At 34.9% G+C, this 72,089-nt stretch overlaps 4 protein-coding genes and 1 long non-coding RNA gene across 5 annotated transcripts; 3 read left to right on the top strand and 2 right to left on the bottom strand.

Annotated features, from left to right (window-relative positions):
- The first annotated feature begins 10,776 nt into the window (after positions 1-10,776).
- On the top strand, positions 10,777-12,256 carry LOC138330099 (uncharacterized). Its single transcript, XR_011209528.1, has 2 exons — positions 10,777-11,248; positions 12,012-12,256. It is a non-coding gene; the product is annotated as an uncharacterized lncRNA (long non-coding RNA).
- A 9,681-nt stretch (positions 12,257-21,937) lies between these two features.
- Positions 21,938-28,259, bottom strand: LOC138330098 (claudin-4-like). The gene is made up of 3 exons (XM_069277473.1): positions 27,885-28,259; positions 27,585-27,740; positions 21,938-22,706 (listed from the first exon to the last, which is right to left on the bottom strand). Exons 1-3 carry the CDS (start codon positions 28,090-28,092, stop codon positions 22,534-22,536), a joined length of 537 nt encoding a protein of 178 aa, XP_069133574.1. The 5' UTR covers positions 28,093-28,259; the 3' UTR covers positions 21,938-22,533.
- Positions 28,260-36,910: 8,651 nt separating this feature from the next.
- On the top strand, positions 36,911-40,980 carry LOC138330097 (uncharacterized). Its single transcript, XM_069277472.1, has 3 exons — positions 36,911-37,099; positions 38,695-38,901; positions 40,697-40,980. Exons 1-3 carry the CDS (start codon positions 36,948-36,950, stop codon positions 40,851-40,853), a joined length of 516 nt encoding a protein of 171 aa, XP_069133573.1. The 5' UTR covers positions 36,911-36,947; the 3' UTR covers positions 40,854-40,980.
- Positions 40,287-46,893, bottom strand: LOC138330096 (uncharacterized). Its single transcript, XM_069277471.1, has 10 exons — positions 46,680-46,893; positions 46,360-46,470; positions 45,943-46,057; positions 45,272-45,494; positions 44,114-44,573; positions 42,861-43,047; positions 42,339-42,596; positions 41,865-42,036; positions 41,563-41,710; positions 40,287-41,427 (listed from the first exon to the last, which is right to left on the bottom strand). The coding sequence occupies exons 1-9, from the start codon at positions 46,743-46,745 to the stop codon at positions 41,581-41,583; spliced, it is 1,722 nt and encodes a 573-aa protein (XP_069133572.1). The 5' UTR covers positions 46,746-46,893; the 3' UTR covers positions 40,287-41,427; positions 41,563-41,580.
- Positions 46,894-60,951: 14,058 nt separating this feature from the next.
- Positions 60,952-64,557, top strand: LOC138330095 (tripartite motif-containing protein 2-like). The gene is given in 2 exon segments (XM_069277470.1): positions 60,952-62,664; positions 62,666-64,557. Coding segments are annotated over 2 exon segments (1,971 nt in total). The 5' UTR covers positions 60,952-61,000; the 3' UTR covers positions 62,973-64,557.
- The last annotated feature ends 7,532 nt before the right edge of the window (positions 64,558-72,089 follow it).

The following is a 72,089-nucleotide window of genomic DNA, read 5'->3' as shown; positions in this document are numbered from 1 at the left end:
ATGGTATTTTGTACTCTGTCAGAAACGGTAGCAGAAGATTGAGTGGGTTTTTTTCAGTTACAAAAAGTACTTTACACCATTACCACCATTGAGAAGTTTGAGCTTCTAATTTTACTTCAAGATAAAAATATTGAAAATAATTAATTGCATCCCGATAAAATTCCGTTGCACTATGTTCTTTATGTAATGAAGTACTGATGACGCCTTCACCAAAAGCAAAATAAATTATTTCATATTATTTTTGTGTTAATTAGACATATATATACACGATTAGACACCAAGTATTTTTCAAATAATGAGTTTCGTTTATGTTCTGTCGGTGGTGGAGCATCTTTAAGCTACATATACATGTATGTATTTAACAAATAAACAATTCGATCGATGGTTAGACAAGATATATCGTTTTGGTTACAAAAATAGCTAAAAAAAATCATCAAAGTTCAAGGAACAACCAAAAAAAAAATACAAAAAGTGACGCAACCAAGTTCTGGCAGTGACAGGACTTCATGTCACGTGACACATTGACTAGTATAGATGGCGCTGCCCGCGGTGTAACAAATGGTTCCATTTATTTCCTAGTTCAGCGCCCTGCGTATGCAAACGTATATTTAGAAATTTGTAATTACCTCTTACATAATGTAGACAGCTGACTATATCTCCTGATGTCTTCGCTGCTTGTAAAACCCCATGGGCCCTGGGGAACTCTCATATTATGAATATAAATAACACTATTATGAATATAAATAACACTACTATATGTAGCTAATATCAAGAACAACGGAACTGTCATTTGAACAATATCACAGTATTTTATCACAAAGTGAATCCTGTGTTTTTATTATTGCTATAAATAAACCATTGAGACTATAAATAAATATGTTCTTTTAGTGATAGATTACGTCTACGTATGCAGGAAGCTAGATAATATTCGGTATAAGTAACCATATCATAGGTGAATCTCGGGAGGCGGGGGGCTGAGAGAGACCAGGGGCTGGGATCGGGGCTAGGGAACCACGATTGGGCCTCAGGGGGAAGGGGGTAGGGGGCTGGGAGGAGGTCAGTGGGACTGGGGGCTAAGGGGCTCGGGTACCACGAGTTGGCCTCGGAGTGCAGGGGCTGAGAGGCAAGGAGTAGCAGGAGAGAGCTGTAGGCAGCTTACATGACCCCACATAGTTCAGTATTAGATACTGTCCCTCAAGGCTTGAACACTAGTCCTTATCAGTAGAAGACGGGTTTATTTGATTCCACCTAGTCTGCCTTCCTCCCAATATATTAGGGTGATTCTCTACGTAATATACTCCTAATCACGTTTCTCCGAGTTACAAGACTTCACTTATTCTGGCCATGCAGGCTGTGGACTCAATGGTTGTGACGGATTGGCCCCGCGGTCCACAAACACCCCATCTTCTACTAGATTCCATTAATTTCCAATTAATCAAATGGTAATGAATTTGTACCATTGACCATATACGTGTCTATTGTGCTGAATCTATGAGCATAGTACCACGTGATGGTGTTGAAGATAAGGATTTACGCTATCTATCGTGGAGACCAACAGTTTTAGCAATCATAGCGTTTCTGCCACTGAATATCTAATATCTATAAAAGCCTTTTTTGTACTTAATTTTACTCAATGTTATTTCATTAAAAACGGAATTTGATTATTTTATTATAATAAATAAATATTGTTACGTTAGGAAGAAATAGTTTCAAATCAATGAATATATTATCTCATAAATTCCAAATTTTCTGGGGGTATTGTTTTCACTATCATTCTATAAAAGAAGCCGTGACGTTACAAATGGCAACGTGAGATTTTCAGCCAATCAAATTTCTTATTATTTCCTATTATGTCAAACGTGAAAACGCAAAAGTCTGTTAAGTACTTTCTGATCGCCTTGTCTGTTTTGAGATATCGGAGGATCGACATTTAGGTCATTGTAGGACTCTCGTTGCTTTAATGCAGTCAGCCTATTGGCGGCTATAGCAGTAATTGACATGTCATTTTGGATAGAAGTCCATTATAGGACAACACAACTACAGGACATACGAGCATGACATTGGTAAGGTTTCTCGGCTGATTGGCCAGACTTATGATCCTTTCAGATGCTAGGGTCACATAAAGGTCCACTATCTTTCCGAAACAAAAAGAAAGTTTCTTAAAAATGTAAGAAACATATGGAAATATATATCGATGGCATAAGTTACAATACCAAATAAATGCAAATTCTTATGTATGTGTGTTAACAGTAAAGATCCATTTCGCTGTTTTGTCGTTCCTGTCTTAGAGATAGTTAACTAACGCGCTGTAATCAGGACAACGGCGGAAAACATAATACGACCTGCGTTGTGAAAATTATCATTTAATTCATTTAAAATTGTATTGTTCATAAGGTGATGATAGGTGTAGTATTAATGGTAAGCTGACAATTTTGGCGACTCCACAAAATTATCAATCTCGTTTTACATTCCAATTTTAAAAATCAAAAGCCGTTTCGGAAAGAATTGAGCCTTTACTGACGACTCACTAGACGTAATATGAATGTGTATTTGAATATCTGTATGTTTTGGGAGGTTGTGGCATGTTGTGTCTCCTTGTGATAGTGAATTGTTTGCCCGTTTTAGTGTTATCTCAATGAAGCCTACCACCATAGACATTCATCCCTGTTCAATTTTTGCGCTACGATTTGTTTATTCAAAATTAAATATACATTTATAAGTAGAATTACAACAACTGGCTCATATCTCGTCATTAATGTCATTTTAACACGAAAAGAAGACAATATTTGTGTGAAGCAGTAAGCTATATGTAATGCATAATTAACTGTTTTCTTACCCAACCGAAATCACTATCAACTTTGACATGGTAATATCCCATACACTTATATCAAAGGTATGTTGAGTGATTATAACAAACAAAACGAAAAGAAATACCCCGGGATATCACGTGTGGTAGCATGCATTGGATAGACGCCTTTCTGGACAACATTTAAAAAAAAGCATGAGTCATAACACAAAACCGTATATATTAAACATAATGATCCTATTGAATGACAAAATCACGCAAAATGGTGTGTCTAACCTAAGACCAATGAATGGAATATCCCATGCAAAAAATAGCAAATAATCTTTTGGGATATCTAAATGGTTCCATATGCTTCCCCAACGCATTAATGATCCGAAATATATACGCACTCACTTTTCATGATTAGAACATAAATATTGTTTATTTCGTTGGCGCTAATGACAAATTCATGAAAAAAAAAGAATAAATATCTCGAAATTGCACATAAAGTGTGCACGAGTTTGGTCTGCACTTTCTCATTATTTTTTTGAAGCTTTCCTTTTATGTGTCTCTTGATATTTCGTATTAAACAGATATCCAAACTATTCAGAAAAATCATGAAAACAGACAGTCCCCACAAACACAAACTGAGTCAATGGATGGTTACCAGAAATTGACCTATTTACCATTATCATCACATTATCTCGCGACTTCACAATAGTCCCTCCATAGTTCTTGGTGAATAAGACCTGGCACCCTGGCAGCTTTAGGTTAAGTATTTAGTAACACGTGCAATGGCTAACCTTCAGAAATAAGGGCTTGGAAATCCATATAGAGAACGGTTTGGCAGTGTCAAGGAAAGCAGAAAAAAACCCATTCAAATATCGTTTAGTGCATCTCGAGTGTATGGTTTATAAATCAAATTTATAGCAAGTGCAAGACTAGGTAACTCTAAATGAATGGTAACGGTTTGTTGTTAATCCATATATACATGTATTTAAACATCAAGATTGATTTGGTAAACGTGTCAATGAAAGCAGAAAAAAATTGAGATATCGCCTAGTGCATCTCGAGTTCATAGTGTATATATAAAGTTTATTGTAAGCGGAAAGGGAAACTTTCAGGAATGATGAGCAAGGACTCGGAAAATCATTTGCTTAGAGTTAAACATCAATTAAAAGATCGGTTCTCAAATCGGTAGTGTCAAGGGAAACAGTAAAGAAGATAACAAAACATTCTGATTTCGTCCAGTTTATCCCGATGTATATGCGTACATTTTTGAAAGGACTTAAAGGATTTCTTGGTATTACCCAAATTGCATTGTCTTTTTGTTCGTGAGTTCCATAGTTAATCTATGAAAAAACGAAAATTACAACATAATGAAAAATTCGTGTAATACTGTAGAATTACATTTCCACCTACATTGTTAGCTACATCGTATCTTGCTTTACTTTAATCACATACTAAAAGTGCGTAAGACCTATTTGTTTTACTTCTATACGTCCATCAGATTAATTTCAATTCAAAACGTTGTTTTATACATTTCTTTTACAAATATTTATCCCAGATACGTATTTTGAACACTATACTTATTATTTGTATGACCATGTATCTTACAAATACTACTAAGTATTTAATGTGATTTATGGAACTTTAACAAATAAAATTGTTGTTGATGTTTTTCATATAATTCTATTGTTATTAAATCGATCTCTTTTGTTTTTATCTAAATAGAACACGACTTTACTGTCGGCATCAAACTAGTATGGACATTACTAGCACTCCGCCAAAGCGCCCTCGACTGCCTGATTAATATAAAACACTCGCACAGAAGGTCCTATAGTCTGTCAAATTACGTACGTATGTGAACGCAAGAGAGGCTGTCCCAAGGGATGGTGACGCACATAGGTATATATATATATGTGTGTTTTCCTTGACATTCTGACGAGACATTAAAGGGAAAACTCGTAAACACTGATATTCTGTCGATTAAGCTGTCATTCTGTCTCGCCAAATAGCGTATGTCTTAATCAATTCGTAAAGCAATATATTGAGAATATTGAAAATGACTTCTTATTCTCTTCTTTCACAACTCGCAAGGCAAGGTGACAATGCGACTAATTTAAAAAAGGAAGAAATATTATGAAGGATAAGTACATCATCGAGTTTATCTATAGTAAGTCACAACCGAATCAATAGCCACTTTGCCCAAATGTCGAGTTATTCAGGGTGATGCCGCCGTTCTTTCTGTGATAAACATGAGTTTTTGTTATCCAAACTCCACATCTAATATGGGGAAAATAAAGACCTTTAATTCGGTTTATATGGTGTTATAATGCCAAATTAACCTCAACAAAGACCCAAGTTTGGAAACTGTAGAGCCGTGTTAGCAACACGGTAGAATAAATTAGCACTTGGCTGAAAAATAAAGGATGCCCGCAATCAAAATGCGAAATGTCTTTAAAGAAGTAAGTGTTAATTTTGATGTCATGATCAAAACAGAAATCTATGAGGCAAATGCTATTCTGAAAGTTGCTTTTCAATGTTATAACTGCTCGAGATTGTTTGCGATTTAGAACCGTTCAGTGTACTTCAGGCCTAAATTTAAATCATTAATTATTCCATTGCCATATGATATTAGGAGCACTGAGATTGGGTATAAGTAATACAGCTTATATAAAGTCCGTTTTCTGGAATAAAACATTTATATTACAGTCAAGATGGCGTTATAATGTTTACAATACATATTATATAGTAGGCCTACTTTTCGTGACACGTAAAATAATCCATTGATGTCCGGATGCCTTCAGGAAGTGGTGTCCGCTCCGGCAATTATAATAGACGTTACACCTAATACACACTGGCATGTGTTCCGTGTATAGCCATGTACTGGACATAGGTCAGCGCTGTCACTATTTTTTATGTTTACGTTATGACCACGATGATAAGAAGTGTTAGGAATACCATTGATATGTTTTATAAACAATATCATGTTAATATCAATAAATGTTACCCCATTCAGAAAAAAACCTATATCATTTATTCAAAAACAAAATCACACTTCGTCCCCAAAGACTCCCCATTAAAACATATGTTCACTAGATTATCTAAAACAAAGGGTGTGTATATTATATTACTACATGTATCATATTTCACTCTGTCCTTACATATGAATACATATGATTTATAAATAAAATTACCCATTAAAAATATACATTGAATAAACAAAATCACACACCCTTCCCCATTCAACAGATGTATGCATTAAATTGTCCAAAAATAAACCTAACGTATTATGTATCACTACAATTTTTCAGATTTTTGCTCTGTCCTTACACATGTATACGTTTACACGTGATTTTCCTTTTGATGAAAATAAATCAAATTAAATCGTGAAATTATGTTTTTGCTTTATTGTGAAATGAAGGTCTTTTCACTATATATTTTACTAGTGCCTTAACTTCAATTTTGTTAAAATGAAGAATTCATTCAATAATGTGCATATCATCATCAACACTTAAATTTATAATAATGAATCGTTTAGCTTATACATTTATATTATTTCTTATATTAACTGGGCCCAGTTTCATGAACATTCCTTAAATTTAAGTAATCCCTTAACTAAAAATTCCCCATGGGAAATCATTACAGATTTTAAGGAAGGCTCCTTAACATAAGATTTTTCCTTAACTTTTGAATATGCTTTTCTATGGGGAAATATAAGAAATGTTCGTGAGACTGGGTCCTGATAAAAGCAAACCAAAGATGATGGTACATATAATAGGTAACAGGAAACCATTATGTCAGCACTGTTGCTGTGATATATATTAACTTATGTTTTGATATACTAAATATATATGAAAATAAATGAATTGGTACAGCCATCTGAATTATACTTTTCTCAAATAACAACACATAAGTTTTATGTCAAAATATGTTCTAACCTTTTAAATATTTTTTTTAATCTCGAAATGTTCACCAATAAATCCGAATAAGTCATGTAGCTTCGTTTACTAAGCAAAACAGCGGAGGAAAACGAACAAGCTATGGATATGTGATTCGTACACACAACAAACTCGCCTGGTACGTAGTTTTACAATGCTAAATGGTTAACCTGTTAGTTGAATAATTTATCAGCATCAACCAAGTGATTGTTTTAGTAAACTAATGTGTATAAAACAAACAAAACTTACCTGATATACAGAGCGTACGTAATCCACTGTTTCACGTTTTTTCCTACTGGGGATTTCCCAGTGCGTCGTGTTTATTTATAGACAAGACAGATGTTTCACTCTCGAGCATCAACGAAATAGTGGCCCTATGTGTGAGAGACGTACAGTATACGTGATGACTAGCACTACAAGTGGAAACATAAACGAGAAAACGTTATCATCCAATCTAAGATAAAACTGTAAGTTATATGTGCCGTGATTTTCATACTCACGAATCAATAAAAGGTTTTGATACTTTATTCAACACCAAAAAGTACCGACATTTTGAGAATGCTTATCATGCATTGGTTTTAATTTTACAAGTACAAATAATTTAAGAGCTGAATATGATTTTTGGCAATCATGATTTGTATTCACATCTACAATACAGTGAAATCAGAATATACGGTAAGGCCATGAACCTAAGTTGTCGTCTAAAATTTCATTTCACATTTTTAAAGTGTTATTAGTAATTGTAAGGTGATATCAGCAAGTATATTTCCATCTTAATATACATATAAAGCATCAAATACAAGAATTTTACAATTTATAAATTCTGTGTAATAACTGATGTTTATAAGTCTTCATACACGTCTGTCTGCCCATTTGAATGTTTATACAGCTTTATTCATAAAGCCTGACGGTTTTAAATAGATTAATGAAGAAAAAATAACATATCAAAAATTTCTCCCAGTTATGGCACATAATTATAACAAAGATCAGCTTGAATACTGTAAACAAAAATTCTTTCGCGTGCGATTTATTTCAAGGATTTTAGGTAAAGGAGTTTAACCCCCCTAACTCACAAGGTACTCCGACCTAGCCTTAATTATATGTCATACCTTGATGTCCTAAACCCCAGGTATTTGTAAACAAAAAATATTGCTTATTGGTCATGGTCACCAGAGGGCCCAAATTGACACTCCTCCGTTACGAATGTCAATCTCGGCGAATTTATATCTTCTACATTTCTTATACAGTGAAATTCAAAGATATCTCCATTCAATTTTAATTCTACGAATATCAATTTCAGCGAAAATGGTATGAAGCGCTTTTATTCGTGAAATATCCGCCTTTATTTTTAATTTGTCTACGTAACATGTATTGACATATCCGTATTTTTTACTTGGAAATTTGTTATCTTTAACCAATTTTGTTGTGGATGACACCAAACGGCCAAAATTTGTAAACAAAATTAATCTGTAATTAATCCGCTCGTCAGTGGAACCGGACTTTAAGATATGTAACTTCCCACTTAACACAAACTTTACGTACATATGTACAGTTACGTATCAATCTCGCTTTAAGACGAGAGTCAACAGGTCAGAGGTTTATGCTATATTCGAGTGCTTAATCAAGGTTTCTATTTACATCCGGAATATGACGGTTGTCAATGCTTCGTTCAAGTGTTTATTTTCACTAGTGATGAGCTCTATGAAGTACACTTATGATCATGTTATGTTCATTATTCATCGTCTGTCTTATTTTCACATTTCCACCTAGAAGTTAAAGAGAAAATAATTGGGGAGGAAATTAATCTTGATTTTCGTTTCTCGATTCCCACATCCTTATGGCAAAAGGCCATTTTGTTTTGCTGCGCCATTTTGACTTTCTGATACTTATATAGTAAGACGAAAAACACGCACACGAAAATAAACCTCAACTTGTCTATAGAACTAAAGAGGCGTTTAAATGTGTGGAGGTCATGTGCGATTTTCTCCAAAGATAAATCATTTCATTGCATTTTATCAAATTTAAAGAAGGGTTTGGCACCGATAACGCGATCCAGATCGATAAGACACTTGTTCTAAATACCTAATTTCAAAAGTATACGCGATGTCCCCATAAAAAACCTACTTTTTATCTAATTATACAATACTACTTTCGTTTTTGATCGAATACCTCGTGTCTAATAAAATTACATTTACATTGTTTAAACGGAAAAATAACGAAACATAATTGAACGACGACTGTATTGTCGAAGGAAAACATACATGTATATTTCCTATCTAAATAAAATAAACTCATTACCGAACATGTTGCTTGATGCATCATTCAAAACATCGATTGTATTATCTAATACAATTTAAAGAGCCTCATATCGATTAGATACTTGTAAATAACTGAGTAACAAAAATGATTGTCGAGAAGATAAACTAGGTCGTTGTATCAGCCAATCAGATGCAACGTTACAGTGATTTCATATTTAGGTTATGGGATGATAACAAGAATTTCTTAGCCAATGAAAAAACCAGCTACTGGCCGACTGATTTAAAAGTAACCGTGCCTTGAACTGTTTCTCATAATTTCAAAACGATGGAAAGTATTTAAAGTTTTGAGCTTTGGGTATATTTTTTATCTTGATCTACAAAATGATAGCGATTAAACAATCGTAAAACATATTATACGGAGAATTTTCCTTTAATTGTCTAGCATCATTGGTTTTACACTTATTCCTACTGAACAGTTAAATTTATATATACGAGGGGTAAGTTGTAACGTATATGTATGTACGAAATCCGCTAACTAAACACACCTGCAAATAAAATGTAAAGAATTATATTACTTAAAGAAAGTCTAATGTAAGGAATTCACAATGGCTGATTTAGGCCTGTTCTTACTGTTGCACTTGCAACACCGCCATGCCAAGAGCGACAGTGCACCAAAGGAAGAGAGTTCGTCCGCTATGCGACAAACACACTGTCGCTCTTCGCATGCCGTATTGTCGCGCAATCGCGCTATATTAAATATGTTTTTTTATATAATTGCGTTCATACCACCTTGAACGCAATCAAAACACTGCTCAATCCTTCTATGGACCATCTTTACATGTCAAGGCAAGATAATCCATTACACTCCTTACTTCGATCATTGACGTATGTTGATATCGCTTGGTAGGCGAAGGTGTATATGTACATGTACCGTATTCGACCCAATAAGCGCACAGGGCGTTTAAAAATGATAAGGTGCTAATAAGACGAAGTTATTGCAAACCTTTACAATTTTGTGTAGTTTTTATCTTTATTTATGCCTGGGCAATTGAAATTGAGGCATCAAAATGGGAGAAGGGCGCTTATAGGGACACGGGCGCTTATTGGGTCGAATACGGTATATCATATTTCTGTTTGTGTGATAGTATGTTTTAGGTTCAGTAAGAGAAAAAAACCATACATTTTTGCATGATCTGAATCTATAAAAGACATGAAAAGCTGAGATCTTTTAAGATGTATAATATATAATCAAAGTACTGAAAGTACTGCTGCGGTAAAACTTCTGGATGATAGGAGTTGATTCGAGTGTTAAAGATTGATAAGTCAATGGTTATATTATCAGTATAACTGCAAATTGGAAAACGATCCAAAGGAAACAGGACACAAACTAAGGCTGAAAAACTAATACAAATAATTGTTTTTTTTATTTGGTCGTAATAATTTATCACATTGATTTATTTTCTCACATTTTGTACAGGTCAAGTTATTCTAAATACGCATAATGCATTTCAGTGCAGAACCTTCAATCAAAGAGGAAGTATTTATGTTGTCAAGTTTATATAAAGAAAAGTTTCAGCATTATGGTGACTTGTAATGTCAAATTAAATTGATTTTTTTTGTTAAAACTAAACAGGCATTCTTCAGATATCAAGAAAAAACTTACTGGTTATATTATATAAAAATCTCATATAATGTTTAAGCAATACCATACACGTATTTGACCTTTAATGACTAATATGAATGACATCAAGGATTTCCTGTTTAACAAAAATGTATCTAGCAAGTTTAAAGCGAATAGTCGGGCAAGTGACTGTAAAATCGGTAAAAATGGTATTAATATATCCGGTATAATTTCTTATGAATTAGAAAAATAAAACTTTCCGTCAAAATCGCTGTACATGCGAAGAAAATAATAATATCTATGGGAATCCTAAAAGTCCTCCCGGACGGCTAAGAGTGCAGTTCAATCTTAACGCATGCGCAACACCCACCACTCTCCGTAGTAAACAAAACATGGCTACCGTAGTTTTGAACCAAAATGTTTCCGCCAAAACAACCAACTGACTCACCTAAAATGCGAAAGGAAAGGCAATGGAGCAGCGACAATCCCAACAACTGACTCGGTAAACATTACGACGCATGGAGAGTGTTAATACAACTTGTTATAGTGAAGAGAACAGTTCAAACGAGCACGCGGCTCCGGACCGCTACTGTACGTACCTAGGCCTACTACGTACCCGGTACTCCCTGCTCAGCTGATTGTGAGTGAGTCTTCGTATTTTGATCATTATGTAAATAGTCCCTAGCAGTATTTTTTCATAAATGAGTGGTCACATATGGTCACATGTTTCATACCTGTTCCCCAATCGCGTAAAACGTAACCTTGGGGTAAATAGCGGTTCTTTAGTGGGGCCTCTTTAGGGGTAATGAATGCCCTGTATGCTACCGGTAAATTCATACAGTTCTGATGTATATATTTATAGATTTTTAATTTGTAAATTTTTGTTCTGTACATGTTCTGGTAGTGTTATACATATACATTGTATATAGGATTTACATTGTAGGTTAATTGGTAAAATTGTATTGTATATGTTCTGATATATACATATACATATGTACATGTAGGTTTTAGCTTGTTCTTTAGATATATTTGGAGGACACATACAGTATTATTTCTGGTCATAATAATAAATAGTGTTTGTATATTTATTACAACTGTACCTGGTTCATGTGTATATGACAAACTTTACAGAGTTGAAATGTACTGCAGCCATGTATCATTTATAATTATTCTGAATTTTTGTTGGAACTATAGATAATGAATTTTGCATCTTTTTTGAAACAATATTTGATTCTATCAAATGCATCAGTGACACATTCACAACTTATAAAATGTTTTCTCTAAAATAAAAAAATAAAAAGTAGAATGAACCTACATTTATTCATTTATATATATTTGAAATTGATCATTTCAATTTTTGTCATATTCAACAGATATAAAAAATTGCTGGTTCTTTTTTTCAGGCACCATGCATGCATAGTGACATGAATACAGAAAGTTCATCCCTTGGACCTGTATACAAGTGTATGTATACATATACATACAATTAGCATCATATGAAGACTGAAGAATGTTGATTTGAGTGCTCTTGAAAGTAAACTTTTCCAATATGGACCTAGAAGATAATGAACAGAACATTTAAACAGTATTAATTTATTAAATGTTCCTTTCAACTGTAATCATTAAATAAAATTATGATGCAATACTTTTTCATTGTTTAACTTTGTAGAAATATTTGTTTATATTAGTCCTCTAGATCCAGTGATTATAATTCTTGCATCCATATGCCTGCCCATTTGTTTGTCAGGGCTTGTGAGATAGCTTTTCAATTACTTTTAAAATATAAGGATTTTTTTTACATATAGCAATATAGATAACATTGTCTTAGGATTTCTAAATTCTACTTTACAAGAGAGTAGACTCAACATATAAATAAAACCATAAAACTAGCAAGTTATCTGAAATGTTAAAAATCTTTTTGTCTGAACCAAATTTCACATTTATTGTCTATGTGTAACTTGTACATAGACCATTTATGTATTAATACTGTAGTAACAGTGATTACAAACACATAGACTAAAATGTAGTATGTAGTACTATGTACATCTGTCTTTGATTTGAGTTCTAAACAAAAAAGTGGTACCTATTGGGAAGTTGTGACTTGGGCGGAGGGTGAAATACAGAAGAAATAGCTACACATGGAAAAAAGAAAGATATACAGTACCATATGGATTCAAAGTTGCTCCAAAATCAATGAGACTAAATAACCAAAAAAAAGCCATGTAAACCCCAAATATGCAATGACCAGATCAATGATAAAGCACCCTTCCACTTCCAGTTTTCTGTAGCTATTTCTTCTATATTTCAACCCCCCACTCAAGTTACAACTTCCCAACCTCATGATTCTTCTGTCTTTTACCCCCCCCCCCCCCCCCCCCCACCCCCAACACACACATACCTGATTGATTGTCATGTTATTTTTCAGGTTCCTATTCAGGTATTATTCCTAAAAACCAAAAAGGGTATACACACTGTGTACTCTCAAAGGAGGGAAACCACTTCATTCAAAAATGGAATTTACAATTTCATCTTAATTTTGAAATTTTCAATTCAATTATTAATTACTGGACTATTAAAACAGTATAGAACCCCTCGGCTACAGACAAAGTACTGTGGTACACATTTCTCTTAATTAATTACTTTTCTTCAACTCAATCATCTTTTTCTCCAGAGCACAAAAAAGAACAGGAAACAACAGAAAAGGAAAGTAACATACATGTAGGCCTATATGTTTTCTGGAAATATATATGATGTGTTAATTCTCACAGCATAGGCCTACATGAATTTGAAGAATTAAATATTATCAATGTTTGAGAGAATTTCCTAGTTGTAATTCTATAGCAGCTACATGGAATGTACGTTTACATATATACATTGTACGATACATATACATCATAAAAGTTTCTTTCCTTCCAGCTGGACATTCATGTCATCTCTCTCCAGAACTCAAATATTGTTTACAAAAAAAAACAACCAGAGACATAGATAATTTAATTAAATCTCTGCAAAAAACTACACGAATAATTGAACACATATATTGTACTTGTAAAATATCTATGTATGAGCTAATTTATTTTCACATCTTTGACAGCTACATGCACGGACGTTCTATGGAACGTTTTCGTGTGGTTTTTAAATGGGAAATTATGTTACGATTATTTGTATTTAACCTTCATGATTCGGTTGATGTAAAATACGACGAATGCTATGCTGCAATAATTGCCCCTTGCCGGGGCCCCATCTCTGCATCGGCCGAATATTTGTGTCGATTTCCATGTACAAGATGCTTTTATCGAAAAATGCTTACAAAGCATTGTCATTAATGTAAGAATACTTCATTTGTATCAAATGTATCATCTCAAAACAACAATTTGCATACCGCATTAGTGGTTTATCACACGAAACGAAACCGACACGACTGAGAAACACATGTCCATGTTGACATTTCCACGCACCCTCGTTTTCAAAGAGTTTGGAGAATTTATATTTAGAACTGTGCTAAATTTACACGGGGCTTCCCCAAAATTTCAATGGTCAAAACTGGACACCGTAAGCAGAACTTGACCATCATTATGGTATACAATGACTTTTGGAAGGCCAAAGAACGCATTTAGACTGGTTTCCTTTGCCCGACTATTCACTTTAAGAACACCATACTATCTATAACTACAAAAATTAATGGTTGTCAGACCGTGTAACATATATAACTAACGTATATTGTCATAAAGGATGACTTTCATGCTTCATAACTTAACTAATACTACTTTGGCAACATATCAGTGAGAAAGAGGGGAAAGAGAGGGAAAGAGAGAAAAAAATCTCTGTCAGCTATCAGCTGTTTACCGGTATATGCTTTATCAAGTTTCAAGTACATCAATGTATATATATTAACTATAAAACTAAATAACCTGAGTTAACTAAACAACATGTAAATGGCAGGAAGGATGTTTTTTGTCAAAACATGTTAATATTTTTTCTCTATGTCTATCAAGTTTGTAGTACATTACAACATATATTCTAACAAACGGTAACGGCACGAGTTACCTAAATGACAGATATTGTCATCAGTGTCCTTTTCTAACTACAATTTGTAAATATCTTCTTATTAAACATTATGGAAAGTTGTTCAGCAAAAATTTGGAGCAAGGATAGGTCCAACATTCGGATCGCAAATTCACTCAGAAATTTTTACTTTGACATGATAATTTACTTTGAAATTTGACTATTGGTTCCAAAAACTGTTTTCATAAGGCTTGAACATGATAATTTACTTTGAAATATGAATATTGGTAGAAAAACAGTTCTTATAAGGCTTGGTTCAAGAAAAACATAATTGTAGTATATGATTTAATGAAGGATAGTGACACGCTTACTTTTTACTGTTTTGATGAATTGATACAAATCTATCAGATTAGTACTAATTTTGTGGAATATCACGGTTTTATTATCTGCTATCAGAGAATACCTGAATTCGACTGACTCTGAAATATGTCAAATTTGTTTCCTACTTACAATAAATATTTCATATTGATCTGTACAATGTAATGAAAAAATAACATACTCCTACCGGGAGGAGAAGATGGGAAGACTTAATTAGTTCAGTCGAATCATTTGAAATGGGTTGATATTTCTAAAATTTCCTTTACAGTAACGAAAATTATAAGCTTCAGTGGTTTCAATATATATATTATAGCAGATTCACTCAGCAATTTTACTTTGACATGATAATCTACTCTGAAAAAAAACACATTGTGTTACAAATTATATTAGTACATTTGCCTAGTACAGAATAGTACGTACATGTATTACAATTTCATTTATATTTTAAACACCTCCGAATTTTTTCATTTAATTTGCATAAACAACCAAACGATAAGATTTCGTTATAAAATGACACTTAACCTTGTGAGTGTGTATATCCAGAGTTAGATGTAGATTTTAGTATTGAGGAAATAGCTGAAGTAATTAAGGCTCTGCCTAAGGGCAAAGCTGCTGGCATCGATATGGTTCTTAACGAATACTTCATTGAATATAAAAATATGTTTTTTACCAGTTTTGTTAAAATTATTTAATACCATGTTACAAATTGGTTATTTTCCAGAGTCATGGGCCCAAGGTGTCATAATTCCTCTGCATAAAAAGGGGGATATTAATAATGTTAACAATAATAGAGGTATAACGTTAATTAGTCATTTAGCTAAATTATTTACGTCCTTGTTAAATAAGCGCTTGTTAAAGTGGAGTGCTCGTGAAGATATTGTCACCGATGCACAATTTGGTTTTAAGCCTGGGTTTGGTACTAGTGATGCTATCTTTGCGTTGCAAAGTTTAATTATTAATTCTATAGAGCAAAACAAACGACTATATTGTGCTTTTATTGATTAAAGTAAGGCTTTTGATAGTATTAATCATCGATATTTATGGCATAAACTTTGGAAAAGTGGTAGTAGAGGGCGATTACTTAATGTAATTTCATCAATTTATGATAATGTACGTTCATGCGGTGAAACTAAATGGTAAACTATCCGCCATGTTCGATTTGCATGTCGGTTTATTACAAGGGGAATCTTTGTCTCCCATGCTATATTCTTTATTTGTAAATGATATGGAAAGTGAATTTATAAACTCAGATTGTCAAAGTTACCCCTTACAGTTACTTAACCTTTTTATGCTAATGTATGCAGATGATACAGTCTTATTTTCCGAAGACGCTACTGACCTCTAGCATATGCTCAACTGTCTACAGACTTATACGGTTAAATGGAATTTAAAAGTAAACACAGATAAAACAAAAATTGTTATATTTAGGAAAAGAAGAAGAATATTACCTGGTGAAAAATGGACTTTCAATAATAAAATCTATAGAAATTGTTGATAAGTTTTGTTACCTGGGTTTGGTTTTTAATTTTAATGGAAGATTTGCTGTAGCACAAGATACATTAGCGTCTCAAGGCAGGAAAGCATACTTTCAATTAAAAAGAAAAATGAAAAACTTTAGCCTTAACACAGAAACAAAATTATCCTTATTTGTTACATATGTTACATGCATATTAAATTATGGTTGTAAAGTGTGGGGGCTAGATGTTTCACCCCAAGTTGAAAAAATTCACCTCCTTTTCCTTTAAGACATACTTAATGTTAGAAAAACAGTAAATACATCTATGGTGTTTTTCGAAACGGGTAGATATTCATTGTATGTTCAACGTAAGACAGCTGTTATGAAATATTGGTTAAAACTATTGAAAACAAACAATTGCATTCTAAAATCTTGTTATGATGCACTAGTCGAATTGAATAGCAGAAAACCTAATTGTAAAACGAATTGGGTCTATCATATTAAGCACGAACTTTGTAGTTTGGGATTTGGATATGTTTGGAAAAATCAATGTGTTTTAAATGAAAATCATTTTTTGCAAATATACCACCAACGTATTAAAGGGACAATTCAGTGAGGTTAATTCGTAATATAACCAAGAAGCAAAATATGACATAAATGTATTGTTCTACATTCCTTATGAAATATATGACAAGAAATATTGACAAATTCCACAACATTGTTAAGTATTTTGATTAATACCATTGAAATTACAAATCGTTGATCAATACGATTAAGCAGGTACAACATGAACGCTGTACCCTTACCCGAGTGAAAGTCACGCACGTTAAACAAATGCAATACATAACCACTGAGGAGTTGATGAAATTATTTTTAGACAAAAACATGCATCTAATAATGTTAACACAACTGTAAGAGCGTTTCGAGTAGTTATAGACTAACAAAAAATTTATTACACAGGCAAGGGTCTGAGTTCGGCATACAAGGCTATGTGTAATGGCGATTGAACATTTCACATACAATTGACTACATTGGGCTTTTCTGGCATATCACAATAAAACCAACTAATCTGATTTCCATTAGAACTGGTTTGTTTCCGAAATATGTGCAAGTTTTAATCTACTCTTAGACCGAATTGTCCCTTTAATGATGTTCTTGTTCAAGAATTATATAGTGCGTTTGATGTATCTCCTAAATGTTATTTGTATAAACATATTGTTCATAATTTTTGTACACAGTTCTATTTAATTAAGCCTGTAAATCATAAATTCAAGAAGTTTTTAAGCCAATTCCGTATACAATGTCATAGTCTTAATATCGAATCCGGACGTTATAATAATATTCCTAGAAATCAAAGGACTTGTTCATTATGTGATAAAAATGACGTCGAAGATGAAGTACATTTTGTTCTTCTCTGTCCGGCATATTCTGAATTAAGAGAAAAATACATTAACAGATATTTTTATCATAGACCAAGCGTGCATAAGTTTATAGAATTATTCTCTAGTAAAGATGTTAAAATTTTGAATATGTTGGGTAACTTTTTGTTTCGTGCAACAGAGAAAAGAAAAACTCTGCTCACAATTAATTAAATGATAAAATTGCTTTGTATTTGCCGTCAGCAGCATCAACGTAGGTTCTGTTGTGATCACGTCTTTTATACATATGTAGCTTATTAGTATATTGAAATACTGAAATATTGTCCTCCGCCATCTTATACTTGTATACATTGTATGTCATATTATAATGATAATAATTGTACTGTTCCCTATATGCTTGTTATGCATTTGGATGAAATAAAAACTTGAAACACTTGAATCCTCTAAACAATAGAACAGCCATCTCTAGTTCACTGCTTATTGTTTTGATGTGGTCATGATCAATGTATCACACCTTCACGCTTGGCTGCGCACTGCTACAGATACGAAGAGATGTATATATGGGGTGGTTATCTATCCTTTAATCTTTGAAATATTTTTCTCGAAAACCCAGCTCCCTACTGCTCCGAACCGCTGTAAATGAAAATTAATGTGTATGAGCAAGGGACGTCAGAAACATTATATAACATGTGTTGAGAATATGTATAACAGTATTTACATTAAAACCTATCTTTTAAAACCACCCAGTGGTCTGAGTAAAAGTGGTCTTAATAGCGAGGTGGACCAGGTTTCTTCTATGATCATGACGATCAAGAACAGAAACTCTGTATCCTAGCTGACCGGTACATAATATATGTACTGTATTTTTGTTTCAAAATTGAAATTTTATGAAAAATGCAATATACATGTATATATAAATGTATATTATATATATATATATTTTTTTTATTTTTTTTGTTCAATTTTTTGCATTTAACACATTTACAAATACATGGGACATCAACATAAACTTGACATGACATATACATTACATTTATATAAAAAAAACATAAGAAACATAACATAGCATGCTGAGTATGTACATGTACGTGTGGGGAAAAACAGTTTGATATATTTTGGTTAAGATAAATTTGCAAATTACTATATTTGATCAATTAGTTTTGTCGGCCATTAGAATCTTAATCATATCATATTTTAATGCATGCGTATCTAATCAAAACCAATAATTTACAAATATTTTTTTAAAGTTTGATGAATTATGGACATATAATGACTATACCATTTATTTCTAGAGCATAGACATATTTTTTTTCATTAAATAAAGTTAATGGATTCAGATTTCAGATTTTAAACTGAATTTCACTGAAGTAATTGTTGACAATCTAAATGAAAATACTTTTTCTAGACATTACTTTCTATTATGTTTTAATTATAATTCAAATACATATCGTTAGTTTAATCAGAGATTTAGATAGTAATTAAATTATCTATGTCTCTGGTTTAATTATCACATAGTATCACCTGAGGTAAATGAGAATCTATGTGTTTTAAAATTGGTATTGATCTGTGTAAATTATTATTAATATTTACGGAAATCGATTTTAATTATCCCGCCATGTGCAATGATTGGTCAAATAATAACTTACGATCACAATCGGTAAAGTGTTTGAAAGACTACTGTGCAATAGTCAAGCGTACTTTTAACTAATGCAAACACCGATTGTTTACCGCAACAAAATAGATGACACATCTATTGAAATAAGATGATTGACGTACGGTACTTCATAAATATCTGAAATAAGATCAATATATCTCATACATTAAAGAATTTTAATTTCATTGGCGTTACACGTATGAGAAAGAACTGCCTAAATCGTTCGATCTCGCCACCAGGGCTATCGAAAGAACGTTGCATTACTTGTGGTTTCGATCACGTCAACTGCCAGCCTCCAGCGTCACAAGTATGCAAATGATGGCGATTAACACTCTCCTAGTACAGGTAGATAATCTGATAATTAGGTCGACGGAAACAAAAGACTGACTGATGTACCTGCGGGTAGTTGGTCACGGGTTGCTGCGTGCGGGAAGGTGAGGCACAGCGAGGTGTGAAGTCACATGTGCCTGTGGTCATAATCAAAGGGTCAATTAGTGTTAATTTAGTGGTCGTTGGGACTATGAAAATTGGTCGTAAAACGGAATAGCGGTGTGATTGTATTTCTGAAGAGAAAAAAAATCGGAACTGAAAATAAGTGGCCGTAATAGTGGGATGTTCGTAATTTAGTGTATATGCTATACAGTACATGTCTATGTTTGGAATAAACTTTTGGAAAATAAAAATAAAATAAAACAAAAATAAATATAAAGACAAAATAAAAGAATATTTTCAAGCATGGTGAATTAACAACAAATAAAAATATGAAATAAAAAAAAATAAAAGTAAGCTGCCGACGACAAGGGTTGAACCCCGGACGTCAGCATAGAAAGCTCAGGACTTACCACGACACCACTTGTATATGTTGAATTAAACTTAATGAAATGCAGTTCACTAAATTTTCTTATTTTCTTCGCAATCCACTTAAATTGATATTGATGCTGCTGAATAAATTTACAGAATGATTCTAAACTAGTTTATATTGTATCTGGGTGCAAATTACAACTACATATACCACAAATGTGTGGTTATTCAGTTTATTCTTCACGACACCAGCCGGGGGGGGGGGGGGGGGGGTAAAAAGCTATGTTAGTTCCGGAATTGCGATCCCAATACTGGTAAAACCAAGTTTTACCGTAAAAACAAAACTCAAGATCAAGACCTAAATCAATTTGAATGCCTCAAAAACTTTAAATATCCAGGAAAAATATTTTAAACAGCACAATTGTCTCTCTTTTATTTTACATTTGTTTGCCTATTCGCCATCATCAGGTTATTTTCTTGTATTGTTTTCGCTTATCCTCGATATTACACAGGTTACTCTCTCTGTCGCTGTATTCGTTACGATCGTTGTTGTTGCTGGCCAGTATGTTGGATGGGATGTATGCGAGTGGGTCAGGGGAGACAACTACAAAATCCATACCTCAGTTTCAGGAAAAGCAAGTGGTAGTGTTTATGGATCATATCCATCGTTACGTCACACATTGTGACGTCACCTTCTGTGCCAGAGACAGATAAATTTACCACAGAAGTACTTGACACTTGTGACATCTGTATTTTTCTATTTGATAGGCAATGCACAAGATGAAGATTTAGTCCAAATTATCTGGTATTGAAAGATCGAAATTCAACAATGATCTAATCAGATTTTGGCAAAGCGTTTCATCATAGCATCGTCTCATGCATTCAGCGTGGCTGAGGTCAAGTTATAAATGGCTATTTATCTTGATGACTTAACCAAAGCCACAGTACCGTTATACGGCTCTTTAATGTACATCAAACGAAATACCTGTTCTGTTACCTCCAATTTTACGATGAGATAGTTCATTGGTGAAGAGATCGTAAGTGATCGGAACCCCTAGAGTATCGAGGATGACGTTTCCCCGGCATAGCACGCACGATGCATTAGAAATACCCCGCTAATAACAAAGGCAGGTTTAGCGGGATAAATAAAGTATGGTATCTTCCTGGGACACGCAATCACACACGGAGTTGTCTCCCTTCTATTGCAGACAAATGACGAATTTATATGAAAAGGTCTGCTTTTATGTATTTAATTGCAACTCATCTATGTGATATTGTTATATAAGTTTAATTTTGTCCCAATCAGTTGATGTAATATTTCAGTTTGGTTTGTTTTATTGGATGAACACCATTTAACGATGCTCCACCGCCGACAAAGCATAAACGATATTCACCATTTGAACAATATTTGGTGTTTAAGTATGTATATTATTATAATAAATAAGTCGTTTGACATTTGTTTACATCGTCTGAGTTTCAAAATATAGAGAATAAAAAATCAAAACTAGAAAATGAACATTGTTTAATATTAGTCATTAACACACAGAACGTTAGAAATCATTATTCAGTTATTTTATCGTTCTTCATTAAAATTAATAATAAATAATAAAAAAAAAACAGAACAAAATCTTTCTTTTAAAATATTTCACTTTTTAATAAACTAAAACAAAATGACATCAAATCTTATTTTTACTTACAAATAAAATCAATAAAGGCAATGCATTGGATATAAGGAAAAAATACAGTCTACAGGCACTTGTTCAGCAGAAGAAATGATAATCATATGTTATTAACAAGACATTCATAGTTTAAAGTCAACAGTCATCTGTTGAACATCACAACCTTCCATGGTTTATCAATCTAAAGATAAAAAACAACTTTATCATTATATATGAAAACATATAAGTCATCAATGTGATATCATTTTATTATTTTCTTACTGTTGGCGATATAAGTCAGGTATTTCTACCAGTTTAGTCGATGTGTGGTTGATGTCTGATTTAAATGATATTTGTACTTTCACTTTGGGTGTAATTAAAGTTATGGATATAACTTGGATAGCACACTAACGATTCTAGCATTTGTCTAAATCTACTCTCAATTTTATCACGAAACTTAAAAGTCATGATTTGTGAAATTGTCTATTTCAGGCTTCAAACAAAAAATCCTTTCAAATGCAATTGAAAAATTCTCCAAAGTGTAGAGTGAAAAATCACTCAACCCAACGTCCGAAGTGTGAACTGACCGAAACATGGTTATGAAGACTTGCAGAGATCAATGGTGGCAAGGATTCCGCCTATTCCCGACAACAGTCCGGCAGCGATTGAAAGCCCAAATGAATAGCTGAGCTCAAGTGATAGGCCTGCCGAAGCCCCCGAGTCCGAAATCTTTGCTGCCCAAATAATGCATGCCAGTATAACAGCACCGGCTGAAAGAAACATATTCATCTAATTAGACATTGCCATTGCAGGTTAGCTTTATGTTACTACTAAACAAAATGTATGATAATTTCCAGTATTTGCATGTACATATAGGCAGTTAGGCTTTGGCGTAGTACAATACCTTCATCAAAAAGTCACGAAGAGACTAGTTTCATTAGTTTTAGTGTGATACTTTTCAGAAGAAAATTATTATATTTTTTTTTAATTATGAAAATATATTGTAATGAAAAAATATTTGAAATGGATAATGTAAATTTTCTCACTAATTTATCGACTGTTCCATCAATTTTTGTCTGTTTAGATGTACTTAAGTTTGGTTTTATTGTTTATCGATTTTCTTTTCATAACGGGGATAACAAGTTAAATGTAAATATAAGCATTATGATTATCGAATAAGGGAGGCTACCGATGTCATCACTCAACTTATTATAAAAACAAACAGTGGAGTAAAAATTAAAGATAATAATGTTCATCAATAATTACATCCACTGTTTCGTCACAGCTAACAATTTTTGTCAGTAAACTTATTTTCTCATTCAATCATAGGTACTTGGCTCATTAAAAAATACATGGTGTAATACATGATATACATGTTTATGAGACAGATCATCTTTGAAAAAACGAGCCAGGTACCTATGATTCAATTAAACGACTGGAAACAGCCACAATATTTCCAAATGACAAAGCAGATAGGAACTTTGAGAGAGTAGAAGATGCAAATCAAATTACAGAGTGATGATGTGATTCAGTTTAACCATATCTTATTGTATATAACAGACAAATGAATTGAGAACAAGCTATTACATCTTATATAAACATCCTTTCCACAAAAGAGTGAGTGGGTGTGTATGTGTGTGTGTCAATCGGATCACCTCGTCATTTTCTACGAAACGAGACTCGGAGGTAAGTAGTAACCCTTTTGGACTACTTTCGGTAAAGATGTCGGCGCCCATGGTAGCACGCTTCATCGTAATCAGTTGACGATAAGAGGTGTTTCGTCTTCGGCTGCATCTATATCTACCGTACATGGGATTTAAATGATGGTTCCTTTCATTTTATTTATAAATTACAACTAGGAATTTGATAAAGTACATTGTTTTTGATAATGATACAATCGCTCTCTTTTGGGCGGTGTACAGTCAAACAGCAGGCCTTGGTTTAAAAGGCCCCACTGGAAACAGGTCCGTTTTAATTCAAATTCAATAAACATATCACGACTTTGTTGTTTATTCATTTTTCGACCGTTTAAGTTGTATATATAGTTCAAAGTAATATTGTATGATAGGCCGAGTGTAAGTAAATAAATTAGTAGAAAGCATAAAGATCAAATAAGGATGATCTTCTGTTTCATCTTTTTTTTCAAATTACTTTAATAGAATACTAGATTTATATTAATGTGTAGAACTGATTTTTTCTATCGGTAGTAATAATTAAGCATAAATGAATTGATCACAACTTGGCTGATTGGGGGAGATCAAGTGAATCGCACATCTCTTTTAAAAATCTACCATTGGAGTAATGGTAAAGAAAATGGTCTTATGTATCCTAGAGTTAGTTTAAACAGTATTTTATTCATACATGTATACATATACATACATTACATAAACACATTTCGGAATCGGAAAACAAGCTTAGAGCTTACATAAATTTCTTTCCCTAAAATATCAAGCCAAATTAAAACTTTGGCACTATAAACACCCTTTACAAGCTATGTTATAACGAAAATTTATCGCAGAAAAAAAAATTAGAAAAATATATGTAACTAGTGACAAGTGGTGAATAAAAGATAAATACATACTATGAACATACATGCGGTGATTACAATATACGAAAACTGGATTCATAGTTCTATTAAAATTTGTTATAAAGCGTTATCAATAAACAATATCGTTTACTTAATTTGATTCTTCAAATTGTCGGAACTTGATATTAAAAAAATATGATTACATGTAGTTGCGACCGAACCACAGGTACAAAGTGGACTATCTTCTAAGTTTCTAAGATATCTATTTACTGAGTTAAAATATAAGGGGGGAGAGGTTAATGATACTTTTTTTGCAAAAAGCTTTTAATAATGCCAATAGACGGGTTTTCACGAAAATCTACTTTTAATGCATTCCATAACTTAATTGAAGAATTTCAAAAAGATTCTTCATAAAACTGTGTTTTGCAGTTTGGTAGCAGTTTGGCTTTAAATTATCTGAATTTCTATACAAATGACCTTCTGATACCTTATTTGGAATTAGACGTTATAGAAAATCTGGCGTTTTCCTGTGATACATTTTGTGGAATTGCAAAATTTTATGATTTTCTCTCCTTTTTGATAATTTTCAAGTGTAAATCTTTATATAATAGACTGATACTTGATAATTTAGTAGCACCTGTTACTATTCTTGCTGCCTCCAATTGTATATTTTCTAAACTTTGGCATATATAATTTGGGAGGTTGTCTCTAACAAAATCAGAATATTCTAGAATCGGTCTTAAAAATGAAAATACATGTAGATAGTTTGGAGAGTTCGTATCTAAAGTATATCTTAAAGCCTAGAGTTTTTCCCCATTACTTAACCCAACTATGAAACTGATGTCCCATAGTTGTTATGTCTTCAAATTTCTTGTAGTACTGTGGTAATGTCGATATAAAAAATGTTTACAAATATTGAAGTACCATTGGGAAAGAAGACGAGTTATTGCAAAAATCCTAAAATGCAAATGCCCTTGTGCATCATTACATGCAAGACTGCCTTTTTTATTGAATGAGGGGCATGGTTTTATTATTTGTTTTTTGTTTTGTTTTTAATGCTGTTGTTTATTAACGCAAGTCCGTTCTGCAACGTGCACGTGTCCTGCTCAAATTATTGTAATTGTATACATGGAGTCATATTTCTAGTTTTGATATAAGATACTTTATAATGATAGGAATGCGATACATATCGCTATTTAAGACAGCGATAATGAACAAAAATGTGTTTTAATGACATCATCAATTTTGTTAAAAGTGAACGTTAAAAATATATGTATTTTTTTTATCTTCATCTATTCTTAAATTGGCGAAATTAAAACTGATGTAATTAGCGATATACATGATGTATTGATAGCAGTATAAGTACAGGTATACTTATAATGGCTGATAAGTAAAATCAAAAGAGGAGATTGTGATAATTAAGATAATATTTCCTGGATTGTATATCGTCATGTATGTGTTTATATATATTGCATTTATATATCATTTTCAGTATCTCAAATTTTGATGGGGCGCGGTGGCCGAGTGGTTAAGATGTACCGACATATCATAACATGCCCTCCACCTCTGGGTCGCGAGTTCGAATCCCATTTGGGGCAGTTGCCAGGTACTGAACGCTGGTCGGTGGTTTTTCTCCGGGTACTCCGGCTTTCCTCCACCAACAAACCTGGCACGTCCTTAAATGACCCTGGCTGTTAATAGGACGTTAAACTAATCAAACAAAATCTCTAGTTTGAGGAATAAAGATTATTATAAATATGAGGAATCACATTTTTAATGATATTTGATGTTTGATTGAACTGATGACCGAAATCACGGATGAAGCATGTAAACAAATTAGATTATCGCCTATATCGTTTCCTATAAAAAATAAACAAAAAACTTACAGCTACTGTATAGACACAACGACATGCACACTGTATATATCTTATCTGGTGTTTGGAACTGTCACCACACAAATACACATGGATATTTCGGTATAAACATGTGTTAAGATACTCCACCGCAGACAGGGAATAAACGATTCTCTGGTATTTACTCAGATGTGTGTAAATGTATGCCTAATAAACACAAAACCTGAATTATGTGAAATAGTATATTTTGCTTTTGGTGCATGCGCAATCAGTACTTTATTCCATATAGGACATGGTGCTATGGACTTTTTTCGGAACGCAATTAATTATTTTTGATATTTCTATCTTGAAGTAAAATAAGAAGCTCAAACTTTTCAATGGCGGAAATGGTGTTAAGTAAATAACATTTGAAACTAAATAAATACTGAATTGTCTGCTGTTTTTGATAGAAAAAAATATCATGGGTCAGCTTTGTAACTTCTTTAATGGCTTTATAACGTAAGAACTGAGGAACAATTTCTAGACATTATTCAAACAATTATAATTAAAGCTGACCATTGGATTATTTTTTCTAAAACAAAATCACCGAAGAAAATAATTTCATCTGATGATATTTGCTCGAGCATTTATGTTCATTCTAATAAATACATGTATGAAACACGCGTCTTGTAAAACTCTTTAGATAATATAAATCAGAGAGCTTGTTTCAGTTCTTCGTTGTGATACATAGAGCTATAAAGCAGACAGAAAATAGCGCTGTATGTTTCAAAAGGGAGGTAACCTTTTGTGATATAGTCCTACGGCTAGCAGTATTTTGGCCGATGTCCGGCAGATAACAAAATACATCATTTTCATGTGTATTCATACAGTTAGGTCCGAGCCTATGTTCGAAGAAGTGGGCGAGGAATTTCGATTATTGTGTGTGTGAGAGAGAGAGGTGATAAAATGTCATAGACTCCCGAGTCCCGTTTCTAAGTAACTGTATTTTAGTTTCGTTTTCTCGTTTTCTCTGTAACTACCCGTCTCTACACTAGACTTGAAACAGGTATGCACATGTTAATAACGGATGTGAAATCTATCACACGTGTTCTCAATCATTATGATTGTAGTTTTTTTCTTTGAGTATAGAGGATGTGAATCCATATTCATCATCATTATTTTTCATAAATGATTTACATTTCAAGATATTTGCATTTATGAAAATATCAAGTTCATGTCATTTTTATATTTCTGTGGAAATCTATTATTTTGTTGTATTGTTTACTTACCTCCGAGGAAAGCAATGATCACATCCAGAATATAGGCTATCTTATGGGAAGATTTAGACAAGGCAACTGTACAGAGGACTTCCAAGATGGCGGCAGCAGCAACAGTTGCCATGCCGATAATGGCGAACGCACGGCAGGCCACAACCCAATCTTCAACTTGAAAAACAAAAACAATAAAAATCATAATCCATTTTCTTATTTGATAAGATGATAGCATATCAACTGTGCTTTAAGAAGTGTTTTAATATTTCTTTTTTATAATAAATCATGTTTTAAAGTAGAGATAAATACTTTACATACCTATGTCATAGTTTTGGCATTGTTTTTCTCCGTTTGAAGAAGCGCATACCGCCCAAAGTCCATTTGACTGAGTGATGGTCTGACCGCTAATCGTGGCACTGACAGAACTCCAATTTGGTGTCGCCAATCCGACAATTTGAAGAATCAAAGCAATAGGGAAGATGACGAGAGCGATTTTTAGAAAAACAGACGCTTCAGTGCAGCCCATGATGAATTGTAGCGGTTGATAATTCTCGTTGGAATCTAACTTAACCTGTGTCTATGTGAGGGTGACGCTATAGAAAATGACATGCTGAATACGTAATTTCATATATAGCCACAGCTGCCCGTTAAAGGTAATTTCTGATTGGTTAAGAAGAATTCACGAATGTCCATATTTGTCATTCAGGGCGCAGTTCAACCCTTGATCACACCTGAGTGATCGAATTCTTTAAACAAATGTATCTTGTTTAAACTTGCCATGAACGGAATTTGTGATATAGATCAGAGTATGCCAGATAATTCTTCCATTAGACCAGTTATTGATTAATTGCAATTTTCTGCAAATATAAAGGAGAAATGAATTCACGGAAAAGTGTATTATGTCGTTTCGGTTTCGCCATCCTACTTGTAAAGCGGACTCGATGATACATGGACGATTATCTAAACAGTACAATGTGAATTTTGACATTTGGAAAAGGAGCAGCAAGATCTATAATGTCGATTCCATGGAATTTAAACATGTCAGCTATGTATAATTTAAAGCCTTCAGATATGAAGATGTGTGTTGACTTCTTCTTAAAATTGGAGATAAGATTAGGATATCTGTTCTGGAGGCTGTATTGCATGGCTAGCCAATCAATACATTCTCGTGATGTCACAGCGTTGACAAAATAACTAATTTCTTATATTTTTTTTTGATTTTAGAAACAAGGCTGAGTTTTCTTTAAAATATACAAACAACTGGATTTGCGTAGAAAATATCACTCAGTTTTCATGTGAGGAGAATTGACTTGCAGTCGCGATTTTTTTCGAATTTCTTTCAAAATGGTAGATATCAATAGAAGTAAAATTGCATTAATAAAACATTTATGTGTGAGAGAAATTACTCTTTCATGTTGGGATATGAAGGACTGGGATATTCTACCCTCAGGATCAAAGAATATTGTTAACCCTCGCGTAGAATAGATAGATAGATTTTTTTTATTTCCTCTTTTCAGAGATTTCATACCTATTTTACATTTTAATTAAAACAAATCGATATTCAGTTTAGAATTTCAAAATCACATTTTCAAAGTAAAGTGTTCATATGTACAATTAGTGATGGAAGTAGGTCAGCAATGTTTATCATCATCATTTCCCATCTATCATGATCAAGAGGAATATCCACCTGGCTTCCCAGTAGAAATTGGCATTGCTTTTCCTCTGAAAGGTGGTCGAATGTTACATATTCTGTAACTTCTAGGAAGTTTACAAGAAAGTCTAATATTTTATCGCGACTACAGAACAGTGCCGGGCACTGGATAAGAAAGTGCGTAGTAATATTGTCAGAATTCTTCCCACATAGTCTACATACTACAATACTACGTTCGTACCGATACGAGAGTTTGATTAACTCGCCCATTTTCCATGTGTGGTTAGGATAAACAAGACTCAGTATCCAGAGTGGATTAGGACCACAGACAGAGTGGATGCTGGCGTAGGTTTTGAGCACAATCGAATTATCCATATCGTCCTCCCATTTATTGAAGTAGAACTCTTCTACAATTCTCGTGGTAAAGTTTCGCCAGGAGTTGCGAGTGGGACAAAAACCATCGTATACAAAGTCAAACAGAGCTGATGCTACGTTAAGCCTGTGTGCGGTTGCAAATATATCTTGAATAAAGCTTTCCGCGAGGAGCATCTTGTTTCCGAATATAAAAGCACAAACACGAATAATGAAGAGTTTTCAACACGTATTTACTACTTGCAGCACATAGTTTGTTCAAAAACACCATCTTCCTTTTATCAACCTCGCCAGCAATGTCAAGTAGTCCAATAGCGCGAGTTGTTACAAGTGTAGGTGAAGTTTGTTCGAAGCCTTGGCATCTCCGGGCAGCATATCGTTGAACGACGCAGAGTTCCTGCTGAGAGTATTGCATAGGGTTAGCCCACAATTCTGATCCATACAACACACGCGATTGGACTATACTTTTGATAAGCTTGCAGCTTATCAACGGATTCATGCCGCCACCGTGAACACCAACGCTTATCAATGAATTCAGTGATTGTCTCCCATTCTGACAAGCTTTTTTATGCTCTCATCGCAATGCAAATTCTGAGTCAAGACTATACCGGCGTATTCCTTGGTTGTGACCCACGGAATAGGTTGCCCTCCGAGTGCACATTGAGTTCTTGAAACGCGCTTTGTGTGGCCCCTTTGAAACTGTATTAGATAACTTTTCCCGGGGTTATAATTAAGACGCCATTTTTGCGAGAAGCTGTACACTAAGTCTAGGAGACACTGCAAGTTTCCAATGGAACAGTCCATAAGTAATTATATAAAGTGTCACCCACTAGAAATATTGCTGGTATGTGTAGATTATGAATAGTGAGTCCAAACGGACACGAGTCAAGCTCTAGAATAAGGTCGTTGATCATGACTAGAAAAAACCATGCGGATAATGTCCGACCTTGACCCACGCCTTGCTCGACAGGATATGGACTTCCGGTTCTGCCTTCATGCAGTACGCATGATGTAACACCCTTAAAAGAGTTCGCTATGATCCGCCATATCTTACCATTAAACCCAAGATTATAGAGTTTAGTAAGAAGACCATTTATCCAGACATTATTGAAGGCTTTCGCGTTATCTAAAAACGCCGCGTACACTTTCGAGTTGCGTTCAAGATGATGACTTACAGCTTCCCTTACCGTGAAGGCAGCAACAATACTACCACAGTCTTCTCTAAACCCTTGCTGAAGGCGATGAGGAAAGCTTATCTCGGAACAAACTTTCGCTATTCTTTGGTAGAGTACTTTTTCAAATAGTTTTTGTAGGACCGGGGTAAGGGTTATGTCCCTGTAATTGTTCATATCCAATCTGTCCTTTTTTCCCCCTTTGAATAGTGAAATAACGATACCATGCTTGAAGCTCACAGGATAGTCTTCAATGTCAATAATGGCGTTATAAAGACATGTAATTGCCTTCAAAAGATGTTCCTCCCCATATCTAATATGTTCTGCTACGAGGTAGTCATGCCCACTTGCCTTTCCATTTTTCATGTCTTTCAAGGCATTTGACACCTCTTGTTCGGTTATGCGCTTCATACATACTTTGTCGGGGTTAAAATAACTGTTACTATATGCAACGTACTGATTTTAGAGTCAGTTTCTAGCTTATGTTCGGCATCATAGTGATCGTTTTCAGATACCCGAGCAAGCTTAATGTAATGCCCCGTCCAGAACAAGCGATTTGCATCCACGTCACGTGAAATTGCGCCATTAATTCGCAACTCTGAGGATTCATGACATTTTATTTTTCTCGCCCGGACCGCTTGTAAAAAGTTCCGCTATCAACTTCAGCTGATTTTTGGAGTTCATCCAGCTGGTCCTGCTCGTATTGGTGTCGAGCGGCCGAGAGTGCCTTTACGAAGGCACGCTTACATTGCTTATACTGTTGGTAAGACTCAAAGAATATGCCTATCCTTCATATCCACATACGAATAGTCTTGTAATATTTAAAGCTGTCCCTCCGCCCACAAGTGGTATTTTTCTCTATCAAAAACAGGACCAGATGAATTATTATTTTCATCAGTTTCAAAACTTATTTACTTTACACAATTACCACCAGTGAAAAGTTTGAGCTTCCTATTTAATTAAAACATTTAAAATATTAAATTGTGTCCCGAAACAATTCCATGGCGCTATGCCCTATATGGAATGAAGTACTGATTTGCGCTTACCGAAAGCAAAATTGATTATTTCAAATGCATTTTTGTGTCAATTAGACACTTATAAACACAATTATACATCAGTTATTTTTTAAACAATGGGTATTGTTTATACTCTTTCGGCGGTGGAGCATCTTTCAATCAGAATGACTCATAAAATATTTATAAATGTTTATTTCACATGATGACTTTTTAAATTTAAAATCACAAAATTAAAACTTTACGCTATAGAGATTTAACCAGTTGGTTTTTTCATCATTTAAATATTAAAAGTATCATGATTTTTGTTTATAAGGAATGCTGTAAAAATTAATTAATTTTATTGTACACGCGCGTTTTCACAAGGGTTAATGCATTTCGAAATGACTGTTACAAGATGTTTTGTTCTTTAATTCTTTTACTTGTGATGAAAATTATGACATTTATCGATTTTTTAGGGAAAAAAGCTGAAAATTTCATTGTTTTCCCGCCAATTCACAAAAATGAGAAGACGTAACGGCATTATTATGATTTTATCGTATTCAGCATATTTCAGTCATATTAAAATTGTGTTTATTTGCCTCTGAATGTTGTCTAGTTCTCTATCTATGCGCGTATATGCAAATGTGTCATTTTGGCCATGTTTGATAACTGAAATCCAAGATGGCCGCCATATGACCCCCATTAGACATTAGTTGTCAATGGCAACAAGCATAAAATTAAACTAGACATCATAACGGTCCTTAAAAACATGTTTCAAAAAACTGCCATAGGGGTACATGGGAACCTATTTCTCCTCCCCCAATAAAATGCCTGCAGGTGATTTTGTGAAGCCCAACTGTTTGAAAATAAAAAGGTAAGCTAATAACTGTCTCGTCATGCATGGATGTGTATTACGTAACAACTGGCTACTTATGAATGCCAAATAAAACCAAACAAGAGCCATTACCTCACGACTGCTGTCAAGGACACAAGATAAAAGTCTCGTGTTGAGGTTTCGCTGATTTCAGCAAACGTAAGCCATTGTCGGATTGTTTTAATTGATGTTTTATTTAAATGATGAATCGCATGTTCAGAACCATTACACGACACATCTCTATTATATCTAACGTCACTGCAAAGTTTTTTTTTTATATTTAAACAATTGATATTGAATATTATTTTTTAACGTGTACATTATATTAAGTATAAAATCATAAGTGGTATTTTCGTTGTAATGCATTGATAGCTTGTTGAAATTAAATACAAACAATTTATGTCGTAAAATGTTAAATATAAGTCATCATAACTTTTTGTATGAAGCATTGAATGTCTTTCGGCGGTGGAGCATCTTTCAATCAGAATGACTGATAAAACATTTATAAATGTTTATTTCACATGATGACTTTTTAAATTTAAAATCATAAAAATAAAACTTTACGCTCAAGAGATTTAACCAGTTGGTTTTTCATCAGTTATATATTAAAACATGATTTTTGTTTATAAGGAATGCTGTAAAAATTGATTAATCAAACCCACGGACAACCCTTCGTATTAATTATAAAATTGTAAAAAGCGATATACAATTATAGACTGGATTTTTGCTTCCGTTTCATTTGACCGTGTACATACAATGTCCTATTCATTAAAGATGCTCCACCGCGGACAAAAGGAAGTTTTTTTCTCTTTCAAAAACAGGAGCAGAAAAATTAGTGTTTTTCTTCAGTTACAAAAGTTACTCACTTTACACCATTACCACTATTTTTTTTAATTCATGATTAAAATATTTAAAAAATTATTAATTGCATCCCGAAAAAAAATCCATGATTCTATGCCCTATATGGAATTAAGTAATGATTGCGCATGCACCTAAAGCAAAATCAAGTGTTTTTTATGCAATTTTCTGTTAATTAGACACATATAAACACGATTATACATCAGTTATATTTCAAATAATGAGGACTATTTTTGTTCTGTCGCCAATGGAGTATCTTTAACAATTTACTAATTCTCAATTTTGTTCATAGAGGATATGGAAACATCCATTAAGAGGTCATTTTATTGCAATCCATTAAATTGTCTTTTTACTGCAGAATAAACGTGAATATCATGAATTTGAAAATATTGCAAAATTCTTTTATGCTTTTATTTGACGTCGTAGAATTAAAGCATGCATTGTGGCTCTTGTAATTCTTAAAGCTGACAATGCAATTTAAAAGTATTAAATTGAGAAAAATTAAGTATAGTTGTATTTCAAAAATCGTTTATGAGAAATTCGAGGACAGTCGTGTTTAACCAAGCTGACAATACATTCATGTCTCACTTCATTGAAACCTAGTCAGTGCAGTGTTTATTTTCAGTTTGACATTGTTATCTGCAAAAACGCGGCACGAGTATCTGAGCCAAGATATGTGTTAAATTACACACGCATGTCAGGTCCTGAGCTTTATATAGATGAATGACCAGTGAAGGTAGCTAAGATGAGCATATTTGACGCCGTTTCATGACGTACCGCGTAACGTCACCATTTACGGAAAGTGACGACGGTTCCCGATTCCACAGGATACCCAGTGACATTTATACGGCATCTTATATGTTGTATCATATACCAAATTAAAGATAAATTCCCATTGTCACTTCTGATAAAATTTGATGAAAATCATATCTTTTCTGAAATTGGGTAGTGTTACATGGCCAATGTAACGTTGAAAATGGCCCCCCGTTGAAAATTGACCCCGAATGCAGCAACACGTGTACATATTCAATATCGTAACAAACGTCGTTCGAAGTCAAACTTTTTCAAATATCTATAACCCATACGTGTTACAGTTATAAATGACCATACGTCATTCGATAATTAAATGTCTAAACAAATAATGTCACCAAAATAGGCAAAGCGACGAAATATAGCCATACATACAATGTTGTAGAATCAAATTAAAAGTGCTGCGAACATATAGATAAAATCAAAATATGACGTGCGCAAACCATTTTTAAACATGGTAATATTGTGATTTGGCAATTGTATGTGACTGAAGGACCCAGATAATAACGAATTCTATCGCTTCAATATTTAGATTTAACCTTTCTCAGATACCAAGTCATAGGAACTGTGCGTGTTACCGGAGCGTCTTTGTGGCATGGAACGACCGGTAGTTATTCCTGTCACGATAGATCAAATCAGCGACATCCTTATAGTGATTGTTTCATTGGAGGTCATCGTGTTAATGTTGGTTTATCGAAAGCTTGTTCGATCAATACGTATAGTGCATCTCTTCTGGAAAAACCCTATTATCACTATCTATTGCATTATACTGTGAAAACGTTCATGGTTTATACGGCAATAGTAAAGTTAACCTCCTACAATATCGAGGATGGGAAAACCCATTAGATACCCGTTTCCACCCCGAAAATTCAGTTGTACAGTAAGGTGCATATTTTAAATCGAATCGACATTCAATTTTTAAAATTTAACTTTGAATCCAAACAAGATATTAACTTATCGTTGAATGTTACAAAAGGGTGAGATGTTAAAGGCCCAGTACATTTCCGAAACAATACATACAGGTTTTAAAAACCTGTAACATAAGAAAATTCATATCGGCGTCCTGAGATGAATGTTACAACAACAAACAAATGCAATTTTCCCGGTATAATTTATGTTAATAGAGAATAAATTCATTTCGCTGTTTTGCCGTCTGGCTCAGTCATAATCACTTAACGGGCGGAAACACAATACGACCCGCGTTATGAATATTTACATTTGATTAACTTAATATTTTATTATTAAATTGTTCAGAAGGCGTTGATAAATGTAGTATCAACGTTTAACTTGTATCTTTTACGAGTCTACAAAATTAGCTATGTTGTCTTATATTACCATTTAAAAAAATCAAAAGTCGTTTCGGAAAGGTAGTGGGCCTATACTAATATCAATTTCCATAACGCGGCTCGTCTATGTTTCCCGGTGTTGTCCTAAATACCGTTCCGTTGTTATACATGTATTAGTTGACTATCGCTACGCCACGCGGCAAAACAGCGAAATGAGCCTTCATTGTTAAAGTGTAACTCCAGTGCAATTTGTTTTCAAAATCTTCACAATGTTTGCGTCTGTCTGATTATTATGTCGAAAACTGCATGAAAATCGGTCGAGCGGTTACAATGTTACAGCAGGTTGAAATCGGCTTTTTTTACCTGTCCATCGATAACCTAATCAAGCGTACCGCGCACTGGGAAAGTTGTGCACTTGTATTGATGACGTCACGGCAGGAACACAACAAATTCTAAGATGGCGAACGGTAACGATAGACTCTCTCTCCCGGTTATGATACTCCAACAATGTTAGAGGTATAGCACGACGAGACACTTTTGATCATTACGTCGTGTCTAACCTCTAACAATCGAGGCAGGATTCAGACGGCGCAGAAATGGGCTCGATATAAATTCTAAATTTCAAGTTGTGTTTACACTAACCTTTTATATCCTGAAAGAATTATCCCAAATCATGTTAAATCCAAAATTCAAAACATCACTATTGCACTGTTATACCGAATTTAGACATTTCTATACCCCCACCACTATTTGTAAGTCTACCTGGTCGCCATTTTTACTCGGTTGTTACAAATTACGGAATGGTGACGGAAAGTAAAAGTATCATTATCTATGAAATATTTTGTGGTATTTCGACTAAAATGCATTAATTTATTTAAATATTTCCAGAATCAATCAGAACTAATAAAAAATACTTGTTTCCGTGCATATAAACAACCTTGGTTACCACTGTTAATATTATCTTTTCCATTTTATACACCGTACTATAATTTGATAAACCGGAAGTGACGAAAATTTGAATAGGAATTAACCTAGATTATACAGCATTGCTATGGGTCAGCTCTTAAATGTGTGATTATTCCTTGGATTAATGTTATGTCATACATATTCTTATACCAGGATGTGTTCATGGATAACTACTGATTCACGCTATACATGTTTTTTGACATTCTGGTGAGTTTTTCACTTGGTAATTAAGCGTCAGAGTTCCGCTCTAATTCGAGGGCGGAACTTGCGAAGACTCGTATAGGGTTCGGGCATTAGATCTCGATATTGCAAATCAGAATTTTCTCAATATCGAGATCTAATATTATTGGATTACCGGTTATGAGTGACGATGATTCTATAGATCTACATATGTCTGATGGCTCTTCGGATTTCGATATGGAGGACACACATTACGATGGATCTATACAACCGTATATGTTTTGAACCAGAGGCAGATCCAAGCTCCGATGAAGGGAATTCGGAAGGCGATCTCGAGGTCCGTGCATTACGAGTTGGAAACACCGAATGGTAAGTAAAGATATACGCTTACGAGTGTGTTACAAACTTACAACTACTGGGATTTTTATAGGCTGCCATTATATCTTCTTCGTTTTTTCACTGCACTTTACGTCTGATGTCGGCAATATCGATCTGATCATAGCTATTTGACATGTAAGAGGCAAGTGGTCGTCCCAATCGCTTTCAAACAAATACATGTATATAGTCTACTTTACAGTACCTTTACCAACATTCAGTGGTACTCTTTTAATAATATAAGAAATCAACAGGGGTGTAAATCCTGATTAAAATTCCCTTATTTAGTATAACAAATATAACATTCAATGTTGAATTAATAAAGTTACGCTATGAACCAGTCAAAGAGTGTCAATGAAGTTTGGGCGGTTATGAAAACAATCTGTTTATCTTGTATCCCCTACATGAAGGCTATGGTAAATTTTCACCAGGGTGCCCCTGGGCACTCGAACAGCTTACGTGTTGGTATCCGGATAAATCAAATTTATACAAACAAAAAACCCAATGGAAGTTTATTTAGTTGCTTTGATGTCCATGTCATGTACAATAGTGTGAACAGAAGTTCACACCTATATTAAACCCAGGTCTATTATCATTGGGCAGTCAATCATCATGTCGGGATGGAAAATCACTTTGATGTTTATAATGACTATTCTTTATGATTTTGCATAACAAAAACTTATCGTTGTGCAATCTGTCAACATTGCAACACTTTTACTCCTCACAATGAAATTCATCTAAGGAAGAATTTGAGTGTTCTATTTTGATATCAAATTTATTACCAAGCAAAACCATTCTAATTATTTTGTTTATAAAATAATTTCAGTTTTCTTGTTTTATCTATAACTTCAAAATCTTGTAATTTCAATTACTTATGGAAAGATAATTATTGACAACAAGGTAATTACATACTGAGTGATTAATAAAGAAATTTTAATGAAGTCATTAATTATTTTAATTACATTTCGAATAAATGTCCCCATGTCTGTTTATTGTGCATAAACCAAATGTATATTCCCTTTAGTGGTGTAAAGGAAGCAAAACAAACCCACACATGTCTATATTTGAGCAATATTTATTAGCAAAATATCTCAATCATGGCTGATTATATATCATATTGTCAATTCAAAGTGTTGTAAAAGACAACTAGCACTAGATTTGAAGTAAGGCCAAAAAAATATGTCTGTTTAGGATTACATTGGCAAACAAAAATAGGGTCGGTAGGTTTGTTTGTTTTTGGAACCGAAGTCGGAGATTGAAAGCACAACTTTTTTTCTTTTTTTTTTTTTGTATAAAGGTGGAAAAAAAATTAAGGTCGGGTAAAATGAGGGCCGGGCGGGAAACACTAAACAAACTTTTGTTTGGCCTTACTTACAAATCTGCATTTCATTTTGCAAATATTTTCAATATAACAATAATTAGGACTTCCTCTTGTCATGCAAGCAGTAGAAACTCTGAAGAAGTAATTATTCTAATTCACTATTTTCATTATAGTATCAATGCAGCTTTTTGATTACAAATGTTTGTGAACTAGACTAACAATTAAATCTAAGGTTATTTATTGATACAGTATCCTTTTTCATAATTAGGTGTAGATGTGGACACTGCCCAGCAATGCCCACTGAGAAGGAAAGCCTATGTTGCAAAGAAATGGATCAGGTGCAGAACAAACTTTCTGAAGGATGCATTACAGCTCATTCTGGTTTTGATGCAGTCTGTCTAAATGAGTATGTACTGGAGACAGCATACCTCACTTTCCGACAATACCATGGTCCATTGCCAGAAGATCAAAACAAGTATGTATACAATTTATTTACATTTTTAGCTCACCTGGCCCGAAGGTGGGAAGGAACATCCTTGGGGGAAGGGGAACAGAACTTGTATAAATTTTGACTCTGGTCCTCCGGGGGCAGGGGGGCGGGGCCCAATAGGGGGAAATAGAGGTAAATCCTATAAATCGCTACTTGTCCTAGAGTTCTGCATGGATTGTAACCAAATTTGACCACAAACATCCTTGGGGGAGGGGGAACAGAACTTGTATAAATTTTGGCTCTGGTCCCCCAGGGGCAGGAGGGGCGGGGCCCAATAGGGGTAATAGAGGTAAATCCTTTAAATCGCTACTTGTCCTAGAGTTCTGCATGGGTTGTAACCAAAATTAGCCACAAACATCCTTGGGGGAAGGGGAACAGAACTTGTATAAATTTTGGCTCTGACCCCCCGGGGGCAGGAGGGGCGGGGCCCAATAGGGGTAATAGAGGTAAATCCTTTAAATCGCTACTTGTCATAGAGCTCTGAATGGAATGTAACTAAATTTGGCCACAAACATCCTTTGGGGAAGGGGAACAGAACTTGTATAAATTTTGGCTCTGGTCTTCCGGGGGCAGGAGGGGCGGGGCCCAATAGGGGAAATAGAGGTAAATCCTTTAAATCGCTACTAGTCATAGAGTTCTACATGAATTGTAACCAAATTTGGCCACAAACATCCTTGGGGGAAGGGGAACAGAACTTGTATAAATTTTGACTCTGGTCCTCTGGGGGCAGGAGGGGCGGGGCCCAATAGGGGAAATAGAGGTAAATCCTTTAAATCGCTACTAGTCATAGAGTTCTGAATGGAATGTAACCAAATTTGGCCACAAACATCCTTGGGGGAAGGGGAACAGAACTTGTATAAATTTTGGCTCTGACCCCCCGGGGGCAGGAGGGGCGGGGCCCAATAGGGGAAATAGAGGTAAATCCTTTAAATCGCTACTTGTCCTAGAGTTCTACATGAATTGTAACCAAATTTGGCCACAAACATCCTTGGGGGAAGGGGAACAGAACTTGTATAAATTTTGGCTCTGATCCCCCAGGGGCAGGAGGGGCGGGGCCCAATAGGGGAAATAGAGGTAAATCCTTTAAATCACTACTTGTCATAGAGTTTTGAATGGAATTTAACCAAATTTGGCCACAAACATCCTTTGGGGAAGGGGAACAGAACTTGTATAAATTTTGGCTCTGACCCCCCCGGGGCAGGAGGGGCGGGGCCCAATAGGGGAAATAGAGGTAAATCCTTTAAATCGCTACTAGTCATAGAGTTCTGCATGGATTGTAACCAAATTTGGCCACAAACATCCTTGGGGGAAGGGGAACAGAACTTGTATAAATTTTGACTCTGGCCCCCCTGGGGGCAGGACGGGTGGGGCCCAATAGGGGAAATAGAGGTAAATCCTATAAATCACTTCTTGTCCTAGAGTTTTGTTTGGATTGTGACCACATTTGGCCATAAACATCATTGGAAGAAGGGGAACAGAACTTGTATAAATTTTGGCTCTGACCCCCTGGGGGCGGGAGGGGTGGGGCCCAATAGGGGATTTAGAGGTTAATATTAAAATTCCTTCAGAAAAGAAACAATGAACCTGTATTCAGAACATTACTTGGCATTACAAACCAGGTGAGCGATACAGGCCCTCTGGGCCTCTTGTTTAATTATTAAAATAACCTGGTATCATATATTCATTCTTTTCAATTTCAGTATAAAATACATATTTACTTTGTAAATGAAACTTTATCCTGTGAATAAATTTAAAATGTGACTGGTTTTTTTTTCCTCAGGAGGAATAGATATATTGCCTACAGACAGTTTGTACGATGGTGTTGGGGTTGGCTTGGTCGTCATGTCCGGGTGATCCTTCCAGCTTGTGCCGTGTCCTCCATCAGGAACACTTTCCCAGCAGCTGATGGACAGTACCATGGGTTCGAGTTCGATTAGTGAATCTTAGTGAAAAGACGGTGCAATAATTGTATATACATACATCCTTATGCATTACAAATGTCCATTATATGTTACTGTAATGTAATAGTCTAGTTTCCATGAACATTAAAGAAATCACATCAAGTCACTTTCATTTTATTGTTTTTAAATCACTTACCCTATTAAACCCAATAAGTGCTCATGGCACTTAGAAAATTGATAAAAATGAAAATGTGCTAATAAGTAAAAATTATTGCAAATCTATACTGTTTTATGTAGTATTGGTCCTTATTATGCTTGGGTAATTGAAATTGAGGCCTCAAAAAGGGGAAAGGGCGCTTATAGGGACATGGGCGCTTATTGGGTTGAATACGGTATATCAGCTGCTGACTTAAACTACTGGTGCATGTCTTTAGTGTATATGTCCTTTTTCAATGAAAAAACGTGAAATCAGACGAGAAACTGCCTCAGACTTCAGGATGCACAAATCTTTGACAAAGAGGTGGTGGTGTTTCTCCATTGGTGCCGCAGTGAGGCATCGAGACATTCTGGACACGTTCAAGTGTAGCATTTATCAGTTCATTCACATAATCTGGAAAGAAATTAAAAACCAATGAGCAAAATGACAAGAGATGAATAATGATACTTTTTCTTGAACAAGCTTACAGGAAAGATTTATCTGATCTGCTATGGGCTTATCATAACTATCTTAGCTGTAATGACTTACTGAATGTACACTCCGTTTTTACTTGTCTAACAGTGAAATCATCATTTTTAGTTTGGGGAAGGTGATGCTGTATCCCTTGTCACCGTTGGGTAGTGAGGCCTGTGCCCTTGCCACATTCTCATTGAAATGTAATGCTGCCAGAAGCAGGCTACAAAGGAAAACATAGAAATTAATACAAAGATCCTGATTATACATGTCTCATCTTATTAACTTGATGTTATAGAATACTTTGATTATGTTATTGGGTTATTACTGAAGGTGAAATTAAGTTTTTATCCCTATAAAATTTATATAAAACTTACCGGCTTTGCATTCCGTGGTATGAGAATCCAATCATTTTTGGAGCAAAATGATTAATGACAGAGTGGTAAGACTCAAGGTTTGATGTCTGCTGACCAGTGGATAGCATAGGGATGTCCCTCTTCAAATATTGTGATGTCAAAATCATCCCAAGTTTTTCACAGACTTTGGTGCCTGCAGGATGGAAACCTCTAATTATTATTTTATCGAGTAAATCAATATGACAACCATATAATATCATCATTACATGACAGGTATATAAACCAATCACATCCTAAATGATAGGGCCTACACTTGTTTGTGAAGTAAATTGATTTTATTTTGAAATTTTATTTTATTTTGAATTTTGTAAGTACTGTAATAATATGGTGACATTTATAAAAACAACAAACGTGAGCTTCATAATCACAAATTTTCTCCAATTTGATACTTTTGAGAAAAAGTAAAAAATTAAAGTATTTCATAAAAAAACGTACCAGGTTTGAGCCATTTTTTTGTTCTGCGAGAGGGATCAATGGGTCCATGAGTGCAGACAGGAAAGAGAGAGCCATGACCATCATGAAGATTTTGGATATGATTTCCAATACTGGACCATTTTTGCAACATTAGGTCACCATTGCCATCAGGTGTTGATGATGCTACCCAGTAGAGATGGTTTGTAATGCTTTTAATCCACCTGTGCAGGTCATCACACTCTTTCTCCTTAGCAAGGGCCACAAGTTTCTTCTTCAGACCTGTAAAAGATAATTGGAAATCCCTATCAAAATTCTGCTTTGGAAATACCAAGGCATAAATAAAATATTACAGAAAATAGGAAATACAAATGTACTTTTGGGTCGGTTAATGCTGTATACATGTATGTAGCTGTGCAAAGCTTTACATAACCCTGACACCCATTTTTTTAATGTGAATTTATAGTGATTTTAAGACACATGTACTTGTTACTTCAGAATAGTAAATTGCTCGATCCATGACAATTAAGTCCAAAGTGGTGTTACCTTTTGCCACATGCCAAACATCAAAACAATGCCGTGTGTTGACCATCGTTTCCCTGACCCATTTCTTAATCTGGACATGTCTGTCGGTTACTATTGTGTCTACCACCACATGTTCCTGGTGAAGCTTATGTATAGCCCTGACCAAACCCTCTTTCTCCATATGACAGGAACTCTTCACCTCGTTGCTCTGTAATAACAAATCAAATGTACAATAACCTGCAATAATGAATAAATAAAAGAGACATAATATATATATATATATATATATATATATATATATATATATATATATATATTGAAATTTACAGTAAAACTTGTCTAAACCGAACCCTGTATAAACCGGAAACTTGTCTATATTGATTAATTTGTTTGGTCCCGGCAAATTTCTTAATTAACTATAGTACCCAAAACCTGCATAATCCGGAACCTGTATACTCTGAAAACCGGAACTGTCTAGGAAATGTTACTACAGTATACCTTTCTTTGTAAAATTAACTTGGGCAAACCGGCAACAATGTTTTCACAACATGGGATTGATCATGAGGCGCCTAAGGGGATTTACCTGTACCGGTATACTAAGGGCTAGATAGTGACAACTTTTCATTCGATGGTTTTGTTACATGTACATTGTATTTGTGAATACTTTTCATGGTCAATTCTAACAATAAAACATACACATAACTTCTGAGAGTTCATTTGAATGTAGCACATTGAGAGAAATGGATCGTACATGTACACCTCAGAAACCAAGACAAGGTAGTATGGAATTCTGTGTTCTACCATGTACATATGTGAGAAAAAATGTTTGTGCTGCAATAAAAAAAAAATTCTTCTGATGATTTCCATGTGAACATATTGTGATAAGGTTATATCCTCTATAAACCGTACACCTGTATAATTAAAGCGAACAAATAGACTGGTCCCGATCACATCCGGTTTAGACAAGTTATACTGTACCAGATTAACATAAACAGATAACTATTTGATTTCCTTGAAAATATTGTATCTGAACATTTTCAAATCATTTTAAGTATCAGTCAATAACAGTCAATAGTTTAGAATTGATATGGTATTATTAAATCATTAATTTCGTACCTGCCACTGCATGTGCTATAAATGTACAATTTAAAAATTGACCTGGACCGTTGATCAAGTACTTTTCTGCTTCTGCTTGATTCTTATCAAGGTTTTGATTATAATTATCAAAGACTGTTATGAGTTTTCCAATTCCCTGTGCTTCAACAGTGTCATACCTGGACAAGCTGGACATCAATCACCTTGCCACAATCAAGGTCCATCACTGTATAGCTGCCATATTTGGCGGAATGTCCTGGGGTATCAGCTCGGCCATCTCCTCCTATACACACAGATTTCCCAGAAGCTCTAGTTTCCTCAAAATAAATCTCCTGTTGATGTGTCCAGATGTCCAAAATGACAGGTTGAAGATAGAACTTTTGATGTGACATAAATGTACTGTAGGACACACTGGGCATTCCCAGGAAATCCAAAAACCTAAGAGCTTTTGTTGGTAGAGATCCTGAGTATAAAAGTGCACAGGATATGGCGAGATTTCCTGATGGCACAGATCCAACCATACCCTGACTTGTCCAAACACGTTTATATTGACAAAATGCACAGTCTTGTTGGACACTGATGCAGGATCCTCTGATGTTTTCCACTTGCCCATATGTAATCTGTGCACACAGAGGACACCTGTTAAAGAGTTCCAATAATTTTCCTTCCTTGAATAATTATGTATACAAAAATCATAACTAATTATTAAGTCACACTGCTACTCATTTAATAAGCTTTCCAGTAAAGTATCACTTATTGTATGACATGTAACTAGTGAAAAATTAAACATAATGTTCTTATTTTCTATTTCATTTAAAGTTGAAAGTTGAAATGAAAATCACACTTTGCTTCAAAACAGATTTGAATGCTTATTTAAGGATTAACTTGAATAGATTTTTTATGTTATGGAGATATAACACAAAAATCTGAGTGTACTCTAAATAAACCGTGAAGCGGTTTATGATGAGAGTACACTCAGATTTTTGTGTTATATCTCCATAACATAAAAATATATTCAAATTAATCCTTATAATTCAATTTACTAAAGATAATCTCTTCAATTTTAAAAATTCATTTCGTAACTCTTTTGTCAATGAAATCATTACGCCGTCATCTCAGCCAATCAGAAGCAACGTTACAAATGGCGACGCCAATTTTTTCTTTATGGGCTGATAAAGTAAATTTTTAATCCAATGAAAATGCTCGTAACAAGCAAAATTGAATTATTCCCAAATACTGGTTAATCGTAAAGAGAGAGAGAATGAAATAATACTTTAAACTGATGAATTCCAATAAATATACATGTACATCATAATGAATTGAGAACTAAGCTTTACCTGTCATCCTCTCCTTCACTGTCTGTTGAGTAGTCACTTTCCATTTCATAATCTTTGTCACTACCAGAATTCTCTGAGAAAATAGATCCTGGATCACTGGTGGCTGGACTTGGGTCAGGTAAGGGTACTGTACATGTGGTCCTAGGCAGCTGTCTCTGTGGGCTAGGGATGATGTCACACATTACCCCAATTTCCCTAGTCTTTGGACCGCTCACCTGACATTCTTCAAAAAGAAACATTTCACATTAACACAAGTTACAGAATTGTATATTTTATATATAAAGACAAGGATTTGGTGCAGTGGTATAAGCTGTAGATATATCTGGCTAGGCAAATAGGTGCCATAGATTGTAGATGGTGAGTTTGAGGCTCGGTGAGGGAACGAGGGAATGAGTCATAAGATTGTCTTCATTTGTCATTTGTTTTTCTATCTCGTATTCATATATACATGAATATGGTCATTGGTCAAGTTGTAATAGCGACAGTACAGACAAGCAGATCGTCCATTTATATATATATATATATATATATATATAAATTCAATAAAATTTCACACACATGTACTCCAGGATAAATACAATAATCAGTTATAAATAATAATAAAAGAATTGAATTGAAAATTGAATATTACAGGCAAATTTTGTTCCCTGTCTTTACTTATATATAATTACCTTTATCCTTTCCTTTTAATTTTGTCTGTGTATAGTGAGACCTCTGTGGTGGACGGCTAAGACTCTTCTGAGAAGCTACAGATTTAGTTTTAGGTTCCTCGGGTGTGACATTAATCTGGAACAGAATATATATATAAATTTCTCAATGTTACAATGACATTCTCTCAATGAATAGATAAGAATCATTACACACTTTTTTCTAATGTTGATAAAATGAAAAACAAAAACAAAACAAAAAAAATCAGAATGTGTCAGAATGATCTGAAGTGTAATACTCTACCTACCAATATACCTTCAGTATAATAATTATGAAACATTTAAAGATATTCTTAATACCAATAAAAATTGAGATTATGATTAATTTAATGCAAATGCCATTCTGAGTCCTTCACAGATAAAATAACATTATAACCTTACCTCCATGCATACCTGGTCAGACACTGTATCTTCCAGATCCATTGGTTCTAAAGTGCTTGGTGTGTTTACCAGTAATTCTAATTGCTCGGCTTCTTCATATTCTCTCATCATCTGGTAAATGTATATCAGTAATACTAAGTATACTAACATAAAAATAAACTCGTATCTTTAGCCTCTAGAGCAGAAAGTTATATCAAATTATTTATAAATAATCAAACATTTTAACCTTCACTCAATATATTCTGCAATATTAATTTACACTGCCGATCATGATGTGCAAAATACATCGCGAGATGTAAACAATGGCAGTAAATACTCACTCGCTGGATGTCACGCTTGACGAATGCCGACCTTGGCCTTTTGACAGGTAGCTTTGGTGTAGACATCTCGATACACGGTGCACGTTTTCCACTTTGTTGGGGCGTGATCGGCGTCAGAGATGCCGGGTATATTGTAGGCACTGCATCTTCATTTAATGTTTTTTTTATTTTTCTGTCCACTTGACTCCAGGATACCCAGACGAAATTTCAGGGGATAGCAGTCGTCCTCGAAGTGAGCGCTGCAAAGTACAGAGTATCGTGTTGGCTCCCAATCTTTCCGTTTTCTCCTTACGAATGCTACCCATTGTCGGTGAAAATCGGGCCTTTTTGTCGGAAAATTGTGTAAAGATACACCATCAGAGTTCGTATTTGAACATCCATCCGCCACACATCGTCTACCATAACGCGGTCCTGGTGTATTTTCTTTTGTGTTTACCTCCGCCATGCCGATGAATAGTATGACTTCCTATGTTTTTCTTTCTGGCGGGTCACTGTTGCTACATGTACGTCACTTCCGGTTTGTAAGCTGAAACCGGATGGTCTCGCTTTTCGCACAGGTGTGATTTTCAGAAAATCAGCAATAACTTCTTAATTTTTTTTTTCGCATTTTATTTGAAATATCATTTTTATCAATTATTTTTTATCAGAAAAGCATAACATCAATAACCACTACAGTTACACTTTAACATGGTGATTCACACTGTGAATCTTGCTTATTGTCGTGTTATTTCAACTTAGGTCATTATAATTATATATAATTTTGTTTTAACATTAAAGTGTCATTGATATATTTACGTAAAGGGCCTCTGAAGTAGAAAAAAAAATCAATCGTTTTAATTACCAGTTAAAAGCGGGTCAACAACTTTTTAACAATCTATGAAGGTAACAACTCCCCTGATATCAACAATGACCAAATAAAAACAAATCATGCCAATACTGACGATTTTTTGTTTGTCTTTTGTTTTGTTTTTACAGCTAAATGCATAACTGAGAAAGAAAACTCTCGGTTGGTTCGTTTCTTTACTTCAGTTGCTTTTCATTTCACAATTTTAGTTTAAACGTATTCTTTTGCCATAATCGAAACTTACCTACGCCCTCTCCATTTAAATTTACAACATATATTGATATACATATCATAAGATGGCTCTATATTTTAGATATTATACCATAATTATTTTTTAAAAGGGAACAGATAAGAGAGAAGAAAGAGATAGACAGATAAAGAGGAAGAGAGGGTGTAGAGTGGATATAACATCAATAGTATACATCTTATATATTATCATTTAAATTTGCTTTATATGTATATTAATCCTTAATTAATTAAAAACTTGGTTCCATGGTCTACATATAATATAGAAAATCATTTCCAGCTCCTGTTGGAACTTTTAGAATCAATACCTATCATTGTAAGTTTTGTAATTCTTAAAATGTAAATTTTGGTAAATAATATATCAAAAGTCCATCTGGAATCATAAATATTACATATTATATAGTCAGCTAGGGACTTATTCCATGGTCTACAGCGTAAAAATAATACATTTGCATTGTAATTCTCAAAATATAGTTAATTGTTTTATAAATAATATATCAAAAAACCTTCATGATTCAAGAAAATTATTGCACATACATGTATGATATAGTGAGCCACGGACTTATTTATTCATACTTATTCACCTTGATAAGATAACGTCAAATTTTATTGACATACGAAATACAATTATCAAACATATTGATAACAGCACAAGTTGTAGTGATAGCGAGACGACAAAGTTATCATTGTTCTGTCGGGAGTAGATTTTGTGATTTTTGACTTAGTTAACTTGCAAACTATGATATAAATTTACTGTAAAAAGTATAAAGGAATAGGACTATTGGTTAATTCTTTAGACCAAAGTAATCAGTAGCCCCATTCGGTTACACATTTACAGTAACTTTATATCCTAATCTGCAGACGCCTGTACATGTACCTTCAAAACAATTGGCAAATCCAGATTTTTTCCAGACGTTTCCATACAGTAAAATCCTCCAATCCTAGCCATATCTACATACCAGGCCGTGAAGCACTGGTCATGGCTTGATAATGAAGTAAACAAAGAGGTGTGGACACTCTCTTACCTACATGAGCAGTCCTAATTATCAGTCAGTCCTACATTCACGTGTGTAACGTTAGGTCAGCTCTAGGTGCATTACAACCGAGTCTGAGGTCGATCGACTGCTTATTAAACAATAATCTGACCTTTCAAGGAATTTTGTGCATTATAGATAGAGAGTATTACTTCAAAAACAAACACTGCTTACAACTTACTCACGTTTTTAATGTTTAATAGGCCTATCTATTCATGGACATCACAAACTTTGCAATCGTAATGGCCGCCATTTTGGGTAATTGTAAAAATGGATCCGGATCATGTGTTTTTAAAGGGGGTTATTTTTCCGGAATTATGATGTAGATTTTAGACTATATGTTGATTAAATGATAAAATTAATAATAGTAAATAAATAAAAACCAATCAAATTTTAATTTCATTTTCTTTTTTACTTTTTTTCTCTCTCTCAGAATAGTTACATTTTTTATCAATACTGTAACAGGTCTGATATTTTCTAAAATTAGTACTTATGATGAAATGAAAATTAAGTATTGCTTCATTATGCATTATTGTGAAAAATGTTAAACTGTTGAATGTTAATACAATGTAAAGCCTAATATCGTTTTTTTCCCCAATAACAGATATATTGAAAAGAATAAGGATATAGAATTGAAATATATAGGCATCTTCATCGAAGAAATTAAATCTTTCCTGCGAAAAATGGATCGTCATAATTTAAGACCAGTAATATCAAATTCCGAATCAAAGTTTTGACATAGAACTAGTCTATTTTTTTCCATTTTGATTAAAATTTGATATGAACAGGGACTCAGTTGAATCATTAAACTATGTTTGTTTGTTTGTTTTTATTATTTCTTAATAACATTGTTGCTTAGTTTTTTTTTCAATGAAAAGGTGCAAAATTAATATTATTATAATTAATTCAATGTAAATATATTGAAATGAAAAAAATGCCAAAAAATTTGCTAAATAAATCTTAAAATTGATATTTCATTGACAATAGAATAAATTTGCTCCCTCGCTCCCAATTTTTTTCTTCAGTTCCCGAAGACCAACTGATTTATTTGGTGTGGCCTAAGTCTAAGTAACTAAGTAATATCTGTAGTATTCTCTGGAATATCGAGGTAGGGGCTACCTTCACAGTCGTAGTATATATCTGTAGTAACCCCTGGAATATCGAGGATGGGGTTACCTTCACTGTCGTAATATCTGTAGTAACCCCTGGGATATCGAGGATAGGGTTACCTTCACTATCGTAATATCTGTAGTAACTCCTGGTATATCAAGGTTTGGGTTACCGTCACAGTCGTAATATTTATAGTAATTTCTTGAATTTCGGGGATGGGCTGTTTATAGCACGTTGATGTGACAGTAGGCATTGTAACTGTTCATCAGGTGTTTCAACTTTAGATTGAGTGCATGAACTGGAAAGACAAACCTCAGCATGTTATTTTGCTTCTTTCGGACATGTTGTCTATTTGATTTAGGGGTACCAAAACACGGCATACAAAATGAAAAATAATAAAATCTGCAAAAGCGAAAATATAAACAAGCAAAAGATTTTGTGATTTTCAAAGAAGTAATTGTCGCTGCAATCGTAGCAGTTAAAGGTGTCGTACAAAAACGTGTCTATTTTGTAGATTTTTTTAGAATGAACAAGATTTTTAAGAAATGACCTATTCGGCTGCCATTTTGAAAATGTGTACTTCAAACGCCTTGTATGAAGTTGAAATTCCACCTCCCTTTACTTTAAAATGTTCACTTGAGTCCCCAGTCTGACCACATTTTAGATCTACACCCTAAAATATCTAAAATTGTCTATTGGGTCTATATTAATATAAACTGTGATTAATTCTCAGATCCCTGTGGTGTCGATTAAAGTTATTTCCGAAATTGACCGAGGACTGCCGATTATCACTCAACTTTAGGTCACGGAGACAGACACACAGTTCGATATCACCTGACATGAAGTTGAAGTTTTGGCCAATATTGACGGTAAGTTATGATAGAAAAGATTATGATATAACTCTTCAATTTAAGACCAGTAATATCAAATTCCGAATCAAAGTTTTGACATAGAACTAGTCTATTTTTTCCATTTTGATTAAAATTTGATATGAACAGGGACTCAGTTGAATCATTAAACTATGTTTGTTTGTTTGTTTTTATTATTTCTTAATAACATTGTTGCTTAGTTTTTTTTTCAATGAAAAGGTGCAAAATTAATATTATTATAATTAATTCAATGTAAATATATTGAAATGAAAAAAAATGCCAAAAAATTTGCTAAAAAAATCTTAAAATGGATATTTCATTGACAATAGAATAAATTTGCTCCCTCGCTCCCAATTTTTTTCTTCAGTTCCCGAAGACCAACTGATTTATTTGGTGTGGCCTAAGTCTAAGTAACTAAGTAATATCTGTAGTATTCTCTGGAATAACGAGGTAGGGGCTACCTTCACAGTCGCCATTTTCATTGAAAAAAAAACTAAGCAACAATGTTATATAAGAAATAATAAAAACAAACAAACAAACATAGTTTGAATGATTCAACTGAGTCCTGTTCATATCAATTTATTAATCAAAATGGAAAAAAATAGACTAGTTCTATGTCAAAACTTTGATTCGGAATTTGATATTACTGGTCTTAAATTGAAGAGTTATATCATAATCTTTTCTATCATAACTTACCGTCAATAATTTGGCCAAAACTTCAACTTCATGTCAGGTGATATCGAACTGTGTGTCTGTCTCCGTGACCTAAAGTTGAGTGATAATCGGCAGTCCTCGGTCATTTCGGAAATAACTTTAATCGACAACCACAGGGATCTGAGAGTATTTAACTCAGTTTTTATTAATTTATGACCCATAGAGACCATTTTTAGACTGCCGTTTTTTCTACTCAACATTAGGTCACGGAGAACAGACACCCCAGGTTTCGATATCTCCTGTCATGATGTGGAATAAGTTCTGGGCCAATACTTTACGGTAAGTTATGATAGAAAAGAATCTGATATAACTCTTCAATTTAAGACCAGTAATATCAAGATTCCGAATCAAAGTTATATGACTATTAGAACTAGTCCTATTTTTTCCATTTTGATTATAATTGTGTTAAGAAACAGCGTACTTTTAGGCCATTAGGTATTCATTAGATTAGATCAAACATCAACTCTGTTTTACTGCACTGGGTATTTGACCAGTAGTAAATAACTACATCCGAATCAGGGTGGTACTCATATATTTGCCCTGGGGAGGGAGTAATCATTATCTTTTACAAATTAACCGAGTCAGTATTATACGTTACACTTCCACCCTGCTAAATTTGAAAATTATACAGAGTTTATATTTGAGTAACTACCCAATGTTATGTAATTACAGTGCAGATCGAGTTTTGTGCCTTGTTATTAGATTTGTTGACAAGCAATTACCCTTGCAATTATTGAGTTCCTTATAAATCACGTTTATCACCAATTTAACTGTGTCCATTATGTGATGTCGAGATAATTTAACACAATGACTAGTTGGTAAAACAAATGAACAAGTATCATTTTACTATAACTGGAACTAAAAATTAAATAATAACGGCCAATGTCTTGAACGCGAAATTCACACCAGTAAACTGCTGTCACGTAATTCCACTACAGTATCGCTGGCTTCTTGGACCACTACGCGTCGACACTCAGGTTGATTCAGCAGCTGGGAGACGGCATTGGGATCTGGCACAGATTCTTCTGCGAAGACATTTCCTTGGTTGGCTCCCTTGGTGGTTGTTGGGTTTGTTGTTGTAGAGTGTGTTGGGTAAGTTCAACCTCAGATGTTTGAAAAGGTTCTTTTGTACCTGCGTTAGGATTGTTTCGATTACGTCGATATGTTCTAAAATCTTCCGTTTCACTTTTTGTATAGAGCGGATATTAACCAGGCTCTCCCCCACAACCTTTCCTTTTGTCCATTCTCCTTTGCGAATCTAAAACTGGTTGGATACGGACAGTGTCCCCAATCTTTTAAGGGGTTTGATCAGCTCTTTCGCTGTTCGGTTGTAAATACTTCGCTTGAGTTCCATTCCGTTTTTGTAAAGCACGTTCAGAGACATCATTGGAAGCTTGAGGCTTCAGCAATGTGGTCGTACATTGGTAAATATTGTCTTTGTCCTTCGGCCATAAGATCCACGTTGTTGATTAGGTGACACGCCTAGTGTTTCTGTTGGAGTGTTTCTCCATTCAACTAATGCCAAGTAGGGATCTGATTTATCCTCCAATGCCTTTCTCATCAGTCGCTTCATTGTCTTGACTGCGTTTTCAGCCTTCCCGTTAGATTTTGGATGATACGGTGAACTTGTGGTGTGTTGTATCTCGTATGTCCTTACAAAATTTTGAAATTCTGTACTTTGAAACGGAGGGCCGTTATCAGTAATGAGCGTATCTGGCATTCCATGGCGCGCAAAGTTTCGTTTCAACTTTGTAATTACTTCTTTTGCCGTTTTATTGTGTAAACGGTCTACTTCGAAGAAGTCTGAATAGTAATCTACTGTTATCAGATAGTTCTTCTGGTTGAACTCGAAAAGATCACTGCCTACTTTCTCCCATGGTCGTGACGGTAGTTCGTGACTCATTAACGGTTCTTTCCCTTGTGCATCATTGTAAGAGTTGCAAATGTCACATCTCTCTATGTACTGTTGTACGTCGCTGTTCATCCTCGGCCAGTATAAACATTCTCTGAGACGTCTGAGACATGCCTGTAGGCCTATATGTGATGAATGAACACGTTCAATCATTTCTCTTCGTACTCTCTGTGGTATTACGACTCGATCTCCTTTGAAGACAATACCATTTTGAACGGTCAGTTCTTCCCTGAAGGGGAAATAAAATGCTAGGCATTCAGGAAGTGAGTCTTTTTTGTCTGGCCAACCTCTCCGAATCACAGATTTTAACTGAGTAAGTTCATCATCTTCCTCTGTAGCAGTCTGTAGTTGCTTAAATCTCTCAGGTGATATCGGAAGATGCTGCACCAGGTTGACAGTTTCAATGTCTCGTTCCGATCGTGATCTCTGTTCCCGCGTTTTTTCGTATGGCGCAAAAGCTCGGCTTAATGCGTCAGCCATGTGCATCTCTGGGCCTGGTTTGTATACAACCATGAAGCTGAAACGCTGCAGCCTCAGCAGCATGCGCTGAAGTCGTTTAGGCGCACTTACTAGACTCTTCTTACAGATGATTTCTAGAGGTTTGTGGTCCGATTCGACTAGGATTTTCCTTCCATATGTGTAATTTTCAAATCGTTCCATGCCAAAAACAACGGCCAAGAGTTCTTTTTCAATTTGAGCGTAGTTTTCCTCTGTAGGAGTTAACGCCCTTGATGCGTAACAGATTGGATGACCCTCTTGTAGTAAGCATGCTCCCATACCTGACTGGGACGCATCACACTGTAGGACAGTTTCCTTTGTTGGGTCAAAATACATCAACACTGGAGCACTTGAAGTATTACTTTAATGTCCTCAAATGCTCGTCCATGTACGTTAGCATCCCACACAAACTCGCTGTCGTCCTTTAGGAGTTTTCTTAGTGGTGCTGTTGTCTCTGAGAGACACGGGGCAAACTTCTGTACGTAATTTACCATGCCTAGTAACCTCTGGACTTCTTTCTTGTCTCTAGGTGTTGGCATTTCGGCAATGCCCTTTACTTTGTCTGGGTCAGCGCGTAGTCCATCTGACGCGATGATGTGTCCCATATAGGTGACCTCGTTTAGTCTTAACTTGATTTTGTCCTTGTTTAGACAAACACCTCTTTCTTCACATCTTTGCATTAGCGCAAACAGTTTGTTGTCGTGATCAAGTCTAGCTTGATCGTCACTATTGCCACATCCATAAACAATAATGTCATCATGAATGGCCTTAATGCCCTCAAGACCTTCTAGGGCTTGGTCCATTCTTCGTTGGAATTCCTCTGGTGCAGGGGCTATACCAAATGGCATTCTGTTCCACTTATAGCGTCCCCACGGTGTTCCAAAAGTAGTTAACAAGCTACTTTCTTCATCTAGCTCTACATGCCAGAAACCATTTTTGGCATCTACAACTGTAAAAAGTCTCGCATTCTGTAGATCCGGCAAGATGTCTTCTATAGTAGGTGTAGGATAGTTGTTCCTTTTGAGTGCCTTATTTAAGGGCTGTGGATCAATGCAAAGGCGTATCTTTCCGGACGGTTTTGATACGACGACCAAGGATGATATCCAATCAGTCGGTACTTGCACGTGCGAGATGACCCCTTTTTCAACTAGGGTGTCTAGTTCCCTTTTGACCTTTTCCTTCAATGCTATGGGTAGTTTCCTTGCAGGTTGTTTGACTGGCTGAACATTTTCGTCAATTTCCAAATGTAGTTTGCCATCTAACTTTCCTTCTCCTTGGAATACCTTTGCAAAGGCTTTAGCTAGGTCATCTTCTGTATTTGTGGCCAATTTGCTGTCTATCTGATTTATTTGTCCTGGTCCTTCCTTGATAACATTGGTGTTTACCTTGATAAAGTTCATTTCCTGGATCGCTTGTGACCCAAGTATAGGGTTAACTCCCCCTTGTACCACTACAAACTCGAAGATATATTTCCTCTTGTTTTTAGGATTCTTGACAAGACATTTCCTCTTACCAACAGGCTTTACCTGTGTTTTGTTGAACATTACCAAGGTGCCTTTGGACGGCTTGAGATATATTTCAAGGTTTTATCTCTATATATGCACGAGTATAACTCTGAAGGTAGAACATTCACTGTTGCTCCACAGTCTAGTTGAAACTCGACATCTTTCCCTGCCATAGTTACCAATGCGTTTATTCTCTTTTTGTGTCTAGTACCACAGGCATTTACTTCTTCTATACTATACATGTAATCTTCGGACTCGGAGTCAGTAGTTTGATTTTCCTCTTGATCTACATAATGGACCTTTTTCTGCCTTCTCTTTTGTTGATACTTCTGTGATGGGCATTTGACCTCAAAATGGTTGGTTTTCCCACATTTGTGACATTTTTGGCCCCATGCTGGGCATGCTTCCTTTTTGTGTGCATGGATGCGTCCACAGAATTTACATTCACTAGGTTTTTGCTTTGAGCTACCGAAAGTTTTTTCATGTTTTTTCCCTTTCGACTGTTGTCGCCTTACAACTTGTACCTCCTCTTGAGTGATCTCTCGTAGTTGTTTTGACGTTTTTTCACTAGCTCTGCACACATCAATACATGAAGATAATGTTAATTTGGCATCCTGAAGGAGTTTTTTTCCTTGAGTTGTTATCTCGGATTCCAATGACCATTCTATCCCTGATGAGATTGTCCTCTAGGATACCATAATTACAGGTTTTCGCTAAATTGCGTAAGGCAGAGACATATGTATCAATGCTTTCACCTTGTTCTTGGTCTCTCTTGTTAAAACAATATCTCTCATATGTTTCATTTGTTTTCCCAACACAAAAAGTGTCAAATTTCTGTACAACAACTTCAATGTCCTTTGATTGATCTTCAGTTTCAAATTCAAACCCTTCAAATATCTCCAGGGCGTCAGGGCCTATACATGTGAGAAATGTAGCAGTTCTTAGGCTTTTATCTTTTGTTGACAAACCCGTAGCTATTTCATAATTATCCCATACACGTTTAAAACGCTTCCATGACTGAGTAAGATTAGATTTCAGATCTAATTTCGGAGGGAATGGTATATTGAAAGCTGGTATGTTAACATGAACTGGGTTAGCTGGGGCTGAAGCGCGGGCGCCTTGTGACGTTGACGGAATTGACATTGTTTGTATATTTTTTCCTTTCGATTGTCACATAAACATACAGTCAAATGATACCTTACAATGTTTGTGTGTTTTCCATCCCACTTCTGACACTATGTAGCGTTCTTGCCTTAGGTATCATTAGATAGAACAAACAGCAACTTGTTTAACTGCACTGTGTATTGACCACGTGTAATAACTACATCCGGTTCACTACATCCGGTTCAGGGAGTACTCATTATTTGCATTGGGGAGTAATCATTATCTTTAACAAAGAAAAGATTATGATATAACTCTTCAACATCATCTCATTGACAAAACTCGATATATTAGGTTTGTGTTAACAACAAAAACAATTCACTAAGGATAATTCTTTTACATAACCAAGAAGCAAAATATGGCATAAATGTATTGTTCTACATTTCTTATGAAACATATAACATAAAATATTGACAAATTCCACGTCATTGTTTAGTATTTTAATCTATACCGTTGTAACTATAAATCGTTGATCAATACGATTCAGCAGGTAAAATATGTTTGCTGTATCTATACCCGAGCCAACGTCACGCACGTTTAACAAATGAACTACATAACCACTGTGGAGGTGATAAAATGATTTTTTTAGACGAGCCAATTCACCTAATAAGGTAAACACACTATTGTCAGAGCGATTTGAGCAGTTCTAGACAAAAGTAGCATTACTCTACGAGCTAGGGACAGGGTTCGGCATACAAGAAGTTCGACCACAATGTGTAATGGCGGACAGCGAGCGAGTTTGAACACTCCACACGCATTTCACCACCATGGGCTTTTCTGGCATATTACAGTAAAACCAACTGATCTAATTTCCATTAGAAGTGGGTTTGTTTTCGATATATGTACAAATTTTAATGTTCTTTTAGCCTGAATTGTCCCTTTAAGTTTATATCCTGTAATCGGTCGGTTATTGTAGTTATATTATGGCTGTGTTAGATATATGCAAACCGAAAGTCGATGTAATACACAGCGTTTATATCTATCGGGTAGGCGTATAATCACAAGGTACACCGTCCTATATCCTGACCTGAAGTTAACGTGTTTATCAATATTGACGGTTAGCGCTTACATATTTCAGATATTCAAAATATAATTGTATCAACATAGATGTTACCATGGTAGTTTGACGTTCTTCCGGTAATGTTAAGTGTCAAATAGATACCACCAGCATGCTATATTTAAGCATTGGTTTTCACATTTTTGACATGCATTGGTGTATAATATACATTGGGTGATAGCGCACCATGATATATATACTAGAACACCCAATATATGTTACACACCAATGCATGCCAAAATATGAAAACCAATGCTTATATTTACATTAAGACAAGCCATTCCCGGTTTAAAGAGGAAATACTTGTAGGTAAAACATAAAGTATGAAAATAAATTATTTGTCGACAAATAGAAATATATCATTTGATAGAACAGCCTACGATTTAGAGGGAAATAGTGGCTTACAGCGTATTCCGTGTTTTGCCCTGGACAACCAGGGGCGTAGCTTGCTCTTTAAAAAAAAGCCCGGGCTTGCACATAAAAAATCCTAGTATGGGTTATTCATTGTCTTGTAAAGTTAAAACATCTATGTAGATCCGTCAAAGTCTTGAATGTAAATTAAAATCAAAGTTAAAATAACCTAAACGTTTACGTAGATGATTTATCTAAAATTAATAATACTGAAATATACGTTATGCGTTAATATGAATCTTCTAAGACACAAGGTGGCTTGTTCAAGATTAAAACGAAAGACACGCAAAGTCAAAGGACGGCAGATGAAATATCGAAAGTGACACCTCGCAAATTATAGTGACACAGAGTAGATTCTACTTAGATAGTCCGCTAAAACCTGCTTATATTATTAGGCTTTTTATTTATATTTTTTGCCAAATATAAAGTCTATATATTAGACAAAAAAAAACAACTTATAATATAGGCAGGCTTAGCGGAAAAGATTCTATTTAGTAAATGCACAATCTACTGACACATACTCTTGTTGGAGCGATACATTGTATAGAGAATTAAAACTTCCCGTCAAGATAGACTTTAAGAAGACAAAATACTATTTTTTTCAATCAGTGCGACTTACAATATGAGGCACTGTTTTTATATTCATTCATTTTTTCACATATATGTATAATTCGATTTTTACACATAAAAAAATTCGATAACGTAAGAAAGTTCCGTCAATCTATCATCAAATCCCATTAGAGTCACTCAAGTTACATGCAGGACTTATCATGAGATTTTCATATACTTTTTAAGTACTAAACATTAACACATAATTATCAGGTACAGGTAGAAAACAGTCCTATACCTTTGATTTTAATAAATATAGTTTAGCAATACCAAGCATTATCAAATATCATTTTCGGGGCTAAACATTTCCTTAAAACGATTTTCCGTCGGGGGCTTCGCCCCCCTGAACCCCCTAACCAGGGCGCTGCCCTGGACCCACTGGGGGCCGCCTAGGCCCCAGACCCCTCGCCTGTGCTTGCACATGTAAATGACTCTAGCTACGCCCCTGACAACCGACTTAACAATAACAGTCCTATAGGTAAAGCTGATATAAAAAGATAAATACAACATTTCAATCCATTTCAAATATCTGAATTAGAATATATTTTCATATTGATCTATTTAAAGAATATTTCAATATTTTAGTGAATTCTCACACAGATTTAAACACAGTCTTTTCGTGACCTCTAGAATTCTGGTGAAGGTATTGGTATGCCAGAGCCTAACTGACGTGTTAATATTTTAAATTATCATACAATGGGCTAAGTAGCATTATATAGGTACTAAGCACTGGCAATGTAAATATAAAAACCAGGAAGAAAATGCATCACTGTCCAAATTTGTATATATTATATCAAATTCAAGCTTCTGTGATATTAAATAAATCTTCATGTTGGATAGTGAATCTTAACGCCACGTGACTACCACTCTTTTTTGTATTTAGATCTGTGATATAGACTTGTTTTTATCTATTTATGAAAAGATATATCCGGTAAGACATGAGGTTTTTTATATTATTACTGTCTCAGCTTGTAGGAGATAACTCGAAACCTTCCGCCTACCGTCATTTTAAATCTTGCACAAGCCTATAAACTCAATACATGTACCCATATTAAGTCTTTAATTTACAGATGAGTTCTACATAGTCTGCTCAGATCAAATGACAGGGATTTGGTACGAATATCCAACCAACGTTTATTATATTTACAAATTATGGACCTTTGTTGAGGTCGATATGATGTTATAACGCCTAGGTAGAATTAAATAATAACCGAGGACACATTTCCAACAAAAGGTTAATATATTTATCAATTATTGACCTTTTTGGGGGTCTATAAAATATCAACACCATATGGACAGAATCAAAAGTCCTCAATTTTTATACTAGATATGTAGATATTTAATTTTATTTATAATTATATGTTAATTACAGGAAGAACGACGGCTACAGGATGTCACTCTGAAGAACGCAACGTTTTAGTAAAAACATCAGAGCAGGTACGTTTATTGACTCGATTTTTCCAAATAAAAATATGGAAACAACGAGTCGATATGTTATGTATCGAACCTAACGTGACGACCATGTATTAAACAATTAAAATAGAGGAAAATCAAAGCATATCTAATACACATATGTATTATAGATGTTATAATAATGTATATCTTTTATTCTGTACTCTATATATATAGACCGTTGTTTCGAAATATTGTACTGTATAGATATATATTCCGTTGTTTTGAAAAAGGGTTTTGAAAAGAATAAAAACATTTGATTATAGGCATACATCTTGTAGACTACACAAATATTGCTTAAATGAACCAATCATATCTCTGTGTATTGGTCTCGGTAACCTAGCGTTTTACTGTAAATATGTTGCTTTTAAGTCTTGCACCTGATTGAATACACAAATATTGCTTAAATGAACCAATCATATCTCTGTGTATTGGTCTCGGTAGCCTAGCGTTTTACTGTAAATATGTTGCTTTTAAGTCTTGCACCTGATTGAATACACAAATATTGCTTAAATGAACCAATCACATCTCTATGTATTTTCCTGATGTCTTAAATTTGATTTCATAACACTGTCTATAAAATAATTGAAGCCTAGTATTTGGTCCTGAATGTGAGGATTTTGTGTACGTTCTGTACGTGAAATGGATGACCTTGAACTTTATCAAAGGTCAGCGCAGTCAAAAGCAGAGACCCGATAATCTACTGGGACGAGGAATTCATGCCTGAGCATTGTATTAAGGGGGAGCTATACAAAACTCTCTACAAATGCTTACTGTTGTGTTATATGAGTCCATTATACAATGTGGACATTGTACAAGTTATCAAAAAACTTTAAATAAAATGCTTGACCGTACGTTGCTTTCTGATTTAGGATTAGTACTAGGCCACTGATAACGTCATGGCAGAGGGTGGTCCCAATCAGGTCCCAAAAGACGGTACTCAGTCGGACTCACACCTCCTGGAGTGTCCGATCTGTCTGGAACAGCTTCACCAGCCAAGATGTCTACCATGTCACCATTCTCTTTGTCAGGAATGTCTGAGTACTTACATCACCAGTGAGGTGTCGGGGAAGAGGGATACGGCGACTACCTTTACTTGTCCGGTATGTAGAACACTTACTCACCCTATTGATAAGACTGAGGTAAAGAAGAAATGGGCCGAGCAGTTTCCTGTTGACAAAGTTGTCACGGAGATGATACAGATGAAGGTCGGTTCAACAAATATTTACTACTGCATGCCCTGTCAAAACACCAAAGACAAGAAGGTTTTGGCTCAGTTCTGGTGTAAGGATACCAAATGGTTGTTTTGCGAGTCGTGTAAACTGAATCACCATGACAGCATACACACCAACTGTGATGGTATAGATATACGAACTTACGCTGGAACACTCCTACCAAGGACAGAAACACTGATCAAGAAATGCGACAAACACAATAAGAAGATGCACTATTTTTGCGTCGACCACAATTCTTTCGGCTGCAGCAAATGTATAACAGTCGGTCACAGGAAATGCAACGATGTAGCAACCACTGAAGATTACTGTAGTACATTGGACAGAAACTCAACACTCAAAGAAACGACGACCTATCTACAAGAGGCTGCTGACTCCCTGGAATCGGCGGTAAAGAACTTCAAGCAATACTTACAGAGCATTGCAGACGAAAAGGAGTCGGCATTACAGAGCATCGACGATATGGAAGAACGGTTCATCCAACGAATGAAAGAATTGAAGAAGGAAATCACAGATGACCTGATAGCTAAGTACAAAGTAGAAAGTGACAATCTGAAGGCGACAAGTCAAAAGTGTGAACGACTGAAGATCGCGATGCAGAATACAATGGAATCAACTGTTACAGCCCGGCAGCAGAACGACCACATGGGGACGATTCTATTGTACCAGAGAGGACAAATAGAACTGGATGCTTGGAAGGATTTAGTCAGAGAGATGAGGATGACGAGCTCTATTGTCAGTCTTAAGCACGAAGCGGAATTTGATGGAACAAGTCTGAACTTTGGTAAAATTGTCATCCAGAAGAAACAGAGACAACTTACAGATGTCCCAGGCCTAGCCAAACCTTTATCAGAATGTGAACTAAAGGAGGTAAGAAAAGTGAACATAAAAATGAAATCAGATCGGTCCGATTGTATTGCTCGTGGAGTTGTTATCATTCCTGACGGCAGTATTGTTGTAGGAGATGATAACAATCAGAAGCTGAAATTAATCAACACTGACGGAGATGTTGTGGATGAGTTGAAGGTGGATGGAAGAACTTGGGATTTGTGTTTGGTAGACAACAGTACTGTTGCAGCTGCGATAGGTAATGGTATACATGTGGTGACATTTACATCCTCTAAACTTACGTTATCGAATGTAATAAACATTGGGAAAACATGTTACGGTATAACGTACAGAAATGAAGAGTTCTTCGTTAGTACAGGAGGTGACGAAGTGTACCGGGTGACAAAGGACGGTACGACACAGATGTTACACAGAGGTACTAACAACACTATATACACGTTAACCCAGGACCACCGTACAGGGATTCTCTTCATCCCTTACTACTACACACACTGGTAGTACGGCTATCGGTAGTCTGTCTACTGACAATCTACACAAGGACGTGTTGAAGGTCGGTGTAGTAAGTAATGCGTATGGAGTGGACGTGGACGGGGAGGGTAACGTCTATGTCTGTGGATATATGTCACACAACGTGGTACAGATGTCTGGGGACGGGACAAACGTCAGGGAACTGTTAACGGCAGCGGACGGTATCGAACAACCAGAAGCTATATCCGTGTATGGTGATAAGCTTGTTTTGACTCGATTAGGTCCTGATTGCAATTCTATTCGCTTATTTCAGTTTATTTGATCACTTTGATATAACAACTTTGTGAAGACATTTTCCCTATGTAGTTACATATCACCGTCAGGACTGTTAGGTTTATACCTTTCTTTGGATCAAAATGTAATTCCATCAGGATAAAACAATCTATCTTACAAGAAGCATCAAGATAAACTTTTAAAATATTTTCAGTAGAGTTGAGTTCAGCAACGTTTCGTAAAGACAAATTCCTTTATTTATTAATTTGTGTTTTTGCTGAAGGTTTGTACCGTCCCTTTATTACAGGAAACTGTGAATGTATTGGCTTTAGCTTTGATTTCATTTTCATCGATGTAACATAGTAATAAATTTGCTTAAGTGGAACGGATATAATATAATATCAGGACTAAGGTGAATATCCAATGTATGACAATTTAACAAAATATCCATTATTTTCTTTTTTTAAGTTAAATGTAGAACAGAAACTCTTGTCTTACAACACATTTAGAGATTACATAACTGATCCCCGTTATTACACACAAGTTGCAAAATGATTGTTTTGAAAGCTTTTTGATATGTTATAAAAAAGTCAAATTTAAAACATTTTAATTAGATTAATCTTAATCAAAACATATAACTTAATTAAATCCTTCTCTGTTTTTTTATATATTATGATTTATCGTAATATATGCAAATATAGTATTAGTACTCCATTAATGATATCAACAGGTGTCTGTTCCTTCACATGATTTCCAACCCAAAAGACCGCTACCGATGCAACATGTTTAGAGTTCATAGAAGAAGTCGTTTATTTGCAAATAGCAAAATTGACCCCTTTTGACCCCGCTCCTCAGGCCCTCAGAGGGTCAGTCCGACGTTTTGTATAATTTTGAGTCATAAGGATGAGACAGTGAAATTTTGTAAATTTCCGACCTGCGGTTTCGATGAAGTCGATTATTGACGAACGGACGATCGGAAGACGGACACCGGACCCCATGGTATCGATCGCATAAACTCCTCTTGGTCTTTTGTCTTGAATGAGGGGGCTAGATATTACCTATGATATAGAGTAATTTACCATAAATCCACATGTTTTACTTTAAATGTATTATCTAAACAACTTCTTTCAAAAACTATCTTTTTTATGTTCAGATCGAGAGTCACCAATATACGTAGCGGAGGTGGGTCCTTTTAATTCAGCAATTTATATTACGTATTGTAATAAATGTACATTTTTATCACATAATTTGTCTGATATTTGTACATACAAAATGTACTTGTATATGATTTATTCACTCTATGTTATAACCTGGAGCGATTGTCATTGGCTGTGTCGAGCAGATCCATTATGACGTCATGACAGTACAATGACGTAAGGATTTCGAGGACGGCGGAAAAAATGGATGTTTTGAAATGAACTTAATGATAATAAGTACCTTAAAGATGTGTTCATTTCATATAAAATTTTATGAAACATGTCACGAAGTTTTATTTTTTGCTCGCTAAGGCTTGTAAAACATCTTAATACTCATTTCATAAAACCTCATATGAAATGAACACTCATTTAAGATATTAGATATATTTCATGTATATATTGTATTTCAATTGAAAATAAAGTGAAATTAAAAAATAATAGATGCTTGGACGATTTTGTATTCGGGAACACCCACTTCCCCGTCTCATGTTTTGAAAGGAAAAACAACAGACGCTTTGTCACCTTTTAGGATGAGTATTTTATTGCGCTACAAGCATGATATTTCTAGCAAACTAACACCTATATGATTACTTTGCAATCCATATCTTTTATCTGGCTGTCATTGGCTGTCATTGGTTCAGATGTTTTCCGCTGAGTCGCCTTCAATTTTACTATGAGATAGTCCAGGGTTATAGAGATCTTAAGTGATCGGAATCCAATCTGGAGTATCGAGGAAGGGAATATCGATTGAATGAAATATATTAAAAATTTGGGCCAGAACACATTCAATCAGAACATAGTCGTCAGAATACTTGTTCTCTTTTTCGAACTAAGAAATGTAAAATCATTGATTGGAAAGATACTTAATGTGAAATTTGATATTTGACAAAGATTGAAAAACGCAGAGAAAAAATCGTCATCCACTGACTAAAAAAAACAACAGAATTATCAATATATTTACAGTATAACATGTCAAAAACGGCCCTTGTCTGATCCGGATCCTTGTGTGTAAAGGCTTACTTGTATATGTTTAATCTATACCAAAAACCTCTGTATAATACGAAAACCTGACTATACCGGTCAAATATGCTGGTCCCCATGACATCCTATTTAGACAGGTTGCACCGTACGATATGACAAACAGTAACGTGGTGTACTTACAAACACATCGAATGATTGAATTATATATTTTTATTCCAAGATTCAATACAGTGACGTGACATTTTTCATTTAACCAAAAAGAATTTCGATAATAGAATAATCAATGGATGCGTTACAATGACATTGTCACATATATCCAGCACAGTGTATATTTGTTAAAGATGCTCCACCGCTGACAAATAGTATTTTTTCACTATTAAAAACTGGAGCAAACGATTAGGTATTTTTCTTCAGTTACAAAAGTTACTTACTTTACACCATTACCACAATTGAAAATTTTGAGCTTCTAATTTTACTTTAAATTATAAATATAAAAAATAAATAATTGCATCCCGAAAAATACTAATTGCGCATGCACCAAAAGCAAAATAATATTTTTATATATATATTTTTTGTGTTAATTAGACATATACATACACGATTAAACACTAATTATTGTTCAAATGATGAAGATCATTTATGCTCTGTCGGCGGTGGAGCATCTTTAAATAAAATTATACCATATTATGTTATTTCAGACTTTGTTTGACATCACAGGGATGATACATCATATGTTACTGATTACCCAAATATTGACATTTATGGAAGTATAATATGTGCCAGTTTAAGTTCACAGGAGTTTTTTCCTCTTCAGAAAGTATATTTAAGTTAGTTTTCTTAGAGTTATCTCGCCTGGCATAGGAAAGCTTTGTATGCAGTCATCGACAGGTCACCATGCTAATGGCAATTCGGCTGGAGATATCAGTCTCTTGTAGAATTTCAGGTATATATGCTTATAACATGTAATTGCAACATGTGAAACTCAACATTAGCACTCAGCGATCCAGCCTTTTTATCAGCTAGACCTGTTTAAGGTGCCAGTATTTGATGTGGAAGTGAGTAGGAGTAGGAGTACTGTTAGATAAATCACCGACCTACCCCAAACAGGTTCCACACTCACTACCAAGATACAACCTGCTGCAGGCGCATAGAGTAATTTGAGGATGCGTTTGGTTAAGAATGTGAATGAATGACAGAGTACACAGTGAATAAACCACCAACCAGCGGTCAGTACACAGCAACTGTTCCATATGGGATTCGAAGTTGGGACCCATAGATGGATATGTCGGGACATCTTAACCACTCGGTCTCAATCACCATGGCACAACGGAGGTGGTATGTGATTGGTGGAATATTAATTAAACAAAAGAAACATTCCAGTTACGTCTGATGTTACATTGCTAATTGAAAAAAAGACACAATGTATCAATAAATAAATAGTATCTCAATCAAGAATTAAAAGATAACAAACCTGGATGGAATCAATTTTATTTTAAATAAGCATTTTGTCAGCCATAAATCAAACAGGCATTGTGCCACACATAGATATATAGTTTGCATTGTTTATGTTTAGGCATTGAATATGTGTACCTGTGTGTAGAGCACGGGGCGTGGTTAGATACCGTCTGGTGATCAGTCAATTATATTGCTAGTAACTACGCCGCTTGATTGCTACACCGCTTGAGGCGTAGCAGTTAGTATCATAAGCAAATCACGCCATCTTGCATTTTAGTGCAGGATAGTCATATAGCAAGAACGCTTGGATCAGAAGCTTGATCCGTGTGTTTACAAGCATTGCCTGTTGAACTAATATTAAAACGAAATGCGGAAAACAGACTTGAATATGTCCGGATTCGGACGCCATCATCCTGATAAATCACGGTTACACAGCTCTTGCATCCGTTGAGATTACGTGTAGAACAAGCATTCGTGTGTGAAACTATTCTGAATTAGGATTTTCTAGAAATCAATCAGGCATTTTCAATGACATCTGTTTTCATTTACAGGTGGAACAATTATATCTGTAGTAGTATACTGTACCACACCTTAGAAACATTATTGCTGTGCTAATATTGACATAACACTGAACGCATACTATAATGCGGAATACGTAATAACAGAACATACTAAAAGTGGAATGAAAAAAAACATTGGTAAAACAGAAACATATGAGATAATCTTCAATATTTTTTCTGAGTCTTTTTTTCTTTGCATAAAATCCTATTTATTTTGTTGGTATAATTAAAACTGTTCAATGACACAAGCTTGCAAATTATAAAATGACTTCCAACAAAACATTTGAAAATGCTAAGCAATATCATCATATTGTTTATTTTCCATATGCTCTCCGGTCAAATGCTTAAGCTTCCTTCCGCGTATCCCCCTTAGCTTTTTAGGAAACCAATACTTGTCAAGACTAAGATGCATAATTATCGATAAACTAGTTATACTTTCATATTACTTTTCTTAACATACATTCGTAACATTTATATTTACATACAAATAAATATACATGGCGGAAAAGGACAACACTGAAATTTTAACTCTATATATCAATTATTAAAACATGGCTATGATGTCATCTTTTGTTGTCCCCAGTACTTTATTTCGACTATTGTTCAAGTACTTGTTCTGTCTGTAGATTAGTACACCTTTCACTGTATATTAGTTTACCTGTGTCTGTAGATTAGTTTCAACTAATCTACAGTTCCAGGCAAACTAATGTACAATGAAAGGTAGAGAGTGACACTACATGCAGCATTGTAAAATTGGACAGATAAATAATCAACCACAAAGCATAAATAAATAGTTGAAAATCAAGACTCTTTAGTATTTCGACAGCACAGGCAATTCCTACAATGATGTTTTAATTTTAGATAGTATATGTGTACTTTCTTTCTTTGAAAATTGAATGAATAATTTCGGTATATATTCCCAAATAATTTCACTGTCAATTGTTTCATTTCTTGAATACATACACGTAACACATAAATCCACGTTTCCCCTAAATTGAATAATTTCGGTAATAATTCCTTATCCAAGAATCACACAAAGCCTACTGAACAAATTTGAAATTTTAAGCTGCTTTCTTTTTTCATCACTTTTCCGTTTTCACTGAATTTTCAATGTAGTTTCCTTTATAATCCACTTAAATCTTGATATTATGTTTTAGGACCAATCATATTCTTCATTTCATAACGTAGAGCGGTATATCCAAAATTAATCCGTTTCCATGGTAATCCTCCATATCTTGTGAATTTCCGACAAGTTATATCCAAGTGAATGGTCTGCCTCTGACATAAAGAGCAGTTAATATACATATCACAAAATAAACTCTGTTATTGGAATTTGATAATCATTTTTAGATTAGACTTCGTAAAGATCTTAATCTGTACTGTCTGCAATGTTGCCTCTTGTACTGCTCCACTTTGAAAATCAGAATGAAGAGAACTCAAACTCACAAAAAAAATCTCTGGTAATAACATTGGTATGGAATTTCATGAAAAATTCATGCAATGCAATGCCACGACCAGAGTAGACATATTACAACAATTACTTTGCTGACATGTTCAGTGTCAATGATGGTTTGTTTGAAGGCCCTTACGTGTAGCTGTAGATTAGTTACACAATAGCCATAGTTAGCATTGTACATCAGAGTGCCATGTTTTAAGTAAGAGAAACACCTCAAACTGTAGATTTAGTTACACAATAGCCATAGTTAGCATTGTGCATCAAGAGTGCCATGTTTTAAGTAAGAGAAAACACCTCAAACTGTAGATTAGTCAAGATAATGAACAATGCTCGGCCCTTCGGGCCTCGCATTGTCCATTATCTTGACTAATTCTACTGTTTTCGGTGTTTCTATCCTATACGTAAATTCCGATCTTCCGTGTTTGTTAGCGTCTATTGATTACACCGGAATTGACCGAGGATTGCCGAATATCACTCAACTTTAGGTCACGGGAGACAGACACACCGTTCTATATCACCTGACACGAAGTTGAAGTTTTGGCCAATATTGACGGTAAGTTATGATAGAAAAGATTATGATATAACTCTTCAACATCATCTCATTGACAAAACTCGATATATAAGGTTTGTGTTGACAGACAACAAAAACGTAAAATTTCATTTTTATATCCTATAATAGGTCTGTTATTGTTATTATATTATGGCTGTGCTAGATCAAGGACGGACGTATCCTTGCTGGCACTTATACAAACCGAAAGAGGATGTCAATCCTTGGGGTCTACTAGATATAACATTGACAAACCGAAAGAGGAATGCTTGCATAATGCGTCATTTCTGCGAGTTGCGTCCCCTTGATCAGGGCTGCGAAATTGCGACACAGTAACGCACGTCACCTACACCTGGTTCGTGTGTGTTTGCTGTTACAGTGAGACTCTACGATTTATGAAGAAACCATCGAGGAGTTGCTCCATGTGTGTAGGATACACAGTGCTGTTATTTAAAACCAAGTCTGACTTGCTCATTAAATTAGAAAACATTGAAGTTGTGATATATTCGAAGTATGAGTAACATATTCAATCATCAGCGTGATTATCATGATTAACCTGTATTAGTGTAATACGTACTTAGAAATGCAAACATTCTCCGATTATATACAGGCTAATATTACTGCTGAGTGATTGTCACAGGAACTCTGAACAACTTCATTAATTTCAATACACCAATTTGAAGACAACTTATATAATGAGCCATGCTATAATCATCCATTTCAAGATACAAACATTTATATGTTGATGAAGTCCATTCTTGACTATTTCTTTGAGAAGTATTTTAAATTGTGATCTTGAACTTATGCGCTTTACACAGATGTTTATGACGTGTCATATGGATTGAACATTTGCATTGTGTTCCATGTGTGTTTGATACCTGAATTTGTACTTCTGTGTATGTGTCACACAGATTGGACTCTTTGCTGATCTGATAAAGAATTTATGCTGTTTCCAATCTGGAATATTCACTGTCTTAGTTTATCGAAGGATTTATCTGCAGGAAACACAGTGAAAATTGGACGCTTTGCTGAATGTACATATATGTACATACCTATACTGTACTGTATTATATGAATTTTATGCTGATCCAGCTTTCGAACATTTATGCTGTTGCATTTCTTTAAGGAGGAATAGAGACAATTGTGTAAACTTTATAATTGAAGAACTGATATACTTATATTGCATGTTTGAACTGTTTGGCTCCTATGCATGTGATACCTGCACATTTATTTTGGAAATTTCTATTTCATATGATTTATATTAGACTGAGATATTGTTTGATGAAGCATGAACACTGTCAAAGGTTGTATATTAGTTTGCCAGTAAGAAAATCTACCCAGGATCATTCAGGTAATTACACATGTAGTCACAGGGTAAACCAGTCATATGCATATAGTTCAGTTCATATTTGCGTTTGCTGTCAATCTGGATGCAGGTAAGTACATGTATTCCTCATTTGCCTTAAGGGTGTATGCTGGACTTTGTGAAGTAAGGTACTGGTAAGTATTACCTCCCTTGCCTTTAAGGTGTATTAATGTATTTGTTGAATCAATTACTAGTATTAAGGATTATATACCTTATCTTAAGTGTGCGGATTTCATTTCATGTATTTTTTGTATTACCTCCCTTTATTAAGGATATATGCTGTATTTAGTGAAATTTCATAGTTGTAATGTAAGAAGTTGTTGCATATGTAGTTTATACAGCTTGTAAAATGTCTGATACTCAGGAGGAAAACTCAACTCTGAATAAGATGTCGCAGTCAAAGGATAACGAGAGTGATAACATAAACTTTGGCATGACAATTCAAGTGAATCTTTGCGCAGAAGCGAGCGTAATAGAAAACTGACAGAAGAAAGATGGTTACTGGAATGGAAAGATTAATCGCCATTTAGCAAATTTTCCGTAATGCTGTGTCATGTGGCGTATGGTGTCAGTCGCGCGAACAGGCGAGTTCAAGTTGTTAGATCTGACTCGACAAGCCTGGATGGAGATAAGAATATGGCAACGAGATAAATTTTGATGGGTGGCATTGGTGAGATTTATCACAAATCTATCAGGAGACTTTTGCATGTACTTGCTCAACGGTGTTGACGAGAGGTGATTTGGGACAATTATGAATCTTTAGAAAGTGAATTGCTTAAAAAATACGAAAAGTATCGAGTCGTGAACATTCAGCATTTCATGAGTAGATTTTGCCAATCCATATTCGTGAAATGGACGGCAGTCCGTTTGTTTGAGACAAGGTCGAACCCGGTCTCGTGGAAGCTTATCATCATCTCGGTCTACAAGCAGCAGTAATAAGTCTGCCGCCAACGATTAAGGCTGCAGAGATTAAGGAAAGACCCAAGTATATCGATATAGAGGCTCGTAAGTAAGGCGGAACTAGAAAAAATACAAACTAATGAAGGAGCTTGATTTGGACTAGGGCAAAATTGGAAAGTCATGGATACTTTGATAACCTTGAGAATAGTTTTTGAGAACTTGATATAAAGCCAGCAATCCCGAATCAGCGATACCAAGTTTTTGGCTGATCGGTGAGAGTATAATGGAGAATTATGTTCGCACACAGGAACGCCCAGCCATCAAAGACTGATGAGAAACCAGCAGGAATGGTCGAATACTGAGAACTCAAATTTATTTTGAATTGAACCACTCTCCAAACCATCAGAGAATTCAGCGTAATATCACATGGGGGTGACCCCATATATTCTAGTTATAACTTCTGATGTTGGATACATTGCAGTTAGGCACCTCTAGCTCAACAGTGCTAAATCCTCATTTGAAAGAATTTATTACACGGTGCTCTTCTTGACTCAAGCTAGCAGCGTTCCCACTCACGGTGTTTCAATGATGCAATCGGCACCTCGGGTTCTTAGTTCTACACAGAACCAGACTAGAAGTTCTACATTTCCCACTTATGTGAATTTTGAACCTGTTTCCCAACCTACTACATATACTCCACACACG

The sequence above is a fragment of the Argopecten irradians genome, chromosome 8, assembly GCF_041381155.1.
Source record: "Argopecten irradians isolate NY chromosome 8, Ai_NY, whole genome shotgun sequence".
In the NCBI taxonomy this organism is placed as follows: Eukaryota; Metazoa; Mollusca; class Bivalvia; order Pectinida; family Pectinidae; genus Argopecten; species Argopecten irradians.
The sequence above is the reverse complement of the archived record's forward strand: the minus strand, read 5'-3'. Positions and strand labels throughout refer to the sequence as shown.

Bases quoted from the DNA above. Each gene is read 5' to 3' on its own strand.
- LOC138330098 (XM_069277473.1), bottom strand. From the start codon at position 28,092: ATGGGCTGCACTGAAGCGTCTGTTTTTCTAAAAATCGCTCTCGTCATC. The intron at 27,741-27,884 runs GTATGTAAAGTA...TTGTTTTTCAAG, and splicing joins ATGCCAAAACTATGACATAG to TTGAAGATTGGGTTGTGGCC. The intron at 22,707-27,584 runs GTAAGTAAACAA...TGTTTCTTTCAG, and splicing joins GATCATTGCTTTCCTCGGAG to CCGGTGCTGTTATACTGGCA.
- LOC138330097 (XM_069277472.1), top strand. From the start codon at position 36,948: ATGGCTCTTCGGATTTCGATATGGAGGACACACATTACGATGGATCTA. The intron at 37,100-38,694 runs GTAAGTAAAGAT...TTTCATAATTAG, and splicing joins CGAGTTGGAAACACCGAATG to GTGTAGATGTGGACACTGCC. The intron at 38,902-40,696 runs GTATGTATACAA...TTTTTTCCTCAG, and splicing joins TTGCCAGAAGATCAAAACAA to GAGGAATAGATATATTGCCT.
- LOC138330096 (XM_069277471.1), bottom strand. From the start codon at position 46,745: ATGTCTACACCAAAGCTACCTGTCAAAAGGCCAAGGTCGGCATTCGTC. The intron at 46,471-46,679 runs GTGAGTATTTAC...TACATTTACCAG, and splicing joins TCAAGCGTGACATCCAGCGA to ATGATGAGAGAATATGAAGA. The intron at 46,058-46,359 runs GTAAGGTTATAA...ATTCTGTTCCAG, and splicing joins CTGACCAGGTATGCATGGAG to ATTAATGTCACACCCGAGGA.